A 72089-nucleotide genomic window follows, 5' to 3' on the forward strand; every position below is an offset into this window, starting at 1 on the left:
TTAAGGTCTTGGATTCAATCTATGTCAGCACAGAAAAAGGACTAAGAAACTCAGATCAGTTTCATCTCCAGCAGAGCAGATGGCATAAGCATTGCTCTTGTCAGAGAGGTGATAGTTAACCTTTCTGGGACACAGTTTGTTCATTGAGGGTGCCGAGGGTTAAAATGTTGAGAAGTTAATATATGGTTTAACTTTTAAAAATGCAAGAAATAGTAGCAATAAACAATTGGCTTTTAAATCTTTCAAATCAAAACTAACTTAGATGTCTTATCAAATCACAGAACATGAAATGGTATTTTAAACGATAGTGGGGTTATCAGTTGCTCTGCAGAACACTGTGCAGGATATTTTTAACTTTGTGTTTGTACAGGCCACAGAAAACATGCTTGCATATTATAAAAAGGCCACTAGTATAATCTCTCCCTTGATAGATTATCATTTTGCAGAGAGGTGTGGGAGACCTCTCTAATTGTCAGTTTTGAACTTCTCCCCTTGTGATGTTTGTTCCAGGATAGTTGATATAGTCATGAGATATTTTCAAAGTAGGAGTAGGAGCCATGCTAGGGTGTAAACACCTACACTTCATGATATATTCAATATTAACAAGAACCAGAAAAAATCATGTTAGGTATTAAAATTATTAATCTTTTACTGATAAAAGAATAATTTAATGTCAAAGAGAAACATGGTTTTTCTGCAGATGGATTTCATATGTGAAAGAAGAGGGAATTAAGATTCCATTCATACTCTTTTGACCTTTTACCTTTAGGCTAATGATGTTTTAATAATATTTAGAAATCAAAATTTTAATTTAAAAAATTCAATTTTGTTAACAGAGGATGCATGCTTTTCTTGATGAACACTGTTGTCCTTTAAACTGTGAAATGAATGTAGAAGAGAAAGTGAATTCTTTTGTATACCATGCAATTTCAAGGGTGACCTTGCAAGAATATAGATACCAAGTTGAAGGTAAAAACCTTACCATACTGTTAAACACTATTCACTTGGTGTAAGTCAATTGCTTATAAACTTAGTTTTAATCACAACTTAATTAGAGATAAATTTTCCATCTTAGTATCTTATTTTTAGGCATGAAATTTATTTATGTAAATTAATATACACTTTCAATCCTTGTAGTGTAACATTCACACAATGTAGATAATTGAAACATTCTATTTTTCCTTGTTTCTTTCTCCTCTATTTCTGTATTCCCACCTATTTCTTTTTTCTACTTCTTTCTGTTAACGGTTCTTACTGTAGTTTCTTTTAAAGTCTTAAAGGAAGTACTGAGTTTACTGTTAAAATTAATGGTTCATAATTTTAAAAGTGAATGACAAAATCATTGAGGAGTGAGCTACATTAAGAAATATCCTTTGCCAGGTGTGGCGGCATGCTCAGGGGTGAGGCAGGTGGATCTCTGTGAGTCCTTGGCCTTTGGGTCTGCAAAGTAATTCCAGGCCACCCATGGCTAAACAAAGAAAGACATAACTTTCTTCATTCGTGGTTTTAGGAGTTCTTTTGTTCTTAACAAATTCCAACTTGAATTTCTTGGTGTTCCTTCACAGTTGTATGTTCCCAGTATATTTATTTGTATAGGTAATGAACAACCTGCCAACAAGTAATTACAAGCTTCATCTTGGGATGAAGTTTTCAAGTTAATGTTATGCTACTTATTTTGCAGTCATGATGTTTTAAAAAATTTATGACTAGATATATGGATTTTATTACTACAAGGTGATTGTCTAAAGTTGTAGTTAGGTAAATCATAATTTCTATAAAGGTAAACTTATACAGTGAAGTAAAATGATTATAATTGCTTGTTTTTCATCCAGAGTTTCAAGATGCCATTCAAAACCTTCTGTATAAAGTCACAGATGAACACAACAAGTTTGTGACACTGCAGATGGAGTTAAGCAAGGTCTGTGAGGTAGAAAATATGGTATTTGCATTTATTTTATTATCTGCTGTTCTGTCAGTCAAGAAATTCTAAAATAAGTGAACATAGAAAAGGCTAGTAGACCTGGAATCCAGTGTCAGAAAGAGAGAACTGATGGGCAAAGGAGTTAAGACTGGGCTGGTTTAACCCACAGAAACAGTTGACCTGAACAAGGGGGAACTCTTGGAACCCATATTGATGACTGTGTGGAAAGCATAGGACTGACCCAGACCCCCTGAATGTGGGTGTCAGTGAGGAGGCCTAGGTAATCTATGGGGCCTTGGGTAGTATTTATCCCTGGTGTACAAATAGACTTTGAGTGCCCATCCCATAATATGGGAGGCTCTCTCATCCAGGACTCTTGGGGATGAAGTGACAGTTACTGGAGATCCACTATGGAGAGCCTCACCCTCTCTGGGAATAGGAGTGGAGATTGGGTGGGGGACTGGGGGACCTGGTGGGGAGGGGGAGAGAAGGGGAGGGAGAGGGAGCTGGGATTGACATGTGAAACAAGATTGTTTCTAACCTAAATTAAAAATATTTTAAAAAAGAAAAGGCTAGTAGAAATCAGTAACCATTTATATGTTTCTCTTAGAACATTTATATCGGTCAGCTGAAGAAACTGAGTAATATGTAACTCTGAGTCATGATGAAGTGTATATGAATGTATTAAGCAAATGAAGCAATTGTATTTAATTGTGTAGATACCTTCCCTCTTTTTGTTTCCTGGAGTTTGAACAAAGGCACTCTGTGGGACAGTAGTCTATCAATGAACTATACCCTCAGCCTATTACATGTCATATTTCTTAAGGCAATGGGTCTGTTTTTATATTTTAAAGAAGATGATTAGTTGTTTGTACATAACTCATATTATTACATAGTATCACCTGTGTCAGTTTTCTTCTGCTATAGTTATTTTATAATGTGTTCTTAAAATCAGGTAAGATGACATGTACAATATAATATAACTTAATAGCCATATCACAGAAATGAAGCACATACTGTTGAATTTCTAATTGTCTATCCTAATTTTCAAGTTGTAGAAAAATATGGCAAAAGACGTCTTCATTTATTTGAGACAGTTTTGGCATTCAGTTCTGTTAAAAGGTTTAGGTAAATGTTCAAGATTTTTAGTTGTATATAGGGCGAGGTCCCATCACAACAAAAGCACACAGGCAAAGGCATCCTTGGAAGGACTTGAAATGATGCATGGCCAGAGTCCCAAAGGAAGCAGGTGCACATGTACTCAGTATGAGTATAATAACACATTAACATTGTGTACCCACAGTGCACATTCACATCTAGGAGTCCAAACTTTTCTATCAAGTGCAGATAAGCAGCCTCCACACGTGTTAGCATGGACTAGACCTTAGTGCTTTTCTATGCAGCAATGTTGCCCATGCTAGCACATGGAGAGGTCTGTACTGGCATAGAGAGCTCTTTGCTAGGTTTCTCAATTACTGCCAAGAGAAAAGCTCATAAGCAGACCGTTGTAAAGACAGACATCTAGCACTCTCTCTACACTCTCCTCTGCACATTGAGTAATGAGTGAGTTTTTCACTGCCAGTTATCTGTGCCTTGTGTGAGGCTTTTGCTCTTTTACTCTTCTGGCTTTTGCACGGCCACCATCCAGCTCCCACATAAATCACAGACTCAGACTTATTCTTAGTGATGGGGGCCTGGCCTTACGTTGGCTGTTTTTAGCTCTTCTACATTTTCCTCTGGGCTTTTATCCTTCTTACTTCTGCTTGTCTTACTTTCCTTCTTATCCTGCAGCTTCCTGGCTGGGTGGCAGGGTGGATGGGCTGCTGAGCCCTGATGTCCTCCTCTCCTGGACCTCCTGCTGCTCCACCTCCACAGTTCTCCTTCTGATTACACTCTGCCTGCCACACCCTCCTATCCTTGCTCCTGCTTTGCTATTGGCCTTTCAGCTCTTTATTAGGACCACAAGGGGTTTAAGACAGACACAGTAACACAGCTTCACAGGGTTAAATAAATGCAGCACAAACAAAAGTAACACACCTTATATGCTACCACAGCTGTGACACAGACCATGCCAGGTCCTTTAGTATCAGGTCAGGACAGCACTACACCAGGTCAGGCAGAGGAACTGAAACTCTCACTCCTGGGCTTTGTTGAATTATTTTCCTTTTCCTAGTGGTACCCATTCTCCTCCGGTCTTTCTTACTTGTTCCTGTTTCTTGTTACTATTGGTTTAAACGTCACTTTCTTGTGCCATCATTTCTTGCCTTCCTAGCCTTAGACATTTTTTCCCTCTGTTCTCTGAGCTTCTCTTAGTGCAGATGCCTGGATAGCCTTCTCTCTTTCATGTTTCAAAGCTCTCTGTTAAGCATATGTTTGCATCTCATTACTTTTCATTGTATTATAATTGTTTATTGATCTATCTCTTCCACAAGACTCCAAACTTTCTTTTTTTGTATATATACAGTTTTCTTCTTTAAATTAGAAAGTCTTGTTTTACATGTCAATCCCAGTTCCCCCTCCATCCCCTCTTCCCCTGCCCCTCACCAACCCCTGCTCTCATCCCCTTTCTACTACCCAGGGAGGGTGAGGCCTTCCCTGGTATCTTCAATGTATAAGAGTCCAAACTTTTAAATCAGAGAATTCTGTGCTTATTCCTTCCTGTTAGCACAGCACTTGGATTGCAAATGGTAAAGGCTCAGTAGGTATTTATGAATGAATTGAGCAAAGATATAAAAGTATTAGACTGTAAGTTATATTGTCTGGTGGTTTTTATTATTTCCCCTAGAAGTAAGAGGTAAGATTCCCCTGTTTACGTGTCCTCAGGGCACTGGAGAACTGCTCAGTAAAGTGCTTGCTGTGCAAGAAATGGACCTGAGTTTAATCCCTCCAAACTCATAGCAAAGGTGGCGTGTCCTGTAATCCCAATTTGAGGGAGGTAGAGACAGGAGGATCCCTGGGGCTTGCTGGCCAACCAGTCTAGCCTAATACAAAAGTTCCAGATGTGCTGAGAAACTGAAAGAGAAAACATCTGCTGCTGACCTCTGACTTTCCTGCCCATGCACCCCCCCATATACATTGTATATACACAAGCATGTGCACGTGCGCGCGCGCGCGCGCACACACACACACACACACACACACACACACACACACAAGCAGGAAATAAAAAAAACATTCAGGAGGTAGACATGTGGTAGAGGACACCTAATAGAGTAGTGACCAATGAAAATAGCCTCTTAGAACACTTTTTCTCCTGTTACTGAGTGGTTTTCATAGCATCCTTTATTCCTCTTCTCCGGCAAGTCAAGAACCTTTCCCCTTATAATCTAGATGTACTTTACTTAACTAGCTTTATTTTTCCCTTTTCATCCAATATAAGCCCCTGTCAAGAGGTCCTTGTTTTTACTCCTTAGAGCATAGGTCATCTCACAGAGCCTTTCCAGAAAGTCATAGCTGTAAACTATTAACGCCCAGGTCAAATCTGGCTTCTTCCCAAGTTGCTCAGATGCATTTCAGTCACTGTCATTGTATTCAGACTTCACAGGTGTTGCTTCTCAAATGGTATTATTTCCTCAGCTAGTTAATGAGCCCTCTGAGGACATAGATGCACACATACTCTCTCTCTTTGTGTATGTGTGTGTGTGTGTGTGTGTGTGTGTACCCTTAAGCTGATTTTGTAATCGTCCTCTGCCTTGTCTTCATGTATACTGCTCATTACAAAAACACACAGTCCCAAAATTTAATAATCTGCATGTCCAACAAAACCCATCATCCAGGGAAAAATAAAAATTATGTTGTCAGGTGTTGATAATAAAAATCTGTTGCTTGCACTAAAGTTTCAAAGGGCTTTCAGTTTAAATTTCTGTGAAACATTTGTTACTGAAAAGTGAACATTTCTGTGAGTATAAAAGAGCATTGCTAATACAGTTTCCTTCCCATGAGTATGACAGTGAGTCACTTGTCAAAAGTAAACAAAAAGTGTTTGATTGTTTCAGAGCAACACAGGTGAAGGGGATTGAAAAAAAACTTAGTGCAAAGTTCTTCAATTGTTTTAATATAGATTTCAAAGTCCTGGATTGGATATTTATGCCATCGTTCTTCTGTTTTCAATAGATTCACGAACAGCAAACAGATGGTGTGAAAGTTGAGTTTGCAGAGGAAAATGTGGCAGAAGAGGAATCAGGGATTTTGTCGGTTCGCTCTCAGGCTGGTTTAGAGAGCATTGGTAAATTTTAAGTGTAGAACATGTTACAGTACTTTTATACCCAATGTTTACAAATGTGCTTTCCTTAAAACCCTGTGGTAGTTGGATGACCTCTCATGGTCATTTTCTTGTTCAGTTTTCTCATGTTTAAAGTGAATGTCCAGACTCCTCATCTCTTTTGTCCTTATCATTTCTCACACTCTATGTTTCTAAACGGTTTGAAACTTAATGACGTAAACTTGTTAGAGTTAGTGATTCCACAAACAGGAGGATAGAAAAAGTGGTCTTGAATCACACTGGGTTTTTCATGAGAAGAAAAAGTTATCACTAAAAGCATGTTTTTAAAGAATCACAAGTATTCTTCGTACACACAAGTAATTCTTCTTTGTTACCAAGAAACTTGGATCATAGTGTGCCTTTGGTTCTGTTCCTATGACACAGACATCCGTCATGAGAGTGAGTTGTCTTTTCTGCCAGAGAGTGAAGACAGTGAAGAACATGAAAAGGAGCTTCAGGGGTTAGAGAGCCCTGTGAACGCCTTAGAGCAGCCGCTGAAAGCAACAGAAGCTCATTATGGAACAGAGATCCCGACGGTTCAGGGAAGCGTTGAGACCATCCATGGACCGTCAGCACATCCGAGGTATCCATCTGTGTGCTGTCTGTCATGCATCAGTATACACAGAGAGGTTATGTTAAGACTGCAATATAAGTGATCAGAGACATAAGAATGAATAAACAGGAGATCATTCTGTGACTTTTAGATGTGTGAAATAAAAGTGACCCCAAGACATTTATCATAGGAATTTTGTCTATATTTTCATAAAGTTGTTCTGCGGGACTAAATAAGACAATGAGTGCACATTTGTTGTGTATTCTTCGCTGATCTTCACTACTTTGATATGGCCCATACCCTAGCAGTGTGAGATAGATCATTCCACTGGGTTTCTTTCACTTTGTGATGGAATGCTGACATCAGCAATGTCTAAACGAAACCTGCGTCTTTTCAAAGTGTGCCTTTCTTAGCTCTCTCCATCTGCCTTGACTCCTCCTCTTTTCCTCATACCTGTCTTCTCATCTATGAAAAATTCCTGTTCTCTCTGCTTTTACAGGTGATGGGAACCACACCATTCCTCACCACCCACTAGTCCCTGCTCTTTCATGAGGACTAATTGCTCTAATTCTTCCTTAGAATCTGGTCTCTATACAGTCAACTGAGGGCCAGCACTATACTCCTCAAAAGTTCAGACAGACCACCTAACTTCAGTGTTATTCTGTCCTGCACAATAGGTTCCTGTGACCCCCTTGACTATTCTCACATACTCAACTGTTGCTGTTCTCAGACTAAGCATCCTCCTCAGAGTCCTTAAATATATCAGTCTGCTTTTGCTTAAGGATTTTGCCTGACAATTCCTTCCACCTGTAATGCATTCAACACTTCCTGACCTGTCCAACACCCTCATCTCCTTTCAATCCTCACTTATGAACATTGTCATGAGGGCTTTTTTTGTCACCCTAAATGAATTAGTATTAACTCTGATGAAGAAACATGAACCTGTAGGAGGAAGGAGGAGTCTTGGGTTATTAGGTATTAGGTTATTATGCTAAGAATTTGTAATTCCTTGCACATAGTAAGAGCTTAGTATATCCTTGATGAATGTTTTGTGATTCACTTTGAAAGGATGCATGAACCTGTAACTAGTGTTAAGAAAATGGCAGGTTTATTCTGACTTTGACTACTCTGCTGTTCTACGACTTCTTGTCACTGGAACTCCAGCATGGGTTTTCAATAATGGTGGAAGACGCTGAATCATTGAAAGCAGTCTCATTCTTCTTTTATTCAAGAGCTATATGTGGCCTTTGGAGCTGCTCACTCATTTTGGCAATCTTGTAAAGCCCTTGGTTCTTTGAGACCAACAGGTCTTCTCAGACATTTCCATACATCAAAAACACGGGAGATTCTTCAGTTTAGTTTATACTTTTAAAATATGTATCATAAGTAATTATTTGATTATATCTTTGGCGTCAGACTCAAAGTGAAAACTCACAATTTTGTGTATTTAACAAGATAACTAATGCACCAAACCCAGGGAATGACATTTAGAAACTACTGCAGTCATAGTTTTGAGCAAGAATTCTCTGTTAATCAGTCAGTGTATTTCAAACAGTCTTTCATTAGTGATTAGTTATGATTAATCTTTAATTGGTGATACTTTCTCCAATGTGTGAAGAAAATGTGGCAGTGTTGGGGTGGTGACCTGAGAACGTCAAAAAGCTGCTTTGTTTTTCTGCTTTTGGGGTTGAGCCTGCTTACTGACCTGTCTTACACTTGTAATTAAGAGCTTACTATCCTCTGCAATCAGACATTGAATAGTTTGAGAAAATGGAATCTTCATTTAACAAATATTTAGTAGCATCACACCAGAGCCTTTTAGACAGATATTTGAGATTGAAACATCCATGAATTTCAGAGCATTGGACCTCTGAAATAACTTTTGTTTGTGTCTGTGATCATAAAAAGATTACAGCACTTCTAAAAGTAACAGAGACAATAATAGTCTCCCTCAGGATTGGGAGGATTAAATGAAGCAGAAATTGTGAAGAGTATTGACTGTGGAAGGATGATTAGATTTACAATGAAATTTCAAAGTTTCTGTTCAGCAAAAGAAATTGTTAGCAGAGCAAGCATGTAGCCAATTCAATGGGAGAAAATCTTTGCCGGTAGGGGCTAATATCCAGCACTGAGAATAACTGCAAAAATGTAACCCGCAAACTGCCAGTTAACAAATGGTTAGTGAGATGAACAAATAGTTCTCCAGAGAAGAAACAGAAATGATCAATCATAAGTATTTTAAAATTCCACCACATCCTTATCCTTCAGGGAAATGGAAATTAGTGAGATTCCCCTCACCCCAGTCATAATGGCTAAAATCAGGAAATCAAATGACAACAAATGCCTGCCTGGAGGTGGGAAAAGAGGGAGCCTTATTCACTGATGGTGGGAGTGCAAACGAGTGCAACCAGTATGGAACTCAATACGGAGTCTCTTAAAATTTAACAATATAGCTAATGCATGACCCAGCTATGCCAATCCTGAACATACACCCAAAGGACTCCATATGCTACCTCATATCTGTGTTATTGTTTCCCTAACCACAGTAGAAAATAGTGCCGTCAACCAGATGTCTACCAACAGATGACTGGGTAATCAATGCATGCGGCATCTTTTTTTTATTATTTTTTTTATTAATATTTTTTTTATTTTCCATTTTAAATTTAGATAAGAAACAAGGTTGCTTCACAAGTCAGTACGAGGTCCCTATCCCTTTCCCTCCCCTCCTCCCGTGCCCTCCCCCTCATCCCCCTCCGGTTATCCCCTCATTCCCCCAGGGAGGGTGAGGCCCTCCATGGGGGTGTCCATAGTCTGTCATTTCATATAGGGCAGGGCCTAGACCCTTCCCCAAGAGTTCAGGGTGAGAGTGCACCTCACGTTGATCTATGGGAGTCCAGAGACCGTGTGTATACTTGGGATGGGTACTGATCTGCTGTCCAAGGCTCAATAGATTACCTAGGCCTCCTCACTGACACCCAGATTCAGGGGGTCTTGATCAGTCCCATGCTGGATTCCCAGGCTGATGCCTGGGATTCAAGAGTTAACCTTTGTCTGATCAGCTGTTTCTGGGGGTTCAACCAGCCCAGTCTTAATCCCTTTGATCATCAGTCCTCCCCCTCTGATACTGGCTTTCTTGAGTTCAGCTCAGTACTTAACCAGCCAGTAAATGAAGTTTCTGTTTCCCAGACTCTCTGGCAATAGGATTGTAGGCTGGCACTCCCCAGATCTATGTCTAGCATGCAGCATCTTTAACAATTCAATTTTGCTAAGGTGTAGAACAAAAGTAAGATTTGTGAGAAAATTAATGAATCTGGAAAGTGGTCCAAACTCATAAAGACAAATGTTCTCCCTTGTATGCAGATCTAAGCTTGTAATGGCCATGAGTGGGTGTGTGTGAGAGAGAGTTCGTGTGTGAGTGAGTGTGTGTATGTGTGAGACAGAAAGAGACAGAGAGAGACAGACAGACAGAGTGGAAGAGAGAGACAGAGAGACAAGAGAGGAGAGACAGAGAGAGACAGGGAGACAGAGAGGAGAGTGTAAATGATGCAAGTCATAAACAAATATTGTCGGGTTAGGCCGTGGTGGCACACTCCTTTTATCCCAGCACTTGGTAGGCAGAGGCAGGAGGATCTCAGTGAGTTCGAGGCCAGTCTGGTGTAATAGGAGAGTTCCAGAATAGTCAGGACTGTTACACAGTGAAACCCTGTCTCGAACTCCCATCCCGTCCCCCAAAAAATGGAATCTGAGAGCAAAATGGGTCACTGGTGAAGATGGAGGAGAGGCAAACGAAGGCCTTGTGACTTGAAAGCAGAAAGGAAATGAAGAGGGGAAAGGGCTTAAATGGAAGGTGAGGACAGAGTGAAGCCATGAGGAGAATCTGCTAAAACACATTTTGTAGGAAGTGCCAAAATGGTACTGAATGCCTTAAATATAGTAAGTTAAAAATTAATGCTTTTATCAGGCATTTCAATGTAATTATGAGGTGAGCATCAGTCACAAGTAATTATTATAAGATAATAATGGTTGAGCCTATAAACTAGTGACATAAAGAAAGTTCTGGAATTTAAGGCCACGCCTGTATAACACTTTCTTTGCACATTGCTGTAATGTTACCTACTAGAATACCAGGAAAGCAGAATAAGGAATGATTACAGATACATGTGGTAGACAAGTTATTGGAAGTATAGAGGACATACTAGGACCCGTGTGTTTTGGTAGAGAATATGGAACTTGACTTCATTTATATAAAGGATGAAACCAGATAGGAAGGGACCAGTAGACATATCAGGTCTAAAGGGTAGCAGTGAACTCAGTTTTAACCAAACTGGTCTTTTTCAATTTGGGATAAATAACTATAAAGCTTCCAGAATGAAGTCACTGCCCGTAAAGGGTCAGGATTCCCAGGTATTGCATTAACAGCAATTAGGATTTTATCATAGAGAAATAGGATGCAAACATCAAAGATATCTTTGTAGTATTTGATATTGTAGCATTATTTATATTACTGAATATTTGAAAGGGCTAGATGCCATCAGAAGTTAAGAGATAAAGCTAGACAATGACATCATTTGTGTATGGAAAGTTTTAGACAGAACAAAATGTGAAAGAGACTAGGAGAAAGAAGAGTATAGTAGAAAAGTAAAAGGAAGAAATTGGAAAATTAAAATGGAGAATGGAACCAAGGAGGCAGTATGGATACACGTGAATGGGGACTGGGTAATTTTATTTCCTAAAAATGAAAACTATAGTTTTCTCCCTTTTCCGTCTCCTGTAAAGGGAAGCTTCTTCCTTGAGATAAACCTTCCCGCCTGCCTGGTTCTAGATTCGCATCAGTCCCAAATAAACACACAGGAGGCTATATTAATTATGAAGCTGTTGGCCTTGCTTGTTTCTTACTGGCTACCTCTGACTTAAGTAATTACCCCATAATTGTTAATGTAAGTATGTCTCTTACCGGAGAAGTTTCCGGGCTCCTACCCCATGGCGTTACATGTCGACTCTCTCTGTGTTTCTCCTTCCCAGAATCCTCCTGGACTCCTAGTCCCTCCTATCTAGATTCCCTATTGGCCAGACAGTGCTTTATTGGCATAAGACTTCCCCAACATCTCCTCTTTTCTGTTTAAACAAAAAGAAAGGTCTTAACTTTAACACAGTCAAATTGTATATAACAGAACAGTTATCAAGTAAGAACACAGTTACAACATTTGTCTGTTAACATTTAGCAAGATTTAAAGAAAATATCATCCATCCCATCCTTGTGAGTCTAAAGTTCTATATGTAGCTTATCTCTTATCATAACTAAGGAAAACTATAATTATAACTATCTGTCTTCAACTCCATCAAAGACCACAGAAGGATAGTATATAATCACTAGGATTGACAGAGACATCTTGCTACCTGGAGAGTCACCCAAAGTTCCTTTGTAACGTTGGGGCATCCATCTTCAGCCCATAGGCCACAATGTGTCTGGAACACTTCTCAGCAAAGCAGGAAATTTCAAAACTGTCCATCTGCATCAGCAGTCTGTCAGTCATTTTTCTGTGTCCTGCAGAAAGTCCCGTAGACTCTTCCATGAAGCAGGAACCCTGTAAGACTGAGTTTAACAGTCACTTTCCTGTGGGTCCTGCATGTCCAGATTATACAACAACAGTCAAACAGTCTAGGCAAGAGCAGTTTCTTGCCCAAATGGCTAATCTTGCCATGTTGAAAGCAAACTCCATAACGAGTTTCTTCGATGCCCATCTTCCTCTCAGACATAATTGGTGCTGCCAGGAGCAGACATTTCTCATTGTCAAGAAAAACCCTAAACCATTTTAAATGCCATTTTCTGAAGGTCTTTGAGAGGTTTGAAGACTGTTTATCTATCTCAAATATATTTCTGTATATCTAGAAAACCTAACTTACCTAACTATAAATTCTATTATAAGTAACTATCTATAGTCTGTATTCAATTAAGCATTACGTTTTAAAAGATCATTATAAGCACAATACTTAATCAAGAGGAGAAATATACACATCACAAAATTGACCTTGAATTTGTATCAATAATTGAAAAACAATACCTATATCATAATTCCCTTTTTTACCATTAAAAAAGATTGGCTGTGATCACTAGCCAATTATAAACAATCCCATTTAAATGAAAACAAAGATTTATAAACAAGATGGGAATTGGGATGTCGCTCATTCCAAACTGCTTCCTGCTGGAAGGGGGCGCCGTTCATACCATGGGGATCATGACAAAACTCAGAAACCTGTATAAGTCCATATTTTCGGGGTCTGTAAGACTGCATCATCTTAGCTGTTTCAATTGTTGGAACATCTGATCCACTGCTTCCGGGGGTCTTGGTTCATCAAACCACAGAAGCCTGGAAGGAATCCTCAGCTTTTCATTTTCTGTAGAAACATAAGCAAAAACTCCTTTTCCAAGTAACATATCCTTATACTTAAATTTTGAAGTCAAGGCATTTTCAAAAAATAGAAGTTGGATTAATTCAGCAGCATTTATAATCAAGTGTACTTTAGCAGCTGTTCCTTCCTTAGCAATCACAAAACTGAAAAACACAATAGCATACAGTATCCAGACTCTCTGTGTATTTTTCATCTTTACGTGGCTTATTTATTTATCTATTATTACTTTATTTATTTTACTTTTATTTATTTTTCTTTGAGACAGGGTTCCGCCTGCCTCTGCCTCTGGAGTAAATCCTACCGGCGTGCTCCACCACAACGCCGGCTTTTGTATTTATATCCACTTTGCCGTTTCATTTTCTCTCTCAATCTCACGTATATTTTTAAACACACTGTAAACCTTTAGAGGTATTGTTCATCCAAGTCTGACTTTACTGTAAATCTTTACGTTTTTCTGGCCACGTGTCTTATCTGTAAAACCGCGGCTGTTTTAAACTGCCTTTTTTTTCAAGATGGCAGGCATAAGCGTGATTGCAGCCTACCGCCTCAGTCCATGCTGACATCCAGCAAAAGCTGCCACTTCCAGCTGTACGTACACACCTTTCAATCGTTAGCAGAGTCTCTTAAAACAACCTTGCTGTTTTTTTTTTCTTTTTATGCCGAGTCAGGAAGACTCTCGTAAGCCAGCCGCGTGAATCTCGGCTTGTCCCTAGCAAAACACCTGAGAAAAATGTTGCTATCAAAATTTTGTGCTTCTCTCTGTTCTTTTGTTTCTAAAATTCCTTTAAAGCTTTTGTTGTTTTGCGTGGAAATCAATCCCACTCCTGACACCATTCTGTAAAGGGAAGCTTTTTCCTTGAGATAAACCTTCCCGCCTGCCTGGTTCTAGATTCGCATCAGTCCCAAATAAACACACAGGAGGCTATATTAATTATGAAGCTGTTGGCCTTGCTTGTTTCTTACTAGCTACCTCTGACTTAAGTAATTACCCCATAATTGTTAATCTAAGTATGTCTCTTACCGGAGAAGTTCCGGGCTTCCTACCCCCATGGCGTTACATGTCGACTCTCTCTGTGTTTCTCCTTCCCAGAATCCTCCTGGACTCCTAGTCCCTCCTATCTAGATTCCCTATTGGCCAGACAGTGCTTTATTGGCATAAGACTTCCCCAACAGTCTCCTGTGTTTCTAAATGTTCATGTTGCTTTATTTTTATTATGGGTATTAAACATTTTAGAAAAAACAAAAATTAATGAATGCTTGTAGAACGATGTAGAGACATATGCTGAAAACTACACGAAGACTAGATTAAAAACAGCCAAGTCCAAAAGTCACTATGTAACCGGAAACCGTGTCTTCCTGCCCCTGTACCTCATTCCCACTGATGTTGTTCATTCTGACTGTCGTTTTCTGTGAGTGTGTGTGTGTGTGTGTGTGTTAAATATGTTTTAGTAACGTTGATATTTTGGGGGTCTTTTTACTAGATAATGTATCTTTAATAACTTTATAAAACTTATGCATGTATGCATATCTTAATATACTTTATAAAATGGTGTAAAGTTTATCTGTTGATCTGCAAAAATTCTCTTGTCATTATATTACTTTTAAATATAAAATTTTGACAAACATGTGACTTGTGTTGCAGTATCTGTAAGCCTTGGCGTATCATGTTTCCTGTTTTGTTTCCCCCTTTCCCACTATATGAATGTATGCTATAAACCTTATAAAACGACTCAAAACCCTTATTGACATTAACCACCATCTTTTGTTTATATTTAGTGTTGATTCAGTGGTATTCGAAGACAGTGATTTACAGAAAACACTTTACTGTGGAAATTGTCTATGTGAGCACACCGTCAGCATCACAGAGGTATTATTTCTTCTTTTCATTTTTAAACATTTAAATATCCTAATTTTTACTATCATTTTTATGAATGTGCTTTGTAAACTACTTACATGGTAAAGGCTCAGTAGGTATTTATGAATGAATTGAGCAAAGATATAAAAGTATTAGACTGCAAGTTATATTGTCTGGTGGTTTTTATTATTTCCCCTAGAAGTAAGAGGTAAGATTCCCCTTTTTACGTGTCCTCAGGGCACTGGAGAACTGCTCAGTAAAGTGCTTGCTGTGCAAGAAACGGACCTGAGTTTAATCCCTCCAAACTCATAGCAAAGGTGGCGTGTCCTATAATCCCAATTTGAGGGAGGTAGAGACAGGAGGATCCCTGGGGCTTGCTGGCCAACCAGTCTAGCCTAATACAAAAGTTCCAGATGTGCTGAGAAACTGAAAGAGAAAACATCTGCTGCTGACCTCTGACTTTCCTGCCCATGCACCCCCCATATACATTGTATATACACAAGCATGTGCAGGTGTGCGTGTGCATACACACACACACACACACACACAAGCAAGGAAATAAAAAAAAACATTCAGGAGGTAGACATGTGGTAGAGGACACCTAATAGAGTAGTGACCAATGAAAATAGCCTCTTAGAACACTTTTTCTCCTGTTACTGAGTGGTTTTCATAGCATCCTTTATTCCTCTTCTCCGGCAAGTCAAGAACCTTTCCCCTTGTAATCTAGATGTACTTTACTTAACTAGCTTTATTTTTCCCTTCTCATCCAATATAAGCCCCTGTCAAGAGGTCCTTGTTTTTACTCCTTAGAGCATAGGTCATCTCACAGAGCCTTTCCAGAAAGTCATAGCTGTAAACTATTAACGCCCAGGTCAAATCTGGCTTATTCCCAAGTTGCTCAGATGCATTTCAGTCACTGTCATTGTATTCAGACTTCACAGGTGTTGCTTCTCAAATGATATTATTTCCTCAGCTAGTTAATGAGCCCTCTGAGGACATATATGCACACATACTCTCTCTCTTTGTGTATGTGTGTGTGTGTGTGTGTGTGTGTGTGTACCCTTAAGCTGATTTTGTAATCGTCCTCTGCCTTGTCTTCATGTATACTGCTCATTACAAAAACACAGCGTCCCAAAATTTAATAATCTGCATGTCCAACAAAACCCATCATCCAGGGAAAAATAAAAATTATGTTGTCAGGTGTTGATAATAAAAATCTGTTGCTTGCACTAAAGTTTCAAAGGGCTTTCAGTTTAAATTTCTGTGAAACATTTGTTACTGAAAAGTGAACATTTCCGTGAGTATAAAAGAGCATTGCTAATACAGTTTCCTTCCCATGAGTATGACAGTGAGTCACTTGTCAAAAGTAAACAAAAAGTGTTTGATTGTTTCAGAGCAACACAGGTGAAGGGGATTGAAAAAAAACTTAGTGCAAAGTTCTTCAATTGTTTTAATATAGATTTCAAAGTCCTGGATTGGATATTTATGCCATCGTTCTTCTGTTTTCAATAGATTCACGAACAGCAAACAGATGGTGTGAAAGTTGAGTTTGCAGAGGAAAATGTGGCAGAAGAGGAATCAGGGATTTTGTCGGTTCGCTCTCAGGCTGGTTTAGAGAGCATTGGTAAATTTTAAGTGTAGAACATGTTACAGTACTTTTATACCCAATGTTTACAAATGTGCTTTCCTTAAAACCCTGTGGTAGTTGGATGACCTCTCATGGTCATTTTCTTGTTCAGTTTTCTCATGTTTAAAGTGAATGTCCAGACTCCTCATCTCTTTTGTCCTTATCATTTCTCACACTCTATGTTTCTAAACTGTTTGAAACTTAATGACGTAAACTTGTTAGAGTTAGTGATTCCACAAACAGGAGGATAGAAAAAGTGGTCTTGAATCACACTGGGTTTTTCATGAGAAGAAAAAGTTATCACTAAAAGCATGTTTTTAAAGAATCACAAGTATTCTTCGTACACACAAGTAATTCTTCTTTGTTACCAAGAAACTTGGATCATAGTGTGCCCTTGGTTCTGTTCCTATGACACAGACATCCGTCATGAGAGTGAGCTGTCTTTTCTGCCGGAGAGTGAAGACAGTGAAGAACATGAAAAAGAGCTTCAGGGGTTAGAGAGCCCTGTGGACACCTTAGAGCAGCTGCTGAAAGCAACAGAAGCTCATTATGGAGCAGAGATCCCGACGGTTCAGGGAAGCGTTGAGACCATCCATGGACCGTCAGCACATCCGAGGTATCCATCTGTGTGCTGTCTGTCATGCATCAGTATACACAGAGAGGTTATGTTAAGACTGCAATATAAGTGATCAGAGACATAAGAATGAATAAACAGGAGATCATTCTGTGACTTTTAGATGTGTGAAATAAAAGTGACCCCAAGACATTTATCATAGGAATTTTGTCTATATTTTCATAAAGTTGTTCTGCGGGACTAAATAAGACAATGAGTGCACATTTGTTGTGTATTCTTCGCTGAGTCTTCACTACTTTGATATGGCCCATACCCTAGCAGTGTGAGATAGATCATTCCACTGGGTTTCTTTCACTTTGTGATGGAATGCTGACATCAGCAATGTCTAAACGAAACCTGCGTCTTTTCAAAGTGTGCCTTTCTTAGCTCTCTCCATCTGCCTTGACTCCTCCTCTTTTCCTCATACCTGTCTTCTCATCTATGAAAAATTCCTGTTCTCTCTGCTTTCACAGGTGATGGGAACCACACCATTCCTCCCCACCCTCTAGTCCTTGCTCTTTCATGAGGATTAATTACTCTAATTCTTCCTTAGATTCGCTTCTCTATACAGTCAACTGAGGGCCAGCACTATACTCCTCATAACTTCAGACAGACCACCTAACTTCAGTGTTATTCTGTCCTGCACAATAGATTCCTGTGACCCCTTGACTATTCTCACATACTCAACTGTTGCTGTTCTCAGACTAAGCATCCTCCTCAGAGTCCTTAAATATATCAGTCTGCTTTTGCTTAAGGATTTTGCCTGACAATTCCTTCCACCTGTAATGCATTCAACACTTCCTGACCTGTCCAACACCCTCATCTCTTTTGAATCCTCACTTATGAACATTGTCATGAGGGCTTTTTTTTGTCACCCTAAATGAATTAGTATTAACTCTGATGAAGAAACATGAACCTGTAGGAGGAAGGAGGAGTCTTGGGGTTATTAGGTATTAGGTTATTATTCTAAGAATTTGTAATTCCTTGCACATAGTAAGAGCTTAGTATATCCTTGATGAATGATTTGTGATTCACTTTGAAAGGATGCATGAACCTGTAACTAGTGTTAAGAAAATGGCAGGTTTATTCTGACTTTGACTACTCTGCTGTTCTACGACTTCTTGTCACTGGAACTCCAGCATGGGTTTTCAATAATGGTGGAAGACACTGAATCATTGAAAGCAGTCTCATTCTTCTTTTATTCAAGAGCTATATGTGGCCTTTGGAGCTGCTCACTCATTTTGGCAATCCTGTAAAGCCCTTGGTTCTTTGAGACCAACAGGTCTTCTCAGACATTTCCATACATCAAAAACACGGGAGATTCTTCAGTTTAGTTTATACTTTTAAAATATGTATCATAAGTAATTATTTGATTATATCTTTGGCGTCAGACTCAAAGTGAAAACTCACAATTTTGTGTATTTAACAAAGATAACTAATGCATCCAGCCCACTGATTGACATTTAGAAACCACTGCTGTAGTCTCTTTGAGCAAGACTTCTTTGTTAACCAGTCAGTGTATTTCAAACAGTCTTTCATTAGTGATTAGTTATGATTAATCTTTAATTGGTGATACTTTCTCCAATGTGTGAAGAAAATGTGGCAGTGTTGGGGTGGTGACCTGAGAACGTCAAAAAGCTGCTTTGTTTTTTCTGCTTTTGGGGTTGAGCCTGCTTACTGACCTGTCTTACACTTGTAATTAAGAGCTTACTATCCTCTGCAATCAGACATCGAATAGTTTGAGAAAATGGAATCTTCATTTAACAAATATTTAGTAGCATCACACCAGAGCCTTTTAGACAGATATTTGAGATTGAAACATCCATGAATTTCAGAGCATTGGACCTCTGAAATAACTTTTGTTTGTGTCTGTGATCATAAAAAGATTACAGCACTTCTAAAAGTAACAGAGATTATAATAGTCTCCCTCAGGATTGGGAGGATTAAATGAAGCAGAAATTGTGAAGAGTATTGACTGTGGAAGGATGATTAGATTTACAATGAAATTTCAAAGTTTCTGTTCAGCAAAAGAAATTGTTAGCAGAGCAAGCATGTAGCCAATACAATGGGAGAAAATCTTTGCCGGTAGGGGCTAATCTCCAGCACTGAGAATAACTGCAAAAATGTAACCCGCAAACTGCCAGTTAACAAATGGTTAGTGAGATGAACAAATAGTTCTCCAGAGAAGAAACAGAAATGATCAATCATAAGTATTTTAAAATTCCACCACATCCTTATCCTTCAGGGAAATGGAAATTAGTGAGATTCCCCTCACCCCAGTCATAATGGCTAAAATCAGGAAATCAAACGACAACAAATGCCTGCCTGGAAGTGGGGAAAGAGGAAGACTTATTCACTGATGGTGGGAGTGTAAACTAGTGCAACCAGTATGGAACTCAATACGGAGGTCTCTTAAAATTTAACAATAGAGCTAATGCATGACCCAGCTATGCCAATCCTGAACATACACCCAAAGGACTCCATATGCTACCTCATATACGTGTTATTGTTTCCCTAACCACAGTAGCAAATAGTGCCGTCAACCAGATGTCTAAAGACAGATGACTGGGTAATCAATGTGTGCGGCATCTTTAACAAGTCAATTTTGCTAAGGTGTAGAACAAAAGTAACATTTGTGAGAAAATTAAGGAATCTGGAAAGTGGTCCAAACTCATAAAGACAAATGTTCTTCCTTGTATGCAAATCTAAGCTTGTAATGGCCATGAGTGGGTGTTTGTGAGAGAGAGTGCGTGTGTGAGTGAGTGTGTGTATGTGTGAGACAGAAAGAGACAGACGGACAGAGTGGAAGACAGAGACAGAGACAAGAGAGGAGAGACAGAGAGAGACAGGGAGACAGAGAGAGGAGTGTAAATGATGCAAGACTTAAACAAATAGCTTCGGGTTAGGCCGTGGTGGCACACTCCTTTTATCCCAGCACTTGGTAGGCAGAGGCTGAGGATCTCAGTGAGTTCGAGGCCGGTCTGGTGTAATAGGAGAGTTCCAGAACAGTCAGGACTGTTACACAGTGAAACCCTGTCTCGAACTCCCATCCCACACCCCCAAAAATAGAATCTGAGAGCAAAATGGGTCACTGGTTAAGATGGAGGAGGGGCAAACGAAAGCCTTGTGACTTGAAAGCAGAAAGGAAATGAAGAGGGGAAAGGGCTTAAATGGAAGGTGAGGACAGAGTGAAGCCATAAGGAGAATCTGCTGGAACACATTTTGTAGGAAGTGCCAAAATGGTACTGAATGCCTTAAATATAGTAAGTTAAAAATTAATGCTTTTCTCAGGCATTTCAATGTAATTATGAGGTGAGCATCAGTCACAAGTAATTATTATAAGATAATAAAGGTTGAGTCTATAAACTAGTGACATAAAGAAAGTTCTGGAATTTAAGGCCACGCCTGTATAACACTTTCTTTGCACATTGCTGTAATGTTACCTACTAGAATACCAGGAAAGCAGAATAAGGAATGATTACCGATACATGTGGTAGACAAGTTATTGGAAGTATAGAGGACATACTAGGACCCGTGTGTTTTGGTAGAGAATATGGAACTTGACTTCATTTATATAAAGGATGAAACCAGATAGGAAGGGACCAGTAGACACATCAGGTCTAAAGGGTAGCAGTGAATTCAGTGTTAACCAAACTGGTCTTTTTCAATTTGGGATAAATAACTATAAAGCTTCCAGAATGAAGTCACTGCCCGTAAAGGGTCAGGATTCCCAGGTATTGCATTAACAGCAATTAGGATTTTATCATAGAGAAATAGGATGCAAACATCAAAGATATCTTTGTAGTATTTGATATTGTAGCATTATTTATATTACTGAATATTTGAAAGGGCTAGATGCCATCAGAAGTTAAGAGATAAAGCTAGACAATGACATCATTTGTGTATGGAAAGTTTTAGACAGAACAAAATGTGAAAGAGACTAGGAGAAAGAAGAGTATAGTAGAAAAGAAAAAGGAAGAAATTGGAAAATTAAAATGGAGAATGGAACCAAGGAGGCAGTATGGATACACGTGAATGGGGACTGGGTAATTTTATTTCCTAAAAATGAAAACTATAGTTTTCTCCCTTTTTCGTCTCCTGTGTTTCTAAATGTTCATGTTGCTTTATTTTTATTATGGGTATTAAACATTTTGGAAAAAACAAAAATTAATGAATGCTTGTAGAACAATGTAAAGTAGAGACATATGCTGAAAACTACACGAAGACTAGATTAAAAACAGCCAAGTCCAAAAGTCACTATGTAACTGGGAACCGTGTCTTCCTGCCTCTGTACCTCATTCCCACTGATGGTGTTCCTTCTGACTGTTGTTTTCTGTGAGTGAGTGTGTGTGTGTGTGTGTGTGTGTGTTAAAATGTTTTAGTAACGTTGATATTTTGGGGGTCCTTTTACTAGATAATGTATCTTTAATAACTTTATAAAACTTATGCATGTATGCATATCTTAATATACTTTATAAAATGGTGTAAAGTTTATCTGTTGATCTGCAAAATTTCTCTTGTCATTATATTACTTTTAAATATAAAATTTTGACAAACATGTGACTTGTGTTGCAGTATCTGTAAGCCTTGGTGTATCATGTTTCATGTTTTGTTTCCCCCTTTCCACTATATGAATGTATGCTATAAACCTTATAAAACGACTCAAAACCCTTATTGACATTATCCACCATCTTTTGTTTATATTTAGTGTTGATTCAGTGGTATTCGAAGACAGTGATTTACAGAAAACACTTTACTGTGGAAATTGTCTATGTGAGCACACCGTCAGCATCACAGAGGTATTATTTCTTCTTTTCATTTTTAAACATTTAAATATCCTAATTCTTTTCCTATCATTTTTATGAATGTGTTTTGTTAACTACTTACATGGTAAAGGCTCAGTAGGTATTTATGAATGAATTGAGCAAAGATATAAAAGTATTAGACTGTAAGTTATATTGTCTGGTGGTTTTTATTATTTCCCCTAGAAGTAAGAGGTAAGATTCCCCTGTTTACGTGTCCTCAGGGCACTGGAGAACTGCTCAGTAAAGTGCTTGCTGTGCAAGAAATGGACCTGAGTTTAATCCCTCCAAACTCATAGCAAAGGTGACGTGTCCTATAATCCCAATTTGAGGGAGGTAGAGACAGGAGGATCCCTGGGGCTTGCTGGCCAACCAGTCTAGCCTAATACAAAAGTTCCAGATGTGCTGAGAAACTGAAAGAGAAAACATCTGCTGCTGACCTCTGACTTTCCTGCCCATGCACCCCCCATATACATTGTATATACACAAGCATGTGCAGGCGTGCGCGCGCTCACACACACACACACACACACACACACACACACACACAAGCAAGGAAATAAAAAAACATTCAGGAGGTAGACATGTGGTAGATGACACCTAATAGAGTAGTGACCAATGAAAATAGCCTCTTAGAACACTTTTTCTCCTGTTACTGAGTGGTTTTCATAGCATCCTTTATTCCTCTTCTCCGGCAAGTCAAGAACCTTTCCCCTTGTAATCTAGATGTACTTTACTTAACAAGCTTTATTTTTCCCTTCTCATCCAATATAAGCCCCTGTCAAGAGGTCCTTGTTTTTACTCCTTAGAGCATAGGTCATCTCACAGAGCCTTTCCAGAAAGTCATAGCTGTAAACTATTAACGCCCAGGTCAAATCTGGCTTATTCCCAAGTTGCTCAGATGCATTTCAGTCACTGTCATTGTATTCAGACTTCACAGGTGTTGCTTCTCAAATGATATTATTTCCTCAGCTAGTTATTGAGCCCTCTGAGGACATAGATGCACACATACTCTCTCTCTTTGTGTATGTGTGTGTGTGTGTGTGTGTGTACCCTTAAGCTGATTTTGTAATCGTCCTCTGCCTTGTCTTCATGTATACTGCTCATTACAAAAACACAGCGTCCCAAAATTTAATAATCTGCATGTCCAACAAAACCCATCATCCAGGGAAAAATAAAAATTATGTTGTCAGGTGTTGATAATAAAAATCTGTTGCTTGCACTAAAGTTTCAAAGGGCTTTCAGTTTAAATTTCTGTGAAACATTTGTTACTGAAAAGTGAACATTTCTGTGAGTATAAAAGAGCATTGCTAATACAGTTTCCTTCCCATGAGTATGACAGTGAGTCACTTGTCAAAAGTAAACAAAAAGTGTTTGATTGTTTCAGAGCAACACAGGTGAAGGGGATTGAAAAAAACTTAGTGCAAAGTTCTTCAATTGTTTTAATATAGATTTCAAAGTCCTGGATTGGATATTTATGCCATCGTTCTTCTGTTTTCAATAGATTCACGAACAGCAAACAGATGGTGTGAAAGTTGAGTTTGCCGAGGAAAATGTGGCAGAAGAGGAATCAGGGATTTTGTCGGTTCGCTCTCAGGCTGGTTTAGAGAGCATTGGTAAATTTTAAGTGTAGAACATGTTACAGTACTTTTATACCCAATGTTTACAAATGTGCTTTCCTTAAAACCCTGTGGTAGTTGGATGACCTCTCATGGTCATTTTCTTGTTCAGTTTTCTCATGTTTAAAGTGAATGTCCAGACTCCTCATCTCTTTTGTCCTTATCATTTCTCACACTCTATGTTTCTAAACTGTTTGAAACATAATGACGTAAACTTGTTAGAGTTAGTGATTCTACAAACAGGAGGATAGAAAAAGTGGTCTTGAATCATACTGGGTTTTTCATGAGAAGAAAAAGTTATCACTAAAAGCATGTTTTTAAAGAATCACAAGTATTCTTCGTACACACAAGTAATTCTTCTTTGTTACCAAGAAACTTGGATCATAGTGTGCCCTTGGTTCTGTTCCTATGACACAGACATCCGTCATGAGAGTGAGCTGTCTTTTCTGCCGGAGAGTGAAGACAGTGAAGAACATGAAAAAGAGCTTCAGGGGTTAGAGAGCCCTGTGGACACCTTAGAGCAGCCGCTGAAAGCAACAGAAGCTCATTATGGAGCAGAGATCCCGACGGTTCAGGGAAGCGTTGAGACCATCCATGGACCGTCAGCACATCCGAGGTATCCATCTGTGTGCTGTCTGTCATGCATCAGTATACACAGAGAGGTTATGTTAAGACTGCAATATAAGTGATCAGAGACATAAGAATGAATAAACAGGAGATCATTCTGTGACTTTTAGATGTGTGAAATAAAAGTGACCCCAAGACATTTATCATAGGAATTTTGTCTATATTTTCATAAAGTTGTTCTGCGGGATTAAATAAGACAATGAGTGCACATTTGTTGTGTATTCTTCGCTGAGTCTTCACTACTTTGATATGGCCCATACCCTAGCAGTGTGAGATAGATCATTCCACTGGGTTTCTTTCACTTTGTGATGGAATGCTGACATCAGCAATGTCTAAACGAAACCTGCGTCTTTTCAAAGTGTGCCTTTCTTAGCTCTCTCCATCTGCCTTGACTCCTCCTCTTTTCCTCATACCTGTCTTCTCATCTATGAAAAATTCCTGTTCTCTCTGCTTTCACAGGTGATGGGAACCACACCATTCCTCCCCACCCACTAGTCCTTGCTCTTTCATGAGGATTAATTACTCTAATTCTTCCTTAGATTCGCTTCTCTATACAGTCAACTGAGGGCCAGCACTATACTCCTCATAACTTCAGACAGACCACCTAACTTCAGTGTTATTCTGTCCTGCACAATAGATTCCTGTGACCCCCTTGACTATTCTCACATACTCAACTGTTGCTGTTCTCAGACTAAGCATCCTCCTCAGAGTCCTTAAATATATCAGTCTGCTTTTGCTTAAGGATTTTGCCTGACAATTCCTTCCACCTGTAATGTATTCAACACTTCCTGACCTGTCCAACACCCTCATCTCCTTTGAATCCTCACTTATGAACATTGTCATGAGGGCTTTTTTTGTCACCCTAAATGAATTAGTATTAACTCTGATGAAGAAACATGAACCTGTAGGAGGAAGGAGGAGTCTTGGGGTTATTAGGTATTAGGTTATTATTCTAAGAATTTGTAATTCCTTGCACATAGTAAGAGCTTAGTATATCCTTGATGAATGATTTGTGATTCACTTTGAAAGGATGCATGAACCTGTAACTAGTGTTAAGAAAATGTATTCTGACTTTGACTACTCTGCTGTTCTACGACTTCTTGTCACTGGAACTCCAGCATGGGTTTTCAATAATGCTGGAAGACACTGAATTATTGAAAGCAGTCTTATTCTTCTTTTATTCAAGAGCTATATGTGGCCTTTGGAGCTGCTCACTCATTTTGGCAATCTTGTAAAGCCCTTGGTTCTTTGAGACCAACAGGTCTTTCAGACATTTCCATACATCAAAAACACGGGAGATTCTTCAGTTTAGTTTATACTTTTAAAATGTATCATAAGTAATTATTTGATTATATCTTTGGAGTCAGACTCAAAGTGAAAACTCACAATTTTGTGTATTTGACAAGATAACTGATGCACCAAACCCATGGAATGTCATTTAGAAAGTACTGCAGTCATAGTTTTGAGCAAGAATCCTCTGTTAAACAGTCAGTGTATTTCAAACAGTCTTTCATTAGTGATTAGTTAGGATTAATCTTTAGTTGGTGATACTTTCTCCAATGTGTGAAGAAAATGTGGCAGTGTTGGGGTGGTGACCTGAGAACGTCAAAAAGATGCTTTGTTTTTTCTGCTTTTGGGGTTGAGCCTGCTTACTGACCTGTCTTACACTTGTAATTAAGAGCTTACTATCCTCTGCAATCAGGCATTGTTAGTTTGACAAAAACGGAATCTTTATGTAACAAATATTTAGAAGAATCACACCACAGCCTTTTAGACAGATATTTGAGATTGAAACATCCATGAATTTCAGAGCATTGGACCTCTGAAATAACTTTTGTTTGTGTCTGTGATCATAAAAAGATTACAGCACTTCTAAAAGTAACAGAGACAATAATAGTCTCCCTCAGGATTGGGAGGATTAAATGAAGCAGAAATTGTGAAGAGTATTGACTGTGGAAGGATGATTAGATTTACAATGAAATTTCAAAGTTTCTGTTCAGCAAAAGAAATTGTTAGCAGAGCAAGCATGTAGCCAATGCAATGGGAGAAAATCTTTGCCGGTAGGGGCTAATATCCAGCACTGAGAATAACTGCAAAAATGTAACCCACAAACTGCCAGTTAACAAATGGTTAGTGAGATGAACAAATAGTTCTCCAGAGAAGAAACAGAAATGATCAATCATAATTATTTATAATTTCACCACATCCTTATCCTTCAGGTAATGGAAATTAGTGAGACTCCCCTCACCCCAGTCATAATGGCTAAAATCAGGAAATCCAATGACAACAAATGCCTGCCTTGAGGTGGGAAAAGAGGAAGCCTTATTCACTGATGGTGGGAGTGCAAACGAGTGCAACCAGTATGGAACTCAATACGGAGTCTCTTAAAATTTAACAATAGAGCTAATGCATGACCCAGCTATGCCAATCCTGAACATACACCCAAAGGATTCCATATGCTACCTCATATCTGTGTTATTGTTTCCCTAACCGCAGTAGCAAATAGTGCCGTCAACCAGATGTCTACAGACAGATGACTGGGTAATCAATGAGTGCGGCATCTTTAGCAATTTAATTTTGCTAGGGCGTAGAACAAAAGCAAGATTTGTGAGAAAATTAATGAATCTGGAAAGGATAAAATTTATCAAAGTGGTCCAAACTCTTAAAGACAAAATGTTCTCCCTTGTATTCTGATCTAAACTTGTAATGGCCATGAGTGTGTGTGTATGAGTGTGTGTGTGTGTGTGTGTGAGAGAGAGAGAGAGAAAGAGAGAGAGAGAGAGAGAGAGGGAGAGAGAGAGAGCGAGTGAGAGAGAAAGAAACAGTGTGTATAAGAGAGAGTGTGTCTGTGTGAGACAGAAAGAGAGAGACAATGAGACAGAGAGTGGAAGAGTGAGAGAGACAGAGAGACAAAGAGAGAGAGACAGAGAGACAAGAGAGGAGAAGACAGAGAGAGACAGGGAGACAGAGAGGATAGTGTAAATGATGCAAGTCATAAACAAATAGTGTCGGGTTAGGCCGTGGTGGCACACTCCTTTTATCCCAGCACTTGGTAGGCAGAGGCTGAGGATCTCAGTGAGTTCGAGGTCAGTCTGGTGTAAAAGGAGAGTTCCAGAACAGTCAGGACTGTTACACAGTGAAACCCTGTCTCGAACTCCCATCCCACCCCCCCAAAAATAGAATCTGAGAGCAAATTGGGTCACTGGTGAAGATGGAGGAGGGGCAAACGAAAGCCCTGTTACTTGAAAGCAGAAAGGAAATGAAGAGGGGAAAGGGCTTAAATGGAAGGTGAGGACAGAGTGAAGCCATGAGGAGAATCTGCTAAAACACATTTTGTAGGAAGTGCCAAAATGGTACTGAATGCCTTAATGCTTTTCTCAGGCATTTCAATGTAATTATGAAGTGAGCATCATTCACAAGTAATTATCATGATAATAATGTTTGAGTCTATAAACTAGTGACATAAAGAAAGTTCTGGAATTTAAGGCCACGCCTGTATAACACTTTCTTTGCACATTGCTGTAATTTTATCTACTAGATACCAGGAAAGCAGAATAAGGAATGATTACCGATACATGTGGTAGACAAGTTATTGGAAGTATAGAGGACATACTAGGACCCGTGTGTTTTGGTAGAGAATATGGAACTTGACTTCATTTATATAAAGGATGAAACCAGATAGGAAGGGACCAGTAGACACATCAGGTCTAAAGGGTAGCAGTGAATTCAGTGTTAACCAAACTGGTCTTTTTCAATTTGGGATAAATAACTATAAAGCTTCCAGAATGAAGTCACTGCCCGTAAAGGGTCAGGATTCCCAGGTATTGCATTAACAGCAATTAGGATTTTATCATAGAGAAATAGGATGCAAACATCAAAGATATCTTTGTAGTATTTGATATTGTAGCATTATTTATATTACTGAATATTTGAAAGGGCTAGATGCCATCAGAAGTTAAGAGATAAAGCTAGACAATGACATCATTTGTGTATGGAAAGTTTTAGACAGAACAAAATGTGAAAGAGAATAGGAGAAAGAAGAGTAAAGCAGAAAAGAAAAAAGAAGAAATTGGAAAATTAAAATGGAGAATGGAACCAAGGAGGCAGTATGGATACACGTGAATGGGGACTGGGTAATTTTATTTCCTAAAAATGAAAACTATAGTTTTCTCCCTTTTTCGTCTCCTGTGTTTCTAAATGTTCATGTTTCTTTATTTTTATTATGGGTATTAACCATTTTGGAAAAAACAAAAATTAATGAATGCTTGTAGAACAGTGTAGAGTAGAGACATATGCTGAAAACTACACGAAGACTAGATTAAAAACAGCCAAGTCCAAAAGTCACTATGTAACTGGGAACCGTGTCTTCCTGCCTCTGTACCTCATTCCCACTGATGGTGTTCCTTCTGACTGTTGTTTTCTGTGAGTGTGTGTGTATGTGTGTGTGTGTGTGTGTTAAAAATGCTTTAGTAACGTTGATATTTTGGGGGTCTTTTTACTAGATAATGTATCTTTAATAACTTTATAAAACTAATGCATAATGCATGTATGCATATCTTAATATACTTTATAAAATGGTGTAAAGTTTATCTGTTGATCTGCAAAAATTCTCTTGTCATTATATTACTTTTAAATATAAAATTTAAACAAAAATGTGTCTTGTGATACAGTATTTATAAGCCTTGGCGTATCATGTTTCATGTTTTGTTTTCCCCTTTCCCACTATATGAATGTATGCTATAAACCTTATAAAACGACTCAAAAGCCTTATTAACATTAAACACCATCTTTTGTTTATATTTAGTGTTGATTCAGTGGTATTCGAAGACAGTGGAAATTGTCTATGTGAGCACACCATCAGCATCACAGAGGTATTATTTCTTCTTTTCATTTTTAAACATTTAAATATCCTAATTTTTTACTATCATTTTTATGAATGTGTTTTGTTAACTACTTACTAAGGAGAAAAGATTTAACACACTTAAAGACTTGCATTTTTTCTTAGCACAAGGAAAAGTAGACATGAGAATTTTTTTTCTTATCTAAGTATGTTAAATTTTGTCCTGGTTTGTTTCATTTTGATTAAAGTATAGTTAGTTATCTCCCCTGTTCCTTTTCCATTCTCAGGTCTCCCCCATATGCCCCTCTTAATTCTCAGATTCATGTCTCTTTTTCTTTATTATTATAACACACAGACACACACAAACACACACACACGACTGACTTATGCTTGGGAAATCAGGTTCAGTACCCTGATCTTCCTACTGTGGGGAAGCAGAACAGGCCATCTTTTGACCAGTGGTCAGGAATCCCCAAGATCCCAGGTCCTGGTGCTAATGGATAGGTCCTCATGTAGCAGAGGTCATATCTTCATAAAACTCTTGGAACAGTGCATGCCCCACAGGGAAACATCCCAGAGCTCCACTCTTCAAATCTCCAGCACAGAGCTGTGATCTCCATCTGCATTCAGAGAAGATCAGGATCGTTGCTCTCTCCAGTCTGTGCATCAAGGAGAGATGATAGATATACTCTGTACGCTCCTGCTCTCATGTGCATTTGTTTGGATGAAATTCCTGTAAGTGGGTGTGGATTGTTGTTCTGTGGGTGAGATGGAGGCAGCCTCCAGGGCCAGCAGCAATGTGGCTTGCAAGAAAGACAGATGGCAGGCCAAGAGGAAAACCTGAGGTGGTACTGGGAAGAGGAGACCTTCCTTCCCCCTGCCAGTGTCTTCAAGTTTCATCTCTGAAGAAGAGGACCAGGGCCCTAGCCAACACCTAGAGGTCAAGGAGCACTGACAGTTCCAAAGAAGCTAGAGCAAACCTGTGTGGGACCCCACCCCTGTGGATGTGGTCTAGAAGCTCTGTCATAGTGAGAGATCTAAACACCCCAAGATTGAAGTCTAAAACTCAAAGCAAATGTGAGGTGCCTGAGGCTCAGACAGAAAAGCTCCGTGTTGATCTCTGCTGCCAGTTGCTGAGGAGCTCTGGACTCGGTGAGGAGAAGATGGGGAAGACAGAAAGATGCTGAAGGCATTCATTGTGGGAGCTGCGGACACTGCACTTGCTCACAAGCACCTTGGGTCAGTGTCCTTACTGAGTACTTTCAGAACTGAGAGACACTTGGCTGTAGAGGAATTTCTGGATTATGTGGCTCTCCTGGACTGAGTGACAAAGTAGCTCATATGCAAGATCAGCATCATGGAAACACTGCTCACTGTGGCCAGCCCAGAACCACTGACTTTATGCCTGTGGCAGACAGCAGGGCATCGTGCCCCCTGTCACCATGCAGCTCCACTTACGTTCCTCCTCTTCTCCTGGCTCCAGCTTCGCGGGCCTGGTTTGTGATCTGTGTGAGTGAGTCAGTAGGGAAGATGAAGGCAGCTCTAAATGCTAGGGCCGGACAGCTCAGTCATGACTCAGAACTCTACAGTGCTGGCGTCTGCCTTGAACACATTAATGACAGTGCACGGAGGGAAAATGAGTAATTTCAGCTCATAGGTAGGCCTGCCTCACCCATCTGCTCTCAGGCCCTGTGCGTGGACCAGAGCTCTGTCTCCTCTGAGATGTGCTGGCGACGCGTCAGAACAAGGGGCTTCACTAGCATGCTGGCCCCGGGCTTCTGAGCCCAGCTTTGATAGCCTGGAGAGTCAGCTAGACAAAGGCTGGAGGCTGCGCTAGCACTGGGAGGTGAGGGCTGTAGGAGAATATACCTACCGAGCTCACTGTCTGAACCTCCAAGCCCTGGCGGATAGGATCCATTGGAGCCGCAGCAGAAGTAGCAGACGGAAAAGCTGCTGCTGATCCTAAGGCTGTCCTCCAGCCCAAACCGCAGCAGGAGGGATGAGACTGCACAGCAAGCCTGGTGAAGACGAAGACGGTGTCCTGGACCAGAAGCACAGCAACCAATCAGGCAGAGCCTTCAGCAGCAGCAGCAGCAGCAGCAGCAGCAATAGAAGCAGAAGAAAGCAAAGCCCACTGACCGTGAATGTCTGCACTGGGTAGGCCAGTATCCTGAGCCAGAGGCCGCAACACCGGAAGTGACACAGAAGGACTAGGAGATGGCGCAGCAGCCTAAGGCACGTGCTGAAGACCCTAGTTTGACCCCTGAAAACACGTAGTAGAAGGACAAAACACACTTTCACAGGTTGAATGTTTGACCTTTATATGCACACAGTGACACACGTGTGCACACGCATATTCACAAGATGAATACATGTACAACAGCACATTAAAAACAAAACGATCCATTAAAAAAGAAATTCACATCATTACTAAATTATGGCAGGATAGCCAAGAGACCTGGAATTGAACCTAATATGCTGGGCCAAAAAATGTACTTAATTAATTCTTTTCTCTGTCGCATCTTGCTATAAAGGCGTATATTCCAGATGACTGCCTAGAACATCACCAAATCTTTTCATTCTGGGCTAGTGTAGCCACCTAAGAGGTCTAATTTGGTATAGTCATGAGGTTTTTGGAACAGAAGGGAACATGATAAATAAAAGATCCATAGACTGACATTGGGGTTCACACTTCAAGCTGAAGATCAGAAAAGCAAAGCAGCTGGCCACTAGCTAGTGATCTACCTCAAAATGAAAGGTGATTCTGGCTCCACCAAGCCTCAAACGGTAACCTCCACTCAGCATGTCTGGAGAATCCTGAGACTTCAATGTCCTCCTGTCCTCAATGTGGCTGGAGAATGAAACCTGACTGTTAACTGTTTTAGTACTGACTGTACTTTGTGGTAGACTAATACATGTCATCACAAAGAAAATCCCAGGGTGCCATAATGAAACTGTAACACATATGCATATTAAATAAAAGCTTTGTACTTCTGAAAGAATTTGTAAAGAACTTTAAAGTTTCTGAAGGTATTCCACTTATTGAAAAACCATAGGCTATAGAAACATTACAAATCAAGTACCCTTTAAATGCTATCAGCACACTCATTTGTGCATGGCAAGATGGCAAAACAGTCTGGAGGCACAGATTTGAAGCAGGAGGGAAATGGCTCACTGCTACTGGTTCAGCTGTGTGGATTCAAAGAAGGCATTGTCCCTGCTTGTGTCATCTGTGCCCCTAAAGGGACTTCCTTGTTACCTGTCTCAATCAGTATGTATCTGAAGCTTCTAAAAGCAAGTAGCTGTATGTATCTGCGACAGGGTCACAGCAAGTCTTGGGAATCTGTAAGTTTATATGTACTTTGTGCATCTCCAAGATATAACTACCAAGTTTGAAATTTAATATATAAGTAAAATAATGGTTTCTAGCTTAGATATAAGTAATGTCTCATAAAACACATTACTATTAGCATCTAAATATATAATTCTAAATACAATATAAAATATAATTCTAGACAGCCAATATATTAACATAATTAATCATCTCATAATTATATGTTACACAGCCAGAAGAGATGCTTGAGTCATTTACACAGAACCAAGAAAACACAGAGTCATTGTGGTGCCTAGATGACCTGAATGACCACCAACAGGAACAGCCCAGGTCCAGAGATCAGCCAGCTGTCCATCTAAATAAAGCTGAAAGTAAGTGCCTTGACTTTGGAAACTGAGACAGGAGATGTTTCAGTATTAAAACAGAAACTTTGACGTACAGCCAGGTTTGTAAACCCCTAGTCTAATTTAAAGTCACCATTGAAAAATAATTATAGTTTGTCCTCTGAGTTTCCCTAAGCCAATAAAAAATTTAAGAATGCACACACAAACACACATGCACGTTATAAAAAGAATTTATAGAATTAGAGGTAACATTTAAAAATTTCGATGATTCAAAAGTAGATGGTGGTGAGTCCGAGGTTTTTTCCTCAAAGTGAGAAAACTAAGGCTAAAGCTGTTGTTTGTATGCTGTAAGGTCATAATTAAATGTTATTGCAGATTTAACCTCTAATATCCTTTTCTATTCTCTCAGGCTGTTTAGGGTGCTGATCTTCTAGAATTGCTTACAATATCAACCTTCTCTAGTAAATTTAAAATGTGACTAAATTCACAAGCATTTGATGTATTTTAGGATTCTGTCTATTTCCATATGTATAATAAACTATATTAGATATGTGTGTTGTGTTCTTTAGTATAGCAAAGTACTAGACAGTTTAGGGAGATTCCATGTTTATGTACAGTAAGCAAGGAAACTTCCTGCAACATGACCGTAAAGCTCGGCAGCAGGCTTTTAATAGGTTGAAGTGACGGAAAGTTTTGCTAATAGGATGGTTTTATTGTTACTATTAGAATCTGATGGTAAGCTTGGCCTAGATGTACACATCTGCTATCTCAACACTTAGAAGGCTGAGGCAGGAGCATCACAATGTTGAAGGCTAGCTTAGGGTATGCTAGTGAGACCCTGTCTCAAAAAACAAAGCCTCATGGTGAACTTAAATTAGAAGCAATTTCATTTCCCTACATTGTATCTTACAGGTATTGTTGATGGGTATTCGGATGAAAATATTATTTTGGAAAGAGAAATTCAGGAAAAGGCCTGCACGATAGATCATCTAGATCAGGAGTTGCTATGCATGAGCGGGAGACTTCAAGAACTCGAAGAAGAGCAACAGCAAATACAGGAGGAGCGAGCATTGCTGTCCAGGCAGGAGGAAGCCATGGGAGCAGGGGCTGGCCCAGTGGAGCAGCGTATGTACTGAGACTTTGTGTCTTATAGTTCCTCTCCTGTCTTTACTCTTCAGATGCTCATGTGACAAACTGTCCTCTCCAGTGCTGTTATTTGTATGTTTTACAGACAAACTTGAAAAATCATAAGAAAGTATAAGAAAGAGTTATTAGCCACTTTTATGAAATCCTATTTTCTGTTTTGTCTTTAAAGGCTGTTAACCGTTAACAGGAAAATAGAATTCTTTATTTATGCTTAATCATCTGTATCAAAAAGAAAAAAGCTACATTATTGAGGCTGCATGTTTAGGAAATGGGTAAGGAGAGATCTTTTAGTGGGAGAGAGATCATGAGTGTGTTGTGAACCCTCATATGCTGCTGGTCATGGGCAGGTGTGGGCAGTGTGGGCTTGCAAGCCAGAGAGAGCAGAAGACATCTGACATCTCCTTTAGAAGCATTCACAGAACATTTAACTGCATAGTGGCTGATTGTTATATCTTGATTTTAAAGCTTGTTGAGTGGGAAATGTCTATCTTTGTAACTGCGAACTTTAAATCCTGCTTATTGAACCTTTGATTTCAAATGCAAATTAGTATCTATAAATCTGGAGTTTCTCTAGTTTGATCAACACAGAAATAAAACCTCCATTTTCTCCTCTGGGGGAGTGCTCTCACTAGTCTGGCACAGGTTTAGGGCTGGAATTTTTAAGGATTAAAGGTCTCATGTCATACATACAGCATATGCAAGACATGTGGAACTGTGGGTAGCAGTGACAACCAATGACATCAGCATTTTAATGTGTGCAGATGTGAATTATTGTATTTCAGGGAGATGGAGACATGAGTATAGTTTTGTTTCCTCTCCTAGGGCCAGCAGATGTTGTGGTCGATGCAGCTCCTGGAGCAGGTGTGTGCACAGTGGCATGCACTGTTGTTGGGCTGGAGACTCACAACTCAAAATTTGGGTGAACCTTGATTTCAACTATCTTTCTAATTTATAGATGCCTGTTGTGTTCCTTTCATTTTCTCTTAACAGAACACAGCTTAATTTACAATAAAACATGCTCTGATTTATTTGCATTTTATATTTTAATTCAATTGAACTCTGATCTTTTCCTAATCACAAAAATGTACTCTTCTGTATTTACTACACTGTTCTCACAAACCTTTTTGTAACAGAAACTCTGAACAAAGGACACATGGACCAGGAGCAACTGCACGCTGTACCTATGGAAAGTGTTGCCATGGCTGCCGATGAGCTCCAGGATGATGCACTGCAGCCAGAAGATGTCTCTGCCCAGGACTCTTCTGAGCTTCTAAAGATCCTGACTCCTGTCGGTGGCCTTAAACAAAACTGCAAAGGTTACAGAAGTCTAGAAACACAATTGCTACCATTGGAGCAAGGCCAGTCAGAACCAGAAATGCTTCAAAAGACGATTAAAAATCTTCAGAATTTACTAGTAGAGAAAATAGCTGAAGCCATCGTTAGTCAAGCACAAATGGAGGCCTTTCAGCAGTACATGAAGTACTTCCAAGAGAAGAGAGCATCAGAACCGGAAATGAGAGATAGGCACAATGTAAATCCTCTGAAAGGAGACAACACAGTTATAGACATCTACACATTAACTATGAGACTAGCACAGTTAGTGAACCAAGTAGCTGAAATGCATTCTAGTTTTATTAAAGAAAAACAACAATTTGAATTTACAGAGAAAAGGGTTTCTGATATAGAAAAAGTACTGAAGCTACAGATGCCTCTAGACAAGGACACTACAAAAAGGCAGGAGATTAAAGAAACCGAAAGAAGCCTTCAAGATTTGGATATATGTGAGGTTAGTTTTCATTCAAGATTTGAATATCTCTGAGGTTAGTTTTCAGTGTTATTATTTTTCACTTAAATATTCTAGGTAACTTGTTATTTTTGTTTATTAAGTTGACTGATATTTTCCTGATAAGTCTGGTATTTGGTTCATATCAAACAACTTATATCTAGTGAGACTTCAGGAGAATACACTGTTCCTAAAGGAGAGGCTTCAGTTCATTTGAATCTGGAATTGTGGTTCATGAATTTTGTGGCACTTGGGCTCAGAAAGCTCCACCCTGAGACAATGGGGTTACTTCCAGACAGAACTCCCAATAAGGTTCAGGGTGCCTTGAATGGTCATGGAAAAGTGTTTGGGGTGATCTGATTGGCTACCTGAAGCCCAGCTGCTCTCAATTGGCCTCATGAGGTTTAGCTGTTAAATTCCTCCCATGTTAGGCTTGTCATTTGCTGACAGACTATATTAGATGCTGTTCCCAACACTAGAACAAGAGCTATAGACACAGGTCAAATTATGTTTAACACTGTGTGTAGTTTTATTACCATTATAGAAGCAAGTGCAAACTATGTTCTGTGGTCTTCAAATATGATTATCAGTTCCAGTAGTAAAGTTACTGAAACAAAAGAAATATGAAGATACTACATGGAAGCTGTATTCTCTCAGACTTGTGTGGGGTTTACTGCCTTAGATTCTTTCTAGTACATATCCTTTGTAGCCATCCCTTTAAGAAGTGAAAAGTTTTCACAGTAATATTCTACTAAGTTAATGTGGGAATGTCATTAGCTCTTGAAAATTGTATACCTGGTGAGATTTCATTGTTTCTAGGGGGAAAATGTGTTGGAGATCTTATTAGGTAGAGATCCGAAACCATAGTTATTTCTTACCACACAAAATACAACACAAAGAATTTTAGCTTCTCAGTATTTACAATCTAAAGTAATAGAAATAACAAGTAATTTATATTACAAGTGGTAATATTTTCACATATGGGACTTTTCCTACCAGCACTTGGAACTATTTTACTGTGGGTACTAAATATTAAAATAGTAATAAGACTTTTCACCTATAATACCTAAGAAATATCTTAGTCAATTCTGGCACTCTTTGAGAAACATGATATAAATTCAAAATTTTGAATGGCAATAAAATATGTTAACACACACATATATTTATATACTAATGAAATGACTTACCTTCATCCTCAGAAAATTGATTTTATTATCTTCATAGAAAGTGATGGTTCGGAAAAACATCCTTGCTGATTTTAACAAGCGCTGGCAACTTGTCCTCTGATTGGAGGCAGCCATCCTTAGCAAAAGTATATTATAGTGTAGCAGTGATTTGGACAGTCATGTTTCTCATGGTTTCTGAATGGTCTTCTCTTTCCAACTCTCATTCAGACAAGAGTTGATCTAATTCATGCCAGTGGAGACCGTGGATTTTTGGATGAACTTGAAGCTCTTGGAGCTGGATCGGTGTCCCAAAAAGAACGAGACGGTTATAAAGAACAAACAGAAAACTATGAAGGGCTTTTGGTAAGATGAGCAACACAGCCCCTAATGCATCCAGTTCTACCTCTCTTCATTTCCTCTCAGTGCATTTCCTAGATGTGTTCCTTAAACATCAGTGGCAGGGAAAGCCTTTTTGGATTTAAAGAAGACTTCCATTGTTATATTTCTTTACCAGTGCCTGCTTGTTTGGTTTCCCTTGGGAATACTGGTTGAGGGGATGCATTTAGTCTGTACTCTGTGATGGAGGGGAAAGGTGTGTGTTAAACAAAACCAAAGATGCCATGAAAATAAAAACTGATAATACAAGTGCACTTCTCCCTGTTCTGACCACAATGTGGACAAAAGTGTGTGGAAACTGTGAGGACTGTGGGTGATTTTCCTGTTTCCATGCAAGTGAGATTGAAGCATGAACTGTGCTCTCTGTGTTCATCCTTACTCCTGCATCTGATGCATATAAAATTTCACTGATTCCTTTGATCATTATGCTTTAGGTAAAAGAATAACTCATAACATCACTCTCAAGAGATTCAAACAGAGTTTCAGGTCAGCTCACAAACACTGAAGAGAATTTATCGCACTTGTTAGAAATTGAAAATTTGATTGGGGATAAGCAAACTGGAAAATTTGTTGCATCAGAGCCAATTCCTGTAGATGGCTGCTCTGGGTCCTAGAGAGAAGGGGGCAGCAAAGGTAGCAGCAGTAATCAGCTCCTTTTTAGACCCCCAGGAGCTCAATTGACACAGGGGCTGAGTGCTCCCCAGAAGAGTCAGTCAGTTTAGAGAAAACATTGAACAAATGCAGGAGAAATTCTATACGCGGCAGAAGTTTCAGATATGGAATCCAGACATATTTCAGAAGCTGAGACTTTTGAGAGAGAACATTATGTGCAATCCAGTCACTGACTAAAGAATGTCATTCTTTAAAGAGAAATGACCCAGTGTTTAAAATCTAACAGATACCTGGTTTTCATAGAATATGTTTTTCAACCTCCTGTCATTTTCCTCTCAACACTGTGAGTGTGTGAGACATTTTTCATGGCATAGTTACACTTTGGCATCTTGTTGTGAGTTAGATGATGAAGTTCCAGTGTGGTTCTGGAGCCTACTGTGATTTCGTAATTCATGAGGGTTCCTTTCTATGACAACATCCACGAGAAGGAAAATTGCAGACTTGTTATTTGTGATTTGTGACTGTATGACAGAACAAATTGATGTCTTTGTTTCTCTCTTAACTATATCACAAAATAGGTGAATGACTCATTGGGTCTGGTTTTTTCCTAAATCAGTATTAAAGTCTTACATTTTCTGTTGCTGTCTTCTTTATTTAGGTGTCCTCCATTCTTGGATTGACATATTCTAATGCTCACCAAACCAGAGAAATGCATTCAAGTGGTAAGTTGCATAATTCTGGAATATTTAAACAAATGGAATAGCATTTAGTTAAAAAGTGTTACTTTGCATGTGTATGCACAAGTGTAATTACAGATGGTTGTTTTCTTAACCTTAGATTCTGAGTCTGATTGGGATTACGAGTATGAGACAGCATCAGAAGGTGGAGAAGAAAGGGTATGTTTAACTGGTATGATTCTAACAGTAGTCAAGGTATTGGTGATAAAAACCCATTAGTTAACTTACCCAGTGTCATACCGCACTGAAAGGGGTAGTCAGTTTGAAATTGCACAGGAAGGCCCTCTTCGAAGAAAGAATTGCGTAGTTAAAAGTATCCCTGCAAATGTTTTTCTTTTTATTCAAGTTTAATAGATATTACAGTAGAATGTTGTGGAAATGATTTTTCTGGAATGCCTCTTGTAGCTTGCCTTTAGGCACATTTTTCCTAACCATGTGACCAGGCTAGCTGAGGGGATACAAGAGCATTGGCTTAAATTAGTACAAAATAAGATTGTTTGGGGGGCTTTGTTTTGTTTATTTGATTAAAGAACACAGGAAAAATTAGCTGGTACTCAGCAGATGTTTCAAGGTTGCCAAAGACTTACTAGTACCACTCTCATTTTCCTGGAAAGGACATTTGGTGAAAATTTATGTAAGGACCCCATGTTAGATAGCATAGTGATGTTCATCACTCTTGCCAAGAGTATTGTGGCTGTGTAGAATGTTTCTGCACCAGAGAGATATCTCAGCAGGTAAGGACATTGACTGCCCAGCCCAGCAACCTCAGTCTGACCCTGAAACCCACATGGTGGGAGGAGAAAACCAATCCCCACAGATTGTCCTCTGTCTCGCACATGCTCACTGTGGAGCGGAAGCATGTACACAGACACACCCAACGAGTAAGTAAATAAATAATCAAAACAAGATTGTTCTGCTTTCTAGGAAATTCACAGCAATATTTAGAAATTAAGGCCCATCTGTCTGCAACAGACCCACACAAATTGGTTTTTTTTGGGGACAAAAATTTTTGAGAAATTTTAATAACAAAAAATTGGTCACAGATGCAGGGGCGGGGTGTTGTTGTTGTTGTTGGTGGTGGTACATGCCTTTAATGCCAGCTCTTGGGATGCAGAAGTCAACACCAGCCTGGCCTACATGAGCTAGTTCCAGGACAGTTAGGTCTACACAGAGAAACCCTGCCTCAGAAAAAAGAAATTACCATGTGCATTCTGTTCTTTCTCATTCAGACTTCCTGGTTGTTAATTCCATTATCTCTACACCTCTCTTCACTTAATTTTTCATTTTTTTTTGTTACAGGGCAGTGAATACGGAACACCTGTGGAATGTCTCCAGAAAGCTGACATAAGGACTGTGTCAGCTGAAAATCACACATTAAATACTCAAATGACTGGGACCAGAGCACAAGACACCGCAAGCCAAACTGTGTGCATGCGCACTTCTGTGAATGTACAGCCAGCTGGGAGCATTCAGTTTGTTGCTCCATAAAAAATGTTTTATTCAGGCAAATTATCTCATTGCATACAGGAGATAATTGATAGTATTACTATCAGTGTTAATAGTTGACAAATTGGTTTTAAATAGCTATATGGTTCAGCTCTTAGGGTTTTTCTTCATTGTAAAGGTTTTTTTTTTTTTTTTTTGAGAAAAGGCTTTTGATCCTCTCAAGATGTCTACGTAAAGTAAAGGGGAATCCAAAATAAAAATAGCTGTTTGTTTTTCATTACAAAATTCAAAATTCAGATGCACACTATAACAAATTATAAAATGAGTATGTGGGGGCATTACTTACCCGTCAAGTGGAACTTGCCCTTATCCCAAAAGCTTGTCACATGCTGCTTCTTAGAAACTAAGGGAATAATTTTTCCTGTTTTTGTTTTTTTAATCTTTAGTTTTCCTAACACTTTATAAATTATTAAACTGTATATGATTATAACTTTATCAATCTGTGTATTTTGTGTCTCATTTTCTTCACCTTTATATGACATTCTTCTAAGTATCTACAGCTACCTGTAAGTTATCTTCTGTTGTCATGGAGAATTATCTCTAGCTGTACATGCAAATTCTGTATCTGAAGCTTTGGTTGCTTCTTGTATTAGCTGTTGGGGTCAGAGCTGCTACCAACACTCCTCTGAGATGTCTAATACACACAAACAATTTCCTGGCCTCCTAGGACATGAATCACTAGGTCATGGGATCTTTAATTTATTAGATGATTTCCAATGTTTTACTTCTTTATTGAGAGGTTGTCATGTGTGTCCCCCCCCCCCCCCGGCAAGAATGCGTCAAAACCTTCAGAAAGAGTATGGCCCTGCCAACACCTTCATTTCAGAGACTCCACAACTGCAAGGTGACAATCTTGTTATGTTAGCTGTAGAAACTCTAAAATACTAACAGATGAAGAAAAGCCAAGACTGGATAGGACCGTCTGTCGACACGACATTAAAAGAATTGATAATGAAAGCTGTCCAGAAATGGGTTCCGTTGCTACATAAGGTACAGGAGCGGTCCCGGACATGAAAGCAGTGGACACAGACACCAGCTTAGTGAGGCCTCCTCTCTCATTACAGAAGCTGAACTGCTGAGCTAATGGCCCATTCAATTGCTAATCTACAATCCTTTATATCTTATGTTAAATGTATTAGATAATGATGTAAAACTCAAGGTCTTCATATGTTTGGAACCAGTGAAAGAACATGGGTCAGATATCAAATGAGCCTTATACAAAGATTTACTCTTAGATTTATGAAATATTCCATTTTACAAAGATTCTGTTCCCCAAAATGTGCAGTCCTGTTCCCCTGGAGGAGAAAGATCTGTCTTCTTTCCTGCCCCCATCTCTCTCCACCCTCTCTCTCTTCCCCCTTCTCTCTCTGGTAAATGAATTTCAGGATTGTTTATTGAAGGACAGATATATCACAGAAGCAATCAGTCATCACATTAGCTCCAAGTGTCACATAGGCAAACTTTTCTCTTGACGCTTGGTTATCCTGTAAGTAGCAGTGAAGGTTAAAGTCCAAACTCTCTACCCAGGAGATTTTCAGTCTTTGAATGACGGTAGCAGAAACACATACCTGATGTCCCGGAGGAATGGTGTGCCCTGCCACAGTCTACAAAGTGAGAAAGAACACATTTCATTAGAACATGGTACCACACAAGGCACTAATTAGTGTCTATGTGAACTATACCTATGTTCACACCTGTCTAGGTGATAAACCACATAAATTAAAGTGATTTATAAGTGGGCCAATACTGAACTAGAAGTACATATACAAACCCAGCTCAAGGCAGAGTAGAATTTCAAAATCCTTTCCTAATATTACCTATATAATTTATACCTACTTTTTTTTTTACAAAATACCATAGTATGTTTAATGCCAACAAAGAAATGAGCCTCCAATGTTTAAAAATTTCAATTGTTAAATTAAAGTGAATAACATAATTCTGATTAGATTTACATGTTTCTTGCATTTACAATAATGACAGTTTTTACTTTTATAACTTAAAATATTTTCTCAAAATTGGGCCCTATGCAGGGAAATCTAGCTAAGACTTACCTGAGGGGTCCTGGCCATTCTCATCATTATAGGTCATTATAGGAGGTCTTAGTCTTAATGTTTCTTTTATGCATCAATCAAGTAAATTCAGATCCTTCAGCTTAAAAAAAAAGATCAAGGATCATTTCTGGTTTCCATACACAAAAATAATTCACCATCCCTCCACAGCAGAAGGAAATTATTTTATTATTCTAGTTAATGTAAGAATAAAAGGGCAGAGGTAACTGGTTCATGATGGCTAGGATGACCACTCATGGTTTTAACCTCACTAAATGGAAAAAGTGGGGGAGCAAGATATCAGGAAGGGGGTCAATAAAATTGTCTTAGAAAAACAGACTGTCAACTGGGTGGTGCCCCATGCCTTTAATCCCAGCACTCAGGAGGCAGAGGCAGGCGGATCTCTATGAGTTTGAGGCCAGCCTGGGCTACAGAGTGAGTACCAGGATAGGCTCCAAAGCTACACAGAAAAACCCTGCCTGGAAAAACAAAACAAAACAAGTTAGACATATAACAATCTACCACAAGTATCTTCATGAAGGCATGGGATAATGAATTCACTGGACCCAAGGTAAATGATAAATAGGTGCTTTATTAAGGAGCAGCCTACACAGATAATAAAGAACCACTAAGTGAGGCCTTTCTCTGTCCTTTTGAGCCAATCCCCAACCCAAGAGACAGCGAGCACCAGAGAGAGACCCTGCCTCATGCTTCTGATTCCATCAACACCTGAAGCTACAGCCAAAAGGGTGTGGCCACTGTTACAGGTTCACAGGCAAGATAGCACTACAATTCCCCTTTTAGTATAAAGGAGAAGGTTTTAAGCCTGATGCAAAAAACTGTATACAATAACAAATGTCAAGTATATTCCAGGAAAAGGAAGGGTAAACATACACAATTTAAAAGCTACTAACAATAAGAGCAACAATGAGCAATAGACACATGCTACATGTCCAGTACCAGGGTAAAACTCTGAAAGCTAGAAGGTCCTGGATACTTATTTTGCCAACATTAAGAGACCATGGATGCCAGCCTAGACTACTATACCCAGCAAATCTTTCAGTCACTAGAAATGGAGAAAACAAGATATTCTGTGAAAAGCAGATTTGAAAAATACATATCCACTAATCCAGTCCTACAGAAAGTTTGGGAAGGAAAACTACAACACAAGGAAGTTAACTACACTCACAAAAATATAGGCAATAGACAATACCACCTTACCAACAGCCAAAAGGAAAAAAGGGGGTGGAAATCCACACAAAATACCACCACCACCACCAAATCCAAAACAAACAAGAATTAACACTCAATGGACCTTAACTTTCCTCAATATTTTACTTATTTTAAATCCCACTTTATTTATTTTTCTTTTATTATTATTATTTTAATTTTAAATAGCTTGTTTTACATGTCAATCCCAGTTCCCTCTCCCTCCCCTCCTTCCGCATTCCCCCACCATCCCCCCCAGCCTCCCACCCTATCACCATTTCCTTCCACATAGGGGATATCTAGAGTCTGTCATTTCACTCAGGGCAGGGTCCAGGCACTCCCCTAAGAGTCCAGGCTGAGAGAGCATCCCTCTTTGTGTTATGGACACACGATGACTGTTTGTATTCCAGGGATAGACACTGATCCACTGCTCAGGGCCCCATAGGTTGCTCAGACCTCCTCACTGACTCTCACATTCGGGGGTCTGGATCAGTCCCATGCTGGCCTCCCATCTGTCGGTCTGGGGTCAGAGAGCTCTCCCCTGTTCAGATTAGCTGTCTGCTGGTTTTGCCAGCCCGTTCTTTGCCAATTTGCTCACCGCTCCTCTCTCTCTGTCGCTGGGTTCCTTGGGTTCAGTTCAGTGTTTAACTGTGGGTGTTTGCCTCTGCTTCCATCAGTCACTGGATGAAGGCTCCAGGATGGTTATAGACATCAAGTTCATTATCAGGAATGGGCATTCGAGGTAGTCTCTCCACTATTGCTTAGCTTGCCAATTGGTGTCATCCGTTTAGATCACTAGAGGTCACACTGGTACCTGATCTGTTTTCTAACCTATGATTCCCTCTTCCCCCTATTCTACCCGCCACTCAAACTTTGTGTTCCCCCATGACCTACTCTCTCTTACTCTTCTCCCCCTCTCTTCTTCCTAGCTCCTACTCCCCCCCCCAACCCGTCGCCATGTTCCCCATCTTTTCAGCGGATCTTGCCTCATTCCTCTTCTCTTGGGTACCATGCATCTCTTAGGTTCTTTCCTATTTCCCAGACTCTCTGTCAGTGGAAGTTCAGACTGGCACTATCATGATCCATGTCTAAAATCCATATATGAGTGAGTACATACCATGTTTGTCTTTTTGTGACTAGGTTACCTCACTCAGGATGGTTTCTTCCAGTGCTATCCATTTACCTGTGAATTTCAAGATTCCATTGTTTTTTTCTGCTGAGTAATACTCCATTGTGTAAATGTACCACATTTTCTCTATCCACTCTTCAGTTGAGGGGCATCTAGGTTGCTTCCAGGTTCTGGCTATTACAAATAATGCTGCTGTGAACATAGTGGAGCAGATGCCTTTGTTGTATGAATTTGCCTCATTTGGATATATGCCTAGGAGTGGAATTGCTGGGTCTTGTGGTACATTGATTCCCATTTTCCTGAGGAATCTCCATACTGATTTCCAAAATGGCTGTACGAGTTGGCACTCCGACCAGCAGTGGAGGAATGTTCCCCTCTCTCCACATCCTCTCCAGCATAAATTGTCTTAGGTGTTTTTGATTTTAGCTATTCTGACAGGAGTAAGATGGTATCTCAAAGTTGTTTTGATTTGCATTTCCCTGATGGCTAAGGATGTTGAGCACTTTCTTAAGTGTCTCTTGGCCATTTTAGCCTCCTCTATTGAGAATTAGTTCTGTACCCACCTTTTAATTGGATCCTTTGGTGTTTTGGAGACTTGCTTCTTGAGTTCTTTGTAAATTTTGGAGATTAGCTCTCTGTCAGATGTGGGGTTAGTGAATATCTTTTCCCATTCTGTGGACTGCCTTTTTGTCTTGTTGCCTGTGTCCTTTGCCTTACAGAAGCTTTTTAGTTTCAGGAGATCCCATTTGTTAATTGTCGATCTCAGTGTCTGTGCCACTGGTGTTATGTTCAGGAAGTGGTCTCCAATTTCCCTCAATATTAATGGTCTTAATTTGCCTATTAAAAACACAGGCTAACAGAATATATATGAAGACAGAATCCATCCTTATGCTGCATAAAAGAAACACCTCAACTTCAAAGATAGATGGTACCTCAGAGTTAACGGTTGGGGAAAGATTTTTCCAATCAAATGGACCCAAGAAACAAGTGGGTGTAGCAATCCTAATATCTAACAAATAAGACTTTTAACTAAAATGAAAAGAGATGGAGGTCATCTCATATTCATCACAGGAGAAACCCATCAAAATGAAGTATCAATTCTGAACATCAATGCTCCAAATATAAAGGCATTCACATTTGTAAAATAAATGTTACTACAACTCAAATAACACATGAAACCTCACACACTTATATTGGGAGACTTCAACACTCTGCTCTCACCACTAGACAGGACCTCCAGACAGAAACAACAAAGAAACAAAGGAACTAACAGATGCTATGACCCAATTTGATTAGCAGACATCTATAGAACATTCCATCCAAACATAAAAGAATACACCTTCTTCTCAGAGCCACATGGAACCTTCTCCAAAATCGACCACATACTTGGCAACATAGCAAACCTCAACAGGTACAAAAAAATTGGAATAACCCCCTGTATCTTATCAGATCACCATGCTTTAAAGTTAAAATTCAACAAGAAAACAAATTGCAGAAAACCTACAAACTCATGGAAATTGAACAATGCACAATTGCACCATTCCTGGGTCAAGGAAGAAATAAAAAAGAAATTAAAGATTTCCTAGAATTCAATGAGAATGAAGATACAACATACCCAAACTTAAGGGACACTTAGAAACCAGAGCTCCGAGGAAAGCTCATAGCTCTAAGTGCCCACATGAAGAAACTGGAGAAGAGTCACACTAGAGAATTAACAGCACACCTGAAAACTCTAGAACAAAAAGAAACAAACTCACCCCAGAGGAGTAGATGCCAGGAAATAATAAAATTGAGGGCCGAAATCAATAAAGTTGAATCTAGGAAAATAATACAAAGAATCAATATAATGAAGAGTTGGTTCTTTGAGAAAATTAATAAGATGGACAAACCTTTATTCAAACTTACCAAAAGGTAGAAAGTGAATATGCATATTAACAAAATCAGAAATGAAATGGGGCAAATGACAATGGACATTGAGGAAATTCAGAAATCATCAGGTTATACTTTGAAAAGCTGTACTCAAACAAAATTCAAAGTCTAAATAAATGAACAATTTTCTGGATAGATATCACTTACCAAAATTAAATCAAGAACAGATAAGCTATTTACATAGACATATAACTTCGAATAAAATAGAAACAGTCATTTAAGGTCTCCAGACCAAACAAAGGCCAGGGTCAGATGGTTTCAGCACAGAATTCCACCAGAAATTAAAAGAACAGCCAATACAAATTCTCCTCAAAGTATTCTACACAAAAGAATCAGAAGGGTCACTGTGAAACTCTTTTTAGAGGCTTAAATAACATTGATACCCAAGACACACAAAGACACAACTAGGAAAGAAAACTATAAACCAATATCTCTCATGAACATTGATGCAAAACTACTCAATAAAATACTGGCAAATGGAATCCAAGAACACATAAGAAAAATCGTCCACTGTGATCAAGTAGGTTTCATCCCAAAGATGCAGGGATGGTTCAACATAAGAAAATCCATCAATGTAATCCTCCGTATAAAGAAACTGAAAAAGAAATATCACATGATCATCTCACTTGATGCTGAGAAAGCCTTTGACAAAATCCACCACCCCTTTATGATAAAGGGCTTGGAGTGATCAGAGATAACAGGAACATACCAAAACATAATAAAAGCAATATGTATACAGCAAACCAACAGCCAACCTGAAACTAAATGGAGAGAAGCTCAATGTGATTCCTTTAAAATCAGGAACAAGACAAGGCTGTCCACTCTCTCGTTATCTCTTTAGTATTGTACTTGAAGTTCTAACTAGAGCCACAAGCCAACAAAGGAGGTCAAGGGGCTACAAATTGGAAAAAAAGAAGTCAAACTTTCACTACTTACAGATGATATGATAGTTTACAAAAGTGACCCAAAAAATTCTACCAGGGAACTCATACAGCTGATAAACACCTTCAGCAAAGTAGCAGGATACAAGATTAACTTAAAAAAATCAATAGCACTACTATATACAGATGATAAATGGACTGAGAAAGAAATCAGAGAAATATCACCCATTTCAATTGCAACAAACAACATAAAATGATTTGGGGTAACATTAACCAAACAAATGAAAGACCTGGATAACAAGAACTTTGAGTCATTAAAGAAAGAAAATATAGAGGATATCAGGAAATGGAAAGATCTCCCATGCTCTTGGATAGGTAGGATCAACATAGTAAAAATGGCAATTTTGCCAAAAGCAATTTACAGATTCAATGCGATCCCCAACAAAATCACAGCAAAATTCTTCACAGACCTTGAAAGAACAATAATCAACTTTATATGGAAACACAAAAGACCTAGGGTAGCCAAAACAATCCTGTACAATAAAGGAACTTCCGAAGGCATCACCATCACCATCCCTGACTTCAAGATCCATTATAGGGTTATAGTCCTGAAAACAGCTTGGCATTGGCAGAAAAAATGACAGGTAAACCAGTGGAATCAAATTGAAAATCCTGATATGGATCCATACACCTACAAACACCTGATTTTTGACAAAGAAGCTAAAATTATACAATGGAAAAAAAGAAGGCATGTTCAACAAATTATGCTGGCATAACTGGATGCTGGCATGTAGAAGACTTCAGATAGATCCATGTCTATCACCATGCACAAAACTTAAGTCCAAATCGATCAAAGACCTCAACATAAATCCAGCCACACTGAACCTCTTAGAAGAGAAAGTGGGTGGTACCCTTGAACCAATTGATAAAGGAGCCACTTCCTGAACCAGTAGCATAGACACTGAGATTGACAATAAATGGGACTTCCAGATACTTGGAAGATTCTTTAAGGCAAAAGACACAGTCAATAAGACAAAACTGCAACTCATGACTGCTAATCCGAGTATTTCCAGGTGGTCTTCTCTTACCAGAGAAAGGGTCCAGACCTCTTAGTTTTCCTGCATCCTACATGGTGACTCACTGTTCCTCTTTTTCCCACTCGACTCCTAATCCCACCTATCTTGCTTCCCTATTGGCCAAAAGTGCTTTATTTAATCAGTCAATAAGACAGCATATACACAGAAGGACTTCCCCATCATCTCCTCTTTTCTGTCTAAATAAAAAGAAAGGTTTTAACTTTAACATAGTCAAATGATATATAATCGAACAGTTATTAAGTAAGAACTATAGTTACAATATTTAGTCCATTAACATTTAGTAATATTTAAAAAAGTATTTTATCATCTGTCCTATCTGTGTGAGACTAAAGTCATATATGTACTTATATTTTTTCACAACTAAGGAGAACTATAATTATAACTAGCTGTCTTAAACTCCATCAAAGACCATAGAAAGATAGTATATATACTCTAGAATTGACAGAGACATCTCAATACCTAGACAGTCACCCAAAGTTCCTCTGTAACGTTGGGGCATCCATATTCAGCCAATAGGCCACAGTGTGTCCGGAAGACTTCTCAGCAAAGCAGGAAATTTTAAACTGTCCATCTGTATGGGCAGTTTGCCAGTCATTTTTCTGTGTCCTGCAGAAAGTCTGATAGACTCTTCCATGAAGCATGAACCCTTTAGGACTGTCCATCTTGTTTTGTAAGTTTAGTAGTCACTTTCCTGTGGGTCCTGAATGTCCACATTTTACAGAAACAGTCAAACAGTTCAGACAAGAACAGTTTCTTGCCCAAATGGTTAATCTTGCCATGTCGAAAGCAAACTCCATAATGAGTTTCTTTGATGCCCATCTTCCTGTCTGAGGTAGTTGGTATTGCCAGGAGCAGTAGTGCCTCACTGTCATGAAAAACCCTAAGTCATTTTAAATGCCAAATATTCTGTAGGTATTTGAAAGGTTTGAAGAAAACCTATTCATCTCAAATACATCTCTGTATATCTAGAAAACCTAAATAAGTTTACTATAAGTTTTGACTATTATAGGTAACTGTACTTAATTATACTTTACATTTTTAAAAGGGCCATATAAACACAATATCTAAACAAGAGAAGAAATATACATATCACAAAATTGATCTTAAATTTGTATCAATAAATGAAAATCCATTCCAATACAAAGTATTCATTTCTATACCATAACCTCCCTTTTACCTTTAAAAAGAGATTGGTTGTGATCATTAACCATTCATAAGCAATCCCATTTAAATGAAAACAAAAATTTACAAACAATATTTGGGAATTTTGGCGTTGTTCATTTCAAACTGCTTCCTGCTGGATGGGGGCACTGTCCATACCATGGGGATCATGACAAAACACAGAAACCTGGTTAAGTCCTTGTTTTTATGGTCTGCATGGCTGTATCTTCCCAGCTGTTTCAGATGCCGGACTGCCTGGGACACTGCTTCAGGAGGTCTTGCTTCATCAAACCACAGAAGCCTGGAAGGAATCCATTTTTTGTGGAAACACAAACAAAATATCTTCTCCAAAGTAACATATCCTTATACTTAAATTTGGAAGTCAAGGCATTTTCGAAAGATATGTTTAATCAATTCAGCAGCATTTATAACCAAGTGTACTTTAGCAGTTGTTCCTTCTTTAGCACTTGAACAACTGAAAAACACAATAACATACATTATCTAGACTCTCTGTGTATTTTCCATCTTTATGTGGCTTTTTTATTTATCTATTATTATTACTCTATTTATTTTACTTTACCTTATTTATTTTTTCTCCGAGACAGGGTTTCTCTGTGGAAATCTGTCTGCCTCTGCCGCTGCCTCTGGAGTGCTGAGATTAAAGGTGTGTGTCACCACAGTCCAGCTTCTCTGTTTCTTTTACCATTATCCTGTTTCTTTTTCTCTCTCAATCTTTTTTTTTGAAAGTTTTTAGATTTCATTTTTTTATCATTTTTTATTTTAATTTTAAATAGCTTGTTTTACATGTCAATCCTAGTTCCCTCTCCCTCCCCTCCTCCCGCACTCCCCTTCCCCCCCACCCTCCCACCCTATTGCCAAATCCTGCCCAGGCCTTCTCGCTGACACTCACATTTGGGGGGTCCAGATCAGTCCCATGCTGGCCTCCCCACTGTCGCTCTGGGGTCCAAGAGCTCTCCCCTGTTCAGATCAGCTGTCTCTGCTGGTTTTGCCAGCCCATTCTTTGCCAATTTGCTCATCACTCCTCTCTCTCTGTCACTGGGTTCCTTGGGTTCAGTTCAGTGATTAATTGTGTGTTTGCCTCTGCTTCCATCAGTCACAGGATGAAGGCTCCCGGATGGTTATAGACATCAAGTTCATTATCAGGAATGGGCATTCGAGGTGGTCTCTACACTATTGCTTAGCTTGCCAATTGGTGTTATCCCTTTAGATCACTCGAGGTCACTCTGGTGCCTGATCTGTATTCGATCCTATGATTCCCTCTTCCCCCTATTCTACCCCCACCCCCTCAACTTCCTGTTCCCCCATGACCTACTCTCTCTTCCTCTTCATCCCCTCTCTTCTTCCCAGGTCCCACTCCCCCCCACCCCTCGCCGTGTTCCCCATCCATTCAGAGGATCTTGTCTCAATCCTCTTCTCTTGGGTACTGTGCATATATGCATAGTCTCTCTCAATCTTATGCATAGTTTTAAACACACTATAGACCTCTTATAGGTTTTGCTTCATCTGAATCTGACTTTACTGAAAGTCTTTATGTTTTTCTAGCCATGTGCTTTTTATGTGCTAAAAACTGTGACTGTTTTAACTGCTGTCTTTCCAAGATGGGGGGTGTAAGTTTACCACCAGCACTGGCCGCCAAAGACTCTGCTTGTCTCTAGCAAAACAGAGCCCACCCAAGAAAATGCTGCCACAATGCTACATATGCCTTATATTGTCTTCTGAACATGTGCTCACATATTCCTGCACATGCCTGAACACGTGCATATAAGCATATGCATGCTTGTGTATGCGCACACACAAACACACACACACACACACACACACATCCCCCCCAGAGTTAGGTATCAGGGTCTCCAGATATCCAGAAATAAGTTTAAGCTACTGTAGGAGGATTTCTGGAGGTTAGATAGATTCCATCATTTCTCAGGAAATTGTGAACCTGCTTCCCATCTTCCCAAAGGAGTTGTTTCCTTTAGCTCTGGCAGAAGAGACATGTGGCTGCCTGTGACCCCTATGAGCATATCAAAGCCCATGCTGGCCTCCAGGCTCCCTCAAGATCACAAGTGCTTGCTATATGTTTTAATGTTCACCTCCCCCACCCTAAAGTCACTGCAGCTCCAGGGCTTCACTCCCCTCTGCCACTCATCCTTCTTAAAGCCTGGCTACTCTCACTGTCTCTCTTTTACTCCTACTTGCTCTCATTCTCTTGCTATGCTCTGTCCGCTGTATCCTGCTATCTCACTATATATATATCTTAAATTTGTATATATATATATATATATATATATATATATATATATACCATCCTTTCCTACTCTCCTGCATTCCTAGCTGACATGCTTCTTCAGTCTACTTATTTTCTTTTCTGCTCTGGACTCTTAGATATGCCTCTAGCCCCCCCTCTCCCTCCCTCCCTTCCTTCCTGCCTTTCTTCCCTTCTCTCTCTCTGTCTTTTTCTGTCTTCCCACTTGCCTTTCTTATTCCTCTTCTTCCTCTCCTTCTCCTTCTCCTTCTTCCTCTTCTTCTTCCTCTTCCTCTTCTTCTTCTTCTTCTCCTTCTTCTTCTCTTTACTATCATTATTACTTTATTGTGAATCACTATGAAACATCTCCAGTTATCATCCATAACTCTATTCTTCTTCAAAGATCTGAATTAATAGTTGCCTCTGGCTGTTTCTTTAATCTGCCTCCTCTGCTGAAGAATACTTAAATTGCAGATGCCCCTGTAGAACAGCAGGGGACAAGTCCAAATGTGAATGGGAGCAATTGAAGAAACCCCTGGAATGAAAGTATCTTGATGACTCTTTGTCACTACAAGGTAGATTGTCCCTTACCTTGTCACAGAGTGACAAGATGTTGTTGTTGGTTTTTTTAAGAAGACAGGAATTGTAGTGCATGCCTGTAATGTTGGCACTTGAGAGGTAGAGGCAAGAGAATCTGGGGGTGAAAGCAGCTTGAACTACATAAGAGTCTCTTAAACAAACCAAAGAACTTTACCAAATAGGAGCTGTGTGAGTAGCTCAGTGGTAGAGCACTTGCCTAGCATGCACTAAGTTGTGGGTTTGATCTCCAGCACTGGAAAATGAAATCACTGATAAAGGAGGGTGGTTGCAGGCATATCCTTCCCAGAAGCTCATACTATTGGATGACATCATTCATTGAAATATTTTAACTAAAACATGAGTACTGGAACTTTGTCCATCACATTTCTATCTTTATTTCCATGTTAGCTCATACAGATATTTGGTAATATCTCACACATGCTTTCAGTGCTCCTAGGACCCTCTGTTTCTCTTTGCCTCCAAAGGGCAGTCCTACTGAGGCAACAGTGGCTTTGCAATCATACAGACCATTACTTAAAGCAGCCAGCATGCCACCAAGACACCATCACTTTCTTATTTGGCTGGAACAGAAGGACATGCTCATCCTTGTGCCTGCATGGGGCCAGCGCTGCTGTCTCCCTGGGTGATTTACCCACACAGACTAATGAGTTCAGTCCTCACACTGAAGAAACAGATTTGCTGAAGTCAACCAAGGAAGCAGTAACACAGTGTGATCATTAAGAACAAAGTGTTTCATATGTCCATTTATCATAGGTTATATAAACTCTTACAGCTCACATACATATTTCTAATTTAAAAAAAACCTGATAGGTTTTTAATTTGGCCTAATCCTTATAGTCAGTTTGAAATTACACCCGGATTAATTTCGGAGTCTATGTTTTTTTTTTAATTATGAAGCTGTTGGCCTTGCTTGTTTCTTACTGGCTAGCTCTGACTTAAGTAATTACCCCATAATTGTTAATCTAAGTATTTCTCTTACCGGAGAAGTTTCCGGGCTTCCTACCCCATGGCGTTACATCTTGACTCTCTGTGTTTCTCCTACCCAGAGTCCTCCTGGATTCCTAGTTCCACCTATCTTGGTTCCCTATTGGCCAACAGTGCTTTATTGACATATACACAGGACTTCCCCCCATCATCTCCTCTTTTCTGTTTAAACAAAAAGAAAGGTCTTAACTTTAACATAGTCAAATAATATATAACAGAACAGTTATCAAGTAAGAACACAGCTACAATATTTTAGCAAGATTTAAAGAAAATATCATCCATTCCATCCTTGTGAGTTCAAAGTTCTATATGTATCTTTTATCATAACTAAGAAAAACTATAATTATAACTATCTGCCTTCAACTCTATCAAAGACCACAGAAGGATAACATATAAACACTAAGATTGACAGAGACATCTTGTTACCTGGACCGTCACCCGAAGTTCCTCTGTAACGTTGAGGCATCTATCTTCAGCCCATAGGCCACCATGTGTCCAGAAGATTTCTCAGCAAAGCAGGAAATTTCAAACTGTCCATCTGCATTGGCAGTCTGTCAGTCATTTTTCTGTGTCGTCAGAAAGTCTCCTAGACTCTTCCATGAAGCAGGAACCCTGAAGGACTATTTGAGTTCAGTAGTCACTTTCCTGTGGGTCCTGCATATCCATTTTATACAGCAACAGTCCAGCAGTCCAGGCAAGAGCAGTATCTTGCCATGTTGAAAGCAAACTCCATAAAAAGTTTTTTTGATGCCCATCTTCCTCTCAGACATAATTGGTACTGCCAGGAGCAGACATTTCTCATTGTCAAGAAAAACCCTAAACCATTTTAAATACCATTTTCTGAAGGTCTTTGAAAGGTTTGAAGACTGTCTATCTCAAATATATTTCTGTATATCTAGAAAACCTAACTTGCCTAACTATAAGTTCTGACAATTATAAGTAACTATCTATAGTCTGTATTCAATTATGCATTACATTTTAAAAGATCAGCATAAGCACAATACTTAATCAAGAGAAATAAACACATCACAAAATTGACCTTGAATTTGTATCAATAAATGAAAAACCATACCAATACAAAGTACTCATTTCCATACCATAATCCCCTTTTTCCTTTAAAAAGAGATTGGTTGTGATCATTAACCAATTATAAGCAACCCCATCCAAATGAAAACAAAGATTTATAAACAATATGGGGATTTGGATGTCTCTCATTCCAAACTGCTTCCTGCTGGATGGGGGCGCTGTTCATACCATGGGGATCATGACAAAACACAGAAACCTGTATAAATCCTTAGTTTCAGGGTCTGTAAGGCTGCATCATCTTAGCTGTTTTAGATGTTGAATCACTTGGGCCATTGCTTCCAGAGGTCTTGGTTCATCAAACCACAGAAGCCTGGAAGGAATCCTCAGCTTTTCATTTTCTGTAGAAACATAAACAAAAACTCCTTTCCAAAGTAACATATCCTTATACTTAAATTTTGAAGTCAAAGCATTTTCAAAAGATATAAGTTGAATTAATTCAGCAGCATTTATAATCAAGTATACTTTAGCAGTTGTTCCTTCCTGAGCAATCAAAAAACTGAAAAACACAATAGCATACAGTATCCAGACTTTCTCTGTATTTTCCATCTTTACGTGGCTTATTTATTTATCTATTATTATTATTATATTTCTTTTACTTTTATTTATTTTTCTCTGAGACAGGGTTTCTCTTTGGAAATCTGCCTGCCTCTGCCTCTGCAGCAAATCCTACTGGCGTGCGCCACTACAGCCGGCTTCTCTATTTATTTACCACTATGCCGTTTCTTTTTCTCTCTCAATCTTACATATATTTTTAAACACACTGTAAACCTTTAGAGGCTTTACTTTTTCTAAGTTTGGCTTTACTGTAAATGTTTATGTTTTTCTGGCCACGTGTCTTATGTGTTAAAACTGTGGCTGTTTTAAACTGCAGTTTTTCCAAGATGGCGGGCATAAGCCTGATTCCAGCTCACTGTCTCAGTCCATGCTGACATCCAGCAAAAGCTGCCGGCCTAGAGATTTGGTCACTGCCACTTCCAGATGTACATACACACCTTTAAATCGTTAGTAGAGCCTCTTAAAAGAACCTTTCTGTTTTTTTTTTTTTTTTTTTTTTTTGCTGAGTCAGGAAGACTCCCTTAATGGAGCCGTGTGAGTGCTTGTCGCTAGCAAAACAGAGCCCACCTGAGAAAATGCTGCTACCAAAAATCTGTGCTTCTCTCCATTCTTCTGTTTCTAAAATCCCTTTAAAGCTTTTGTTATTCTACGTGGAAATTCATGATCCCACTTCTGATCACCATTATGTAACGAGAATCTTTCCCGCCAGCCTGTTTCTAGAGCTGCATCAGTTCCAAATAAACACACAGGAGGCTATATTAATTATGAAGCTGTTGGCCTTGCTTGTCTCTTACTGGCTAGCTCTGCTTTAGTAATTACCCCATAATTGTTAATCTAAGTATTTCTCTTACCGGAGAGGTTTCCGGGCTTCCTACCCCATGGCGTTACATCTTTACTCTCTGTGTTTCTCCTCCAGAGTCTTTGTTCTTAATAAAAGTAAAAACAAGATTTATAAACATAATTAACAGTTCTGAACATGACAGGCTGGACAGGTACACCACTTACTTTGGTGTTGCTCATTGCCAGGCTAACTGCTGGGAATTAAGTAGAAAACACTACATCTTAAGGCAAGGAAACATTTGGAAATACTTTTATACAGTCAGTTAACTCAACAAATCCATAGAATTATGGTGAAGGTATGCAAATGAGGAGTATTATCTCAGGAGATAGACACCGATCTTTGGAGCTGACTTTAGCAGAATAGAAAGCTATATCCCCACATCCTTATTTGGTCATTGTTATCTCTTTTGTCATAGACTACAAAGAAAGAATCTGCTAAGTGTTCTAGTTAATTAGCTCACCAGTCCCTAATCAAATTTAAGCAATTCAGTTTGACAAAACAACCCTCTCTTCTTTTTGTTTTGTTGAGACAGGGTTTCTCAGTGTAGCCCTGGCTGTCCTGGAACTAGCCTTGTAGACCAGGCTGTCCTCAAACTCACCTACCTTTGCCTCCTGAGTGATGGGATGAAAGGCATGGGCCACCACTAGCCAGTCAAACTAATCCTATCTTGAAGATGGCATTTTTTCAAAACTGACACTTGAAAAAGGAGAAATCAGTTTTCGGAAAGGCCACCCAGCCCTGGTTCTCCCACGTTCTAGCAGCATTATTGCTACATAATGCAAGTCTTCAAAACTATTTCAGACAGTGTTTTCCCCACAAGAAAGTTCACTTACAGCTCTGTTTATGAAAACCTTAGCACAAAACATTTAGCTCTGCACAAATAAACTAATGTAATCCATAGTCCTGCTTATGAGGTGACCAGAATGTGTAGGAGTGTACACATGTGTCACTCACATCCAGTGACATCTCAGAAGGGAGATACATCTAATGTGAAAGTAAAACGGGAAACAGCATATGAAGCATTTTGTACTTGTAATCAGTAAGACTCATGAATAGGTAATTAGGAAATTAAAAAACAATGTAGGAGATGGCAAGGCGTTTTATACCAAAACAAGTTTAAGGGCCTAATAGCCTATACATACCAATGGCACAAGTATAAATTTTACATTTGTAATTATTATATATAGCTATGATGTATATATAAATTTAGAATCTTAAAAAAATTAAACTTAGTTTTGCTTTTCATTTTCTTATCATTAACCTTTAAGTGCTTTAATCTAAAAATGCATTTTTAAAAAATGCATTTCGGATCTTTCTGTATAACTTTTATAACTAAAGCAGCCCGCCTTAGGAGTACAAGTAAACAAATCCAATCCACCGATGATCAAAGGATACCTGATCTAAAGACAAAACTATTGAAGCTTTGGAAATACATGATATACTTTATCACTTGTTCACAGGTTTATCATAAGGACACAGATATATTTACATATGACTTAAAATATTTGTGTTCTATTTCTGAGAGGAAAAGTCCTTTAAAAGCCAAGCTCAAAGTCTGAGTGTTTTTAAAATTTGGCTACCATGGTGAACTTCCAATATGCCAAGCTGACTGTGGGGAATTAGTTTGTGTTGTAGACAGAGAAAGGACAAGGTAGGTAATTCTACCAGGTTTAATATCATAAGCATCAAAGTTACATTAAAAAGAGGATGAAATATTTGTGCTTTTTCTTGGTAAGTAAATTATATTTTCAAATTTAACATTCATCCGAGGGAAATTACTGCAATTTACAAAAAGATAAAAGAACTTCGTGTATGATAACTGACAGGACAACAGTAACATACTCTGGACACTACAGGTATCCTCACGCTGTACTCATTGTATGCTGCTCAGTTTCCTTCACTTGAGTACTCCACACCAGTCCTTGGAGATTACAATTTCTTTGATTCAAATACAAAAGCAAATACACAAGCAATAAGGCAACCAGAACAGTTAAACATCACTGTTGCCTACATTTGATGAAATAAGAAAGTAACTTGATGGTTAAGAATGTATTTCAGATGCTGGGCAGTGGTGGAGCATGCCTTTAGTCACAGCACTTGGGAGGCAGGGGAAGGCACATGTCTGAGTTTGAGGCCAGCCTGGTCTGCAGAGTGAGTTCCAGGACAGGCTCCAAAGCTACACAGAGAAACCCTGTCTCCAGAGGAAGAAAACACATGTCGGAGAAAGGTAGCTATGCTGACACTATAAGTCATACATTCTTACACATGTGAAACACACTCATCTTGGGCTGGTGTATTTTCAAGGTGCAAAGCATCGAGACAGAATGTGAGAACGATACTGGGCAATCCAGACAGTGTGAAGACAATTAGTGGACTTCTACGTATTGGCCTCTGTTCAAGCAACAGCCACAAAATATGCAATATTTCAGAACTTAGTTTATTAAAAAGTCACGCTCAGTGACAGAATTAGTAAGAACAGCACAATTACCTATTCTTTGAGACGTTCTTTCTCCCCTGCTGAGTCCACGTCAACAAATCTGTGGATCCCGAGGCACACCTCACAAAGTCACTAGTCAGTGTAAAGTACTGGACAGCACTCTCGAACCTCTTCAGTTCTTATTGTACTTTGGCTTCTGACAGTGCAGTAGACTCGCACTGGCAAGTAGTGGCATGCCTCACGGCACGGGCTCCAAGGCAGCTCACAAGCCGTTCTGTGCAGAGGAGGAGTACATGCATGAGGTCCTCTGCCAGTGTGTGGATGCTTGAATAGCACACCTTCTCAGAGTCAAAGATGTCTTTGAGAAAGAAAAGAACTTGATTCTGGAAAATGAATATACAAGAAACTGGTATTTATTAAACATAATCTGTTAAATCCATGAATTGCTAATATTGGAACAGACATTGAACCAGGGGTCAGAAAGCTTAGTTCTGGGACAATTATCACATCTCATGGGCAAAGGGCTTTGAACAAGTTATTTAGTCTTTTGATCTTTTGGCTTGTTGTTTTCTGTGTCCGTAAAATTTGAGCAAATACTACTTGTCTTGTTTTTTGCTTGTTTGTCTTTTTATTTGTTCCTTTTGGTTTTTGAGCCACTGTTTCTCTGTGTAACACTCATGGCTGCCCTGGAACTCTCTTTATAGAACAGGCTGACCTCAAACAGAGATACACATGCCTATGACTCCCAAGCACTGGGATTAAAGACATGACTAATGTGTCCCGTGTGCTACACAAAGCTGGCACAATGATAAAAAGGGAGTCTATGAGAAACACCCAAAGTACTATGTGACTGCGAGGGGCTGTTTACCAGCCTTTCCTCTCAGGTCACCTCTGAGCATTGGGCCAAGTAGGCAGAGGGAAAAGAAGCATTCTCATTAATCACATACTTTTAAATGCATATTTTTTCTGTTAAAAAAGACACAAACGAAAAGTACTAGTTTCATATCTACAGTAGTGACAGATCTTGAAGCATTCCATTTCAGTGAATTAACCCTGAATAGCATTTAAGGTGCATTGTATACTATTAAATACTAAACCACAATTACTATGAAATGATGGGAAAGAGTGAATTGCAAAGAGAAAAACCAGCAACATCAATTTTAAGCCTCTATCAATCACATGTTAAGAAATACTAGGATGGCTATCACAGAGTCACTGCAGGGCCATAGGCTAGCAACCATCTACTGCCACAGTCTATAGATGGGAAGGAGTTGGAAGTTTCAGAACTCAAGGCTGTCTAACCACCAGCTCTACTCTTTCAACTGAAACATATACTTTAAAACTGGATAGGGTGCCAGCTCTCTTAGGCACTGGTCCATTAGATAACATTAAACTGTCATAAATTCAATGCAAGCACTTAAATTCAGAACTCAGGTGATTTTTACCACTTGGTTACGCAAAAGTAAACAACTTAGTTTTATTTTTAAAGCAATGACTTAGCAATTGGACATACCTTGAAGAAGCAGCATGATTAATATAGAGACTTTCTAGAACCCAAGAATCCCCAGGTTAAGACAGGGCTTATATGCTTGCAAATGACATAAAAGTGGGTAAAAAAAATCTGAGATCTACTGGGAAGCAAAGGGGTTATTTTTATCTTCTTAAATTTACTTTCTCTATTAATGAACTATAAACTGCTAGCCATTATGAGGGAGTAGACCAGGGTTCTATAATGACACAGCTTATTGGGAACATTGATAAAGTTAACAGTAACTAAGGGTCAGAGAATTTTTTAAACTATTATTATTTTTTAATTTAGGTTAGAAACAAGCTTGTTTCACATGTCAATCCCAGCTCCCTCTCCCTCCCCTCCTCGCTCGCCCTTCCCACCAGGTCCCCTAGTCCCTGACCCAATCTCCACTCCGATCCCCAGGGAGGGTGAGACCCTTCATGGTGGATCTCCAGTGACTGTCATTTCATCCAGGGCAGGGCCTAGGCCCTCCCCCAAGAGTCCCGGCTGAGAGAACCTCCCATATTGTGGCATGGGCACTCAAAGTACATTTGTATGCCAGGGATAAATACTACCCAGGGCCCCATAGATTACCTAGGCCTCCTCACTAACACCCACATTCAGGAGGTCTGGGTCAGTCTCACGCTTTCCACATAGACATCAATGTGGGTTCCAAGAGCTCCCCCTTGTTCAGGTCAACTGTTTCTGTGGGTTAAACCGGCCCACTCTTAACTCCTTTGCCCATCAGTTCTCTCTTTCTGACACTGGATTTCGGGAGTTCAGTTCAGTATTTGTCTGTGGGTATCTACCTCTGCTTTAATCAGTCGCTGGATGAAGGTTCTGTATCCCAGACACTCTGGCAGTGGGATTGTATTCTGGGACTCCCCTGATTCAAGACTAAAATCCATATAAGAGTGAGTACATACCATGTTTGTCTTTTTGTGACTGGGTTACCTCACTCAGGATGGTTTCTGCTAGTGCCATCCATTTGCCTGCAAATTTCAAGATTCCATTGTTTTTTTCTCTATCCACTCTTCAGTTGTGTGGCAGCTAGGTTGATCCAGGTTCCGGCTATTACAAATAATGCTGCTATGAAAATAGTGGAACAGACATCCTTGTTGTATTAATGTGCATCTTTTGGTTATATGCCTAAGAGTGGAATTGCTGGGTCTTGCGGTAGACTGATTCCCATTTTCCTGAGGAATCTCCATACTGATTTCCAAAGGGGCTGTACAAGTCAGCACTCCCACCAGCAGTGGAAGAGTGTTCCCCTTTCTCCACATCCTCTCCAGCATAAACTGTTGCTGGGGTTTTTGATTTTAGCCATTCTGATAGGAGTGAGATGGTATCTCAGAGTTGTTTTGATTTGCATTTCCTGGATGGCTAGGGATGTCGAGCTCTTTCTCAAGTGTCTCTCAGCCATTTTAGACTCCTCTAATGTGAATTCTCTATTTAGTTCTGTACCCCATTTCTTGATTGGATTCTTTGGTGTTTTGGAGACTTGCTTCTTGAGTTCTTTGTAAATTTTGGATATCAGCCCTCTGTCAGATGTGGGGTTAGTGAATATCTTTTCCCAATCTGTGGGTTGCCTTTTTGTCTTGTTGACTGTATCCTTTGCCTTACAGAAGCTTCTCAGTTTCAGGAGGTCCCATTTATTAATTGTTGATCTTAGTGTCTGTGCTACTGGAGTTATGCTCAGAAAGCGGTCTCCTGTAACAATTCGTTCAAGGGTACCGCCCACTTTCTCTTCTAAGAGGTTCAGTGTGGCTGGATTTATGTTGAGGTCTTTGATCCATTTGGGCTCAAGTTTTGTGCAAGGCAATAGACATGGATCTATCTGCAGTCTTCTACATGCCAGCCTCCAGTTATGCCAGTACCATTTGTTGAAGATACTTTCTTTTTTCCATTGTATATTTTTAGCTTCTTTGTTGAAGGTCAGATGTTCATACATGTACGGGTTAATATCAGGGTGTTCAATTCGATTCCATCGGTCTACCTGTCTATTTTTGTGCCAATATCAAGCTGTTTTTAGGACTATAACTCTATAATAGAGCTTGAAGTCAGGGATGGTGATGCCTCCAGATGTTGCTTTGCTGAATAAGGTTGTTTTGGCTATCCTGGGTCTTTTGTTTTTCCATACAAAGTTGATTATTGTTCTTTCAAGATCTGTGAAGAATTGTGCTGGGATTTTAATGGGGATTGCTTTTGGTAAGATTGCCATTTTTACAATATTGATCCTACCTATCCAAGAGCATGGGAGATCTTTCCACCTTATGATGTCTTCTTTAATTTCTTTCATTAAAGACTCAAAATTATTGCTATACAGGTCTTTCACTTGTTTGGTTAGCGTTACCCCAAGGTATTTTATGTTGTTTGTGGCTATTGTAAAGGGTGATGTTTCTCTGATTTCTTTCTCAGCCCTTTTATGGTCTGTATATAATAGGGCTACTTATTTTCTTGAGTTGATCTTGTATGCTGACACTTTGCTGAAGGTGTTAATCAGCTGTAAGAGTTCCCTGGTAGAGCTTTTGGGTCACATTTGTAAACTATCATAACATCTGCAAATAGTAAAAGTTTGATCTCTTCCTTTCCAATTTGTATCCCCTTGATCTCCTTTTGTTGTCATATTGCTTTAGCTAGAACTTAAAGTACAATATTGAAGCGGTATGGAGAGAGTGGACAGCCTTGTCTTGTTCCTGATCTTAGAGGAAGTGCATTGAGTTTCTGTCCATTTAATTTGATGTTGGCTGTTGGTTTGCTGCATATAGCTTTTATCATATTTAGGTAAGTTCTTGTTATCCCAGATCTTTCCAAGACCTTTATCATGAAAGGGTGTTGGATTTTGTCAAAGGATTTTTCAGCATCTAGTGAGATGATCATGTGATTTTTGTTTCTCAGCTTGTTTATATGGTAGATTACATTGATGGATTTTGGTATGTTGAACCAACTCTGCATGCCTGGGATGAAGCCTACTTGATCATGGTACATGAGTTTCCTCATGTGTTCTTGGATCCGATTTGCCAGTTTTTTTTTTTTTTGACATTGGAGACAGGGTTTCTCTGTATTGTTTTGGAGGCTGTCCTGGAACTCCCACTCTGCAGACCAGGCTGGCCTTGAACTCACAGAGATTAGCCTGCTTCTGCCTCCCGAGTCCTGGGATAAAAAGCGTGTGCCACTAACCCTCACCCCGGCTTTCTTTTTTTTTTTTTTTTTTTTTTTTTTTGGCCGATTTGCCAGTATTTTATTGAGGATTTTTTGCTTCAATGTTCATGAAGGATAGTGGTCTGGAGTTCTCTTTCTTACTGGTATCTTTGTGTGGCTTGGATATCAAGGTTATTGAAGCCTTGTAGAAAGAGTTTGGCAAAGACCCTTCTGCTTCTATTGGGTGGAATACTTTGAGAAGAATTGGTATGAGCTGTTCTTAGAAATTCTAGTAGAATTCTTCACTGAGGCCATCTGGACCTGGGATTTTTTTTTTTTTTTTTTTTTGGTTTGGAGACTTTTTTTTTTTTCAGTTTAAATTTAGATTAGAAACAAGGTTGCTTCACAAGTCAGTTCCAGGTCCCTCTCCCTTTCCCTCCCCTCCTCCCGTGCCCTCCCCCCCAACCCGCCAATTATCCTCTCATTTCCCCAGGGAGGGTGAGGCCCTCCATGGGGGTGTCCATAGTCTGTCATTTCATACAGGGGAGGGCCTAGACCCTCCCCCAAGAGTTCAGGGTGAGAATGCACCTCACATTGTTGGATGGGAGTCCAAAGTCCGTGTGTATACTCGGGATGAGTACTGATCTAATGCCCAAGGCTCAATAGATTACCTAGGCCTCCTCACTGACACCTACATTCAGGGGGTCTTGATCAGTCCCATGCTGGATTCCTAGGCTGATGCCTGGGATTCAAGAGTTAACCTTTGTCAGGTCAGCTGTTTCTGGGGGTCAAACCAGCCCAGTCTTAATCCCTTTGGTCATCAGTCCTCCCTCTCTGTTACTGGCTTTCTTGAGTTCAGCTCAGTACTTAACCGAGGGAGTCTGCCTCTTCTTCCATCAGTCACTGAATGACGTTTCTGTTTCCCAGACGCTCTGGCCATGGGATTGTAGGCTGGCACTCCCCAGATCTATGTCTAAAATCCATATGTGAGAGAGTACATGCCATGTTTCTCTTTTTGTGACTGGGTTACCTCACTCAGGATGGTTTCTTCTAGTGTCATCCATTTGCCTGCAAATCTCAGGATTCCATTGTTTTTTTCTGCTGAATAGTACTCCATTGTGTAAATGTACCACATTTTCTCTATCCACTCTTCGGTTGAGGGACATCTAGGTTGCTTCCAAGTTCTGGCTATTACAAATAATGCTGCTATGAACATAGTGGAACAGACATCTTTGTTGTATGAATGGGCATCTTTTGGATATATGCCTAAGAGTGGAGTTGCTGGGTCTTGTGGTAGACGGATTCCCATTTTCCTGAGGAATCTCCATACTGATTTCCAAAGTGGCTGTACAAGTTGACACTCCCACCAGAAATGGAGGAGTGTTCCCTTTTTACCATATCCTCTCCAGCATAAATTGTCATTGGTGTTTTTGATTTTAGCCATTCTGAAAGGAGTGAGATAGTATCTCAGAGTTGTTTTGATTTGCATTTCCCGGATGGCCAAGGATGTTGAGCACTTTCTCAAGTGCCTCTCAGCCATTTTAGACTCCTCTATTGAAAATTCTCTATTTAGTTCTGCAGCCCACTTTTTAAATGGGTCCTTTGGTGTTTTGGAGACTTGATTCTTGAGTTCTTTGTACATTTTGGAGATCAACCCTCTGTCAAATGTGGGATTAGTGAATATTTTTTCCCATTCTGTGGGCTGCCTTTTTGTCTTGCTGACTGTGTCCTTTGCCTTACAGAAGCTTCTCAGTTTCAGTAGGTCCCATTTATTAATTGTTGATCTCACTGTCTGTGCTAGTGGTGTTATGTTCAGGAAGCTGTCTCCTGCACCAATTCGTTCAAGGGTACCTCCCACTTTCTCTTCTAAGAGGTTCAGTGTGGCTGGATCTATGTTGAGGTCTTTCATCCATTTGGACTTAAATTTTGTGCATGGCGATAAACATGGATCGATCCACATTCTTCTACATGCCAGCCTCCAGTTATGCCAGCACCATTTGTTGAAGATGCTTTCTTTATTCCATTGTATATTTTTAGCTTCTTTGTCAAAGATCAGATGTTCATACGTGTGTGGGTTAATATCCGGGTTTTCAATTCGATTCCTTTGGTCTACCTGTCTATTTTTGTGCCAATACCAAGCTGTTTTCAGGACTATAGCTCTATAATAGAGCTTGAGGTCAGGGATGGTGATGCCTCTGGACGTTGCCTTGTTGAATAGGGTTGTTTTGGCTATCCTGGGTCTTTTGTTTTTCCATACAAAATTGATTATTGTTCTTTCAAGGTCTGTGAAGAATTGTGCTGGGATTTTAATGGGGATTGCATTGAATCTGTAGATTGCTTTTGGCAGGATTGCCATTTTTACTACATTGATCCTACCTATCCAAGAGCATGGGAGATCTTTCCATTTTCTGAGGGCTTCTTTAATTTCTTTCTTTAAAGATTCAAAATTATTGTGATACAGGTCTTTCACTTGTTTGGTTAACGTTACCCGAAGGTATTTTATGTTGTTTGTGGCAATTGTAAAGGGTGATGTTTCTCTGATTTCTCTTTCAGCCCTTTTATCATCTGTATATAGTAGGGCTACTGACTTTCTTGAGTTGATCTTGTAACCTGCCACTTTGCTGAAGGTGTTAATCAGCTGTAAGAGTTCCCTGGTAGAGTTCTTTGGGTCATTGATGTAAACTATCATATCGTCTGCAAACAGTGAAAGTTTGACTTCTTCCTTCCCAATTTGTATCCCCTTGATCCCCCTTTGTTGTCATATGGCAATAGCTAGAACTTCAAGTACCATGTTGAAAAGGTATGGAGAGAGTGGACAGCCTTGTTTTGTTCCTGATTTTAGAGGAATTGCATTGAGTTTCTGTCCATTTAGTTTGATGTTGGCTGTTGGTTTACTGTATATAGCTTTTATTATGTTTAAGTACGTCCCTGTTATCCCAGATCTCTCCAAGACCTTTATCAGGAAGTGGTGTTGGATTTTGTCAAAGGCTTTTTCAGCATCTAGTGAGATGATCATGTGATTTTTGTTTTTCAGCTTGTTTATATGGTGGATTACATTGATGGATTTTCGTATGTTGAACCATCCCTGCATCCCTGGGATGAAACCTACTTGATCATGGTGAATGATTGTTTTGATGTGTTCTTGGATCTGATTTGCCAGTATTTTATTGAGTATTTTTGCATCAATGTTCATGAGGGATATTGGTCTGAAGTTCTTTTTCTTAGCTGTGTCTTTGTGTGGCTTGGGGATCAAGGTTATTAAAGCCTCATAGAGTTTGGCAAAGACCCTTCTGCTTCTATTGTGTAGAATACTTTGAGAAGAATTGGTATAAGCTGTTCTTTGACTTTCTGGTAGAATTCTGCACTGAGGCCATCTGGACCTGGACTTTTTTTGGTTGGGAGACTTTTGATGACTGCTTCTATTTCCATAGGGGTTATAGGTCTATTTAAATTGCTTATCTGTTCTTGATTTAGTTTTGGCAAGTGATAGCTATCCAGGAAGTCGTCCATTTCCTTTAAATTTTTGAATTTTGTGGAGTACAGGTTTTCAAAGTATGACCTGATGATTCTCTGGATTTCCTCAGAGTCCGTTGTTATGTCCCTCTTTTCATTTCTGATTTTGTTAATTTGCATGTTCACTCTCTGATGTTTGGTAAATTTGGACAAAGGCTTGTCTATCTTGTTGATTTTCTCAAAGAACCAACTCTTCGTTGCATTGATTCTTTGTATTGTTTTCCTAGTTTCTACTTTATTGATTTCAGCCCTCAATTTGATTATTTCCTGGCATCTACTCCTTCTGGGGGAGTTTGCTTCTTTGTGTTCTAGAGCTTTCAGCTGTGCTGTTAATTCTCTAGTACAACTGTTCTCCAGTTTCTTCACGTGGGCACTTATTTCAATGAACTTCCCCCATAGTACTGTTTTCAAAGTGTCCCATAGGTTTGGGTATGTTGTGTCTTCATTCTCATTGAATTCGAGGAAGTCTTTAATTTCTTTTTTTATTTCTTCTTTGATCCAGGAATGGTGCAGTTGAGCATTATTCAATTTCCATGAGTTTGTAGGTTTTCTGCAATTTGTGTTGTTGTTGAAATCTAATTTTAAAGCATGGTGGTCTGATAAGATGCATGGAGTTATTCCAATTTTTTTGTAGCTGCTGAGGTTTGATATGTTGCCAAATATGTGGTCGATTTTTGAGAAGGTTCCATGTGGTGGTGAGAAGAAGGTATATTCTTTTTTATGTGGATGAAATGTTCTATAGATGTCTGTTAAACACAGTTGGGTCATTACTTCTATTAGACCCTTTGCTTCTTTGTTGAGTTTCTGTCTGGTATTCCTGTCTAGTGGTGAGAGTGGTGTGTTGAAATCTCCCACTATAACTGTGTGGGGCTTTAGATGTGATTTAAGTTCTAATAATGTTTATTTTACGAATGTGGATGCCTTTGTATTGGGGGCATAGATGTTCAGGATAGACACTTCATCTTGGTGGGTTTCACCTGTGATGAGTATGTAATGACCTCCTACATCTCTTTTGATTGATTTTATTTTAAAGTCTAGTTTGTTAGATATTAGGATTGCTACCCCTGCTTGTTTCTTGGGTCCATTTGATTGAAAAATTTTTCCCAACCTTTAACTCTCAGGTAATGTCTGTCTTTGAGGGTGAGGTGTGTTTCTTGTATGCAGCAGAAGGAAGGGTTCTGTCTTCAAATCCATTCTGCTAGTCTGTGTCTTTTTATGGGTGAGTTAAGGCCATTAATATTGAGGGATATTAATGACCATTGATTGCTCATGCTTCTTCGATTTGCAATGGTTGTTGTTGGTGGAATTATGTGTGGAATTTCACCCCTTTGTTCTTTTGGCTGTTGGTAGAGAGGGATTCTGTAATGCCTACGTTTTTCTGGTTGTAGTTAGCTTCCTTGGGTTGGAGTTTTCCTTCCAAAATTTTCTGTAGGGCTGGGTTAGTGGATACATATTGCTTGAATCTAGTTTTGTCATGGAATATCTTGTTTTCTCCGTCTATAGTGATTGAGAGCTTTGCTGGGTATGGTAGTCTGGGCTGGCATCCATGGTCTCTTAGTGTTGGTCGAATATCTATCCAGGACCTTCTGGCTTTCAGAGTTTCCATGGAGAAGTCAGGTGTAATTCTGATAGGTTTGCCTTTATATGTTACTTGGCCTTTTTCCTTAGCTGCTCTTAATATTCTTTCTTTATTCCGTATATTTGGGGTCTTGATTATTATGTGGCGAGGGGACTTTTTTTTGTGGTCCACTCTATTTGGTGTTCTGTAAGCTTCTTGTACCTTCTTTGGCATGTCTTTCTTAAAGTTGGGAAAGTTTTCTTCTATGATTTTGTTGAATATGTTTTCTGCCCCTTTGAGGTGGTTTTCTTCTCCTTCTTCTATACCTATTATTCTTAGGTTTGGTCTTTTCATGGTGTCCCATATTTCCTGGATGTTTTGTGTTAAAGATTTGTTAGACTTAAGGTTTTCTTTGGTTGATGAATCCATTTCTCCTAGTGTATCTTCAACACTTGAGATTCTCTCTTCCATGTCTTCTATTCTGTTGGTAATGCTTGTATTGGTAGTACCTGACTGTTTGCCCAGCTTTTCTATTTCCTGCCTTTCTTCAGATTGTGTTTTTTTAATTGTCTCTATTTCAGTTTTAACCCTTGCAGTGTTTGCATTGCTTCTTGCAATTTTCAGTTTATCTTTTCGTCCATTTGTTGCCTTTTATGAATTTTTTGGTTTGTTCTTTCTTCCATTTCTTGCATTTTTTGGTTTGCTTTTTCTTCCCTTTCTTGCATTTTTTGCTTTGTTTCTTCTTCCATTTCCTGCTTTTTTGGTTTGTTTTCTCTTCCATTTCTTGCATTTTTGGTTTGTTTTTTCTTCCATTTCTTTGAGGGATTTTCCTATATCCTCTTTTAGGGCCTCTATCATTTTCATGAAAGTGGTTTTAAGGTCCTTCTCTTCTGCTTCATTTGCATTGGAATGTTGGATTCTTGCTGGTGTGGAGTCTCTAGAATCTGGTGGTGTCATATTTGCTTTTCTGTTGCTGAGTGTGTTTTTGTATTGTCTCTTTCCCATCTCTTCTTCTAGTGGGTGCAGAAATAGCCCCTTACTGGTCTGGTGGTTAAGGGACCATAGTTCCCTTTTGGTGGGTGCTAGCAAGTCCAATAATCTGGTGGTTCTTCTATTCCTTGTCCTTGTTCTGATCCCGTGGGTGGAGAAGAAGAACAGGAATCTGGGGTGCTTAGCTTCCCACCTGGTCCCCTGGACCCTTTGCTGGATCCTGTTGTACTTGATCCTGTGGCCGGAACAGCTGCTCCCCTGGTCTCCCTGGCTCCTCTGGTTTTCTGGTCTAATTGGTGGGAGAAAAGTCCTGGAGTCTGGGGTGCTTGGCTCCCGTCGGGGTTGGAAGCTCTGTGCAGTTCCCAGGCGATCCCCAGGCACTTGAACACAGGCCCAGAAGCCGGACTGTTTTACCTGATGCCGCCTCTGGAACAGCTGCTTCCCTAGACTCCCTGGCTCCTCTCGGTTGGGAGACTTTTGATGACTGCTTCTATTTCCTTAGGGGTCATGGGTCTATTTATATTGCTTATCTGTTCTTGATTTAACTTTGGCAAGTGATATCTATCCAGAAAATTGTCCATTTCCTTTAGATTTACAAATTGTGCCCTGATAATTCTCTGGATTTCCTCAGTGTCCATTATTATGTCTCCCTTTTCATTTCTGATTTTGTTAATTTGCATGTTCACACTTTGGTAAGTTTGGATAAAGGTTTGTCTATCTGTTGATTTTCTCAAAGAACCAACTCCTCATTACATTGATTTTTTGTATGTTCTCCTAGTTTCTGCTTTATTGATTTCAGCCCCCAATTTGATTATTTCCTGGCGTCTACTCCTCCTGGGTGAATTTGCTTCTTTGTGTTCTAGAGCTTTCAGTTGTGCTATTAATTCTCTTGTGTAATTATTCTCCTGTTTCTTCATGTAGCACTGCTTTCAAAGTGTCCCATAGGTTTGGGTATGTTGTGTCCTCATTCTCATTGAATGTCTTTTTTATTTCTTCATTGACCTAGCAATGGTGCAATTGTGCATTATTCAGCTTCCATGAGTTTGTAGGGTTTCTGCAATTAGTAATGTTTCTTTTATGAACATGGGTGCCTTTGTATTTGGGGTATAGATGTTCAAAATTGAAACTTCATCTTGGTGGATTTCTCCTGTGATGAGTATGAAGTGTCCTCATTCATCTCTTTTGATTGATTTTATGTTAAAAATCTAATTTGGTAGACATTAGGATTGCCACCCACACTTGATTCTTGGCGCCGTCATGTTGGTTTTTCTGTTGGTGGGTGTGTTTTTGTTTTGTTTCCTCCCATCATTTCTTCCTGTGGGTGCAGAAGGTATCTCTTCCTCCCCTGGTGGGTATGTGACCACGGTTCCTTTCCAGTGGGTGGGAGCAGGTCCAGTATCCTGATGGCTTTCCTCTTGCGTGGATGGAGGCCATCCTAGTATCGGGACCTTACCCTCGCCTCACCTGTCCCATGGGTGGAGTTTGGGACTTGGAAGCTGGCAGTCTCTGAGTGGGCTGAATCCTGTCCGGCTGGGATCCAGCCTGCTCAGGCCACTGGAGAGCAGGCTGGAGACAAACCCACACTTACCTCGCCTGTCCAGTGGGTGAAGAATGGGACTTGGAAGCTGGCAGTGTCTGGGCGGGCTGAATCCTGTCGGGCTGGGATCCGGATCCTCTGTGCACAATCCTCAGGTCTCAGGTGTTTCTTTGTTTTAGTATTTTAATACTGTGTTCACTACTGTGTTCCTAGGACAGTTCTTCTCTCATCTTGTCCCATTAGCAGAGCAGAGGAAATTCTATCATTTGCCTCTGAAATGGTACTACCAAAACTCTTAACTAACTAGCTATATCAACTTCTATGATTTGATTGGGACATGTCTAAAACTAACAATAATGAAGATGAAGATGTAGGTTAAGATCATGTGTCTCATATGCAACTAGTTTGGAAAAGGTTGCATGTACCATTGTGTGTTTTATGTGATTCACGATGTACAAACATTTTGCTTGTCATGGAGGTCCATATCTTCACTGGTGAGATGGTAAGCCTACATTGACTATCACACAGTCACAGAGAAACCATTTTTGTAGAGCCCAATTTCCAAATGAAAGCAAACCTTACCTCCATTATCAAGTTTATTGCTCTCACTGGCTTAGAATTATTACTTTCAGTAAGTCACACAATATATTTTATTTAACTCTATTGCTTGACATTGCAATTTAAATGGGAAAATCCACTCCTATGGCTTAACTGAAGATGCTTCTTGAAATCACATTGCCTTAAAGGAGGTCAGGGGAAGTGACTGGTTGTTGAACTCCTTCCAAGTAGTTAAAAATGTTTCCAATAATGTGTAGTGCAAGTACACTCAAGTGCACAATTCCTGCCAAATTTAGGCATATGGACAGATTTTAAAACACAAACAATTATAAATGCCCCCTGTACAGAACGTGGCTACTTAATTACTGCATTTATACTTTTGATTAGAAAAAATCCAGATATTGTTACAACTGATGTTGATTCTGGGGGAATACATGTGAGAGCGGGAAGCAGTTGCTGGGAAGCAAAGATCAGTGTGAGTGTTCTGGACAGTGCGTGCCAGGATGGTCCACAGTTGTACATTTTAGCATCAGTGTCTTCAGAGTCACCACCTGTAAGAGCAAGGAGCTAGTTTTTTATTTTGTCAGTTTCATATGCCCATGAAATAATACACATTCATACAGATTGTATCAGGACAACACAAAGAGCTCTGTTGTTTCCTTAGTTAGTGATGATGTAATTTGAATATAACTATCCTCTAATGCTAGAATTATGCAGCAAGAAAGCAGAAATATCACCATTGAACACAATGGTTTCTATAACGAGAATTTTTGTATAACTATGGCTAATTTAATTATGTATTTTAAGGGAAAGTCTCACTTTGTAGCTCAGGCTCCTTTAGACTGGGATCCTCCACCCCTCACCTCTCCAGTGCTCATGCATTCCTCACGAGGTTGTGATCCTAAAATAGGG

The 72089-nt window shown here is 39.4% G+C and overlaps 1 protein-coding gene across 2 annotated transcripts; it reads left to right on the forward strand.

Annotated features, from left to right (window-relative positions):
• The first annotated feature begins 840 nt into the window (after window positions 1-840).
• Window positions 841-40588, forward strand: LOC110343449 (A-kinase anchor protein 9-like). Of its 2 annotated transcripts, XR_005869746.1 has the most exons (17): window positions 841-969; window positions 1833-1918; window positions 6035-6146; window positions 6567-6765; window positions 14923-15013; window positions 16514-16625; window positions 17046-17244; window positions 21950-22040; window positions 23548-23659; window positions 24080-24278; window positions 29094-29160; window positions 32696-32834; window positions 35087-35773; window positions 37131-37265; window positions 38569-38632; window positions 38748-38806; window positions 39947-40588. XR_005869746.1 is itself a non-coding variant. In XM_040728688.1 (14 exons), the coding sequence occupies exons 1-14, from the start codon at window positions 885-887 to the stop codon at window positions 34874-34876; spliced, it is 1806 nt and encodes a 601-aa protein (XP_040584622.1). In that variant the 5' UTR covers window positions 841-884; the 3' UTR covers window positions 34877-34921. The 2 variants fall into 2 exon arrangements, 1 of the variants encoding a protein (XP_040584622.1); XM_040728688.1 differs by lacking the exons at window positions 35087-35773; window positions 37131-37265; window positions 38569-38632; window positions 38748-38806; window positions 39947-40588 and adding exons at window positions 33720-33932; window positions 34776-34921.
• The last annotated feature ends 31501 nt before the right edge of the window (window positions 40589-72089 follow it).

The sequence above is a fragment of the Mesocricetus auratus genome, unplaced genomic scaffold (genome assembly GCF_017639785.1).
Source record: "Mesocricetus auratus isolate SY011 unplaced genomic scaffold, BCM_Maur_2.0 Super-Scaffold_100019, whole genome shotgun sequence".
Classification (NCBI taxonomy): Eukaryota; Metazoa; Chordata; class Mammalia; order Rodentia; family Cricetidae; genus Mesocricetus; species Mesocricetus auratus.

Coding starts and splice junctions, on each gene's coding strand:
- LOC110343449 (XM_040728688.1), top strand. CDS start 885: ATGAATGTAGAAGAGAAAGTGAATTCTTTTGTATACCATGCAATTTCA. Junction 15,014..16,513: donor ACACCGTCAGCATCACAGAG/GTATTATTTCTT, acceptor TGTTTTCAATAG/ATTCACGAACAGCAAACAGA. Junction 16,626..17,045: donor GGCTGGTTTAGAGAGCATTG/GTAAATTTTAAG, acceptor CCTATGACACAG/ACATCCGTCATGAGAGTGAG.